The sequence below is a fragment of the Ambystoma mexicanum genome, chromosome 7q (genome assembly GCF_040938575.1).
Source record: "Ambystoma mexicanum isolate Mex_15411 chromosome 7q, UKY_AmexF1_1, whole genome shotgun sequence".
NCBI lineage: Eukaryota > Metazoa > Chordata > Amphibia > Caudata > Ambystomatidae > Ambystoma > Ambystoma mexicanum.
In genome coordinates, this window is record NC_090941.1 from 1,120,243,162 (window position 1) to 1,120,315,250 (window position 72,089).

A 72,089-nucleotide genomic window follows, 5' to 3' on the forward strand; every position below is an offset into this window, starting at 1 on the left:
AATCTGTTACTTGCTCCCTCACCCTCTTCAGCCCCCATTGTTTCTTCCCAGTCCTGTCTGTGTCTCCCTGTGTGCCTGCTCCTCCTAGATACTTCCTCCCACGTTCCTCAGCTGCTCTGCCTGGTTAAGTGCGCCACCCTCTCTGTGTCCCTCACTATGGCACTTACTATCTCCACTGTCTTTTCTAACTGCTTCTCCATTTCATATCCTTCACCTCTCACTAAATCTGGCAGGTAGCAACTCAAGAAGGACACACTGTGTTCCAACCCAGGCCTACCTATCGCTGACACCTACGTCACTGCTTTCTCCAGAGAGACTCTCACCGACATCCTCTTTGTCGTTCCTTCTCCTGACCTCTGACTCTCCATATGGTCGCTCTGCTCTCTCCTTACTCTTCCTCGCACATAAATGATGGCACCCGTTGGCAGGTCCTTCTTGCTGCCCTTTCCACCTCAAGGGCATCATAAATGTCTATCGAAATGGTACCATCCTGGTACAAGGGCCTCATCCCAACCTCTTACATTTTGATGGGCTTCTTCCTCTCCTTATCAACATTCCTCTTTCCTCCTCACTTGCTCCCTTGCCACTGTTCCACGGCCGCATCAGGGGCTCCCTTGCCTTCTGCAGCCCCTTCCACACCAGCTCCATTACCATCTACCACTGTCCTGGCACCCTTGCCTGCCTTCTCCCCACTGACATCCTTGTCATCCTTGCCTCCTTTGCCTCCTCCTACCTCTATCTTTCAGGGACTCTCGCCGCCTATTAGGGGGAACCCTGTACCCTGCACCCTCCCTCGTAAGTCCTTCAAAAGTAGCAATCTGCTCCATGTCACCACACTAAACTCTTCTCCTCTGTCAAGCACTCCTTTGACATCTGCACCTCCTTGAACTCCTGGACCTTGATGTTTTTGCTCTTACTGAGGCATAGGCCCTCATTCCGAGGTTGGTGCTAGTCATGGCGCTATTAGTGCCATGACTAGCACCAATACCAGTGCCGCCACCGAATTGGTGGTATGGGGACTTACCGGTCTATTCCGACCATTGCGGGAACGGTAAGTCCCCATTTGAAAAGTCATTCCCCATTCCCATTTGAGCCCCCATAGGGCTCAATGGGAAGGGGGAAGGAGTCAATAACGGTACCACAAATTGCGGTACCGTTATTGGACCTGGTATCCCTTTGTGGGTCCTGTCCCTAACGCCTGGTAAACCTGGTAAAACCAGGCGTTAAGGGAGGGACCCGCGAAGGGACCTCGGAATACGGCGCAAAGGGATTACCGGCACTAGTGTCATTACCGGTGCCCGGTATCCCTTTGCGCCTAGGTCGTAATGACCTCCATAGTTTAAGGACTGCTCTGTAGCTGTTTTCATCGTTCCCACTCAGGTATACTCCTCCTTTGAATGCCTGGTCTGCAGGCTCTTTCTCTCTCTCTCCTGTCTCCTCTCTTGCTCTGGCCACCTTGTATCGGCCGCCGGGCCAATCTCCCCTCTTCCTCTCGGAATGGGCTAACTTGGCCTTTTCTCTCCTCTCCTCCTCTTCCCAACTCCTCCTGTTGGGAGATCTTAACATCCATCTTGACACTTCTGACTCTTCAGGACCATTCTGCAATTTATGCAACTCCTTTTCTCTTTACATTACACCTTCTGGTCTGAGGCACACCGCTGGCCATACCTTGGATGCCCTCATCTCCACAGACATCCAGCTCTGTACTCCTCTCACTACCTTACTCTCCTGGACAGATCATTCTTTTCTCTCTTCTCTCTTCTCACTTGAAGCTCTCTTCTCCTTTAGCACTGGCACACCCTGCACCACCTCCTGCCTTCAAGATCATCCGACCCATGAAAAGAGTGTCAGTGGCGGCCTTTGCCTCCACCTACTCTCCTCCCTCGACTCCTGCGGCAGACTTCGACGCTGACACAGTCCTCTCTAACTTTCACTGTTCCGTCTCCAACACCTTTGACATCCTTGCCACTGTCATAAGGGTCCGACTGAAGCCTGCCAAAAAGTGCAACTCTTGGTATGACTCCGATCTGGCTGCCCTTAAACTTAAGTGCAGAGCAGCCAGATCGGAAATGGGGATCTTCAGGTGCATCCTCTGGCAAACTGGCCTGCCGTCTTCTTCAAAGACAATATAGACTCTGAATCCGCTCCAAAAAAAGAGTCTAAATTCAAGCCAGCATCTCCATGGCATCTAACAACACAAGCAAACCTTTTAAAGTCTGCAAGGAACTGGCCAACCCTACTGCAGCCGCATCCTCTACTGCACCCAACTATGCCCTTCTCTCTTACACACTTCAACATTAAAACACAGGACATCCTGTCCTCTCCCTCTTCTGCACCCACTCATGCCCCAAGAGCTCTTGGGATCCCCTTGACTGCCCCCATCCCCCTTTCTTATCTCCTTCCTCTCCCCTGTCACCCCAGATGAGGTTTCTAGACAAGTCCAATCTATGAAAGCCTCTTCCAAACAGGTGGATCCCTGTCCTTCCATAACCATCAAGGACAATATTGACACTCTCTCTTCAGCCTTTGGTGATCTCTGTAATCTCTCTTTCGCCACTGGAGTTTCCTCCCCTCTCAAGCAGTCTCTTTTGCACCCTTTGCTCAAAAAGTCCTAAGCCGACTCATCTATTCCAGCAAACTATCACCCGATCTCCATCACTCCTTCCCGGGGCAAACTCCTGGAAAAGCTGGCTTTCACTCAGCTAACCCTACACACTGCATCTGTTGGTTGTCTCCATGACTATAAGTCTGGCTTTAAAGCATCTAGGGCACGGAAACTGCTCTTCTGAACACCCATGAAGACCTGCTCTCAAATTTTGATTCTAACTCCCCTTCTGTCCTCATTCTCCTCAACCTCTCTTCTGCTTTCGATACAGTAAACAACAACATCCTGATCTCCGGTCAACGGGATACCCTAGGCATCACAGACCAGGCCCTGGCATGGCTCGCCACCTTTCTCGCTGACGGTCCTTCCCATTTGGAACTTGGGCCCTTTCTCTCTCCTATCACTCTCTCTACTTCTAGTACCCTGAGGGAACTAACCTATTCCCCTAGTTCTACAATACCTACATGGCCCCCTTGGCCCACAGGATCTCTTCCTTTACCTCTAACGTTCAGTGTTATGCGCATGACACGCAGCTTTCCTTAAAGCTACCCTCGTCCTCCTTGGTTATCCCTGACTGTCTATCCGCTATTCAGTCTTGGTGTGCTGCTAACAATCTCTGCCTGAATGGCAGTAAGACAGAGATCATCCTCATTGGGACCCCTGCTCCCGCTTTCCCACTTTCACTGTGGCGGGCCCGGCAACCACACCTACTAACGAGGTAAAGAATCTAGGGTTCATCTTCGACTTCACACTCTCCTTCTCTTCTCACATCTCGGACATCTCCAAAAAGTCCCACTACCTGTTGCACCTCCTCAGCGGCACTCTACCTTTTCTCACTTTCCCCCAGAGGCTCACCATCTCGAGAGCCCTGGTTCTCTCTAGGCTGGACTATTGGAACAGCCTCTTCCTCAATCTTCCTACTTCTATTCTCCGTGCTCTACAACTCATTCAGAACACAACTACAAGACTTATCCTTGGCCTCAAGCCCAGGGACTGCATCTCTCTGGCACTGAAATCCCTCCACTGGCTCCCTGTGGTGGCTAGAATCAAGTTCAAGACCCTCTGCATAATCCACAAGGCTCTCTGGGATGGGTCCCAAACTATCTGGAACGCTCTCTTCCTAAATACTCTCCTTCTAGAGCCCTCTGCTCATCCTCCACCAACTCTCTACGGGTGAGTCGTTTCTCCAAACAGAGATTTCGGGGTAGATCTTTATCCTCTGCAGGTGCCTCCCTCTGGAACAGACACCCTGCCTCTCTCCATCTTGAGCATGAGAACCTTAAGTTCTGGAAACTCCTCAAGACCTTCCTCTTCTCTTCCTCCTTCTCTCTCCCTCTCCCCTACTAACCTCCGTTCTCTCTCCTCGGCCTCCTTCCTCCTTCTCCTCCTTAACTCAGCTCAGCTCTGCTGACTGGTTGCCTGATTCGCCTCCAGAGCCTTACAGGTCCCAGGCTCCGCCTCCAGTCTCTTGCACGTTCCTCTGGGCTGTTGCACTATGTTCATCATTCCTGAACTTTCAGCTTACACTCCATGAGTGGGCAACCTCTCTGCACTTAAACCAGGGCCCACTGGACTGGGAGCACTTATCTCCTCCCCTATCCCCCCTTCCTCGCATCCCATCTGTACACATGCATGACCTGGAGGTACTAGGACCAGTACGTTTTTTTGTCTTGTTCCCCCCTTTTTTTGTCTCCCCTCCCTAGCATATTTGCGACTGTAACACGTCATGCACTTGCACTAGCAGAAATGCTGTCAGGCCTAGTATGCTACTTTTTATGTCTGATCATTTGGAAACTTCAAGGCCTATTCCCTTGCTCCTTCCCACCTTGAAGCGCTTTGAAGCACTCCATTTGTGTGTAAGCGCTATATAAATAAACAATTAGAAGTACGTGTTTGTGGTCCAGCAAATCAAAGCCGCCGAGAGATTTAAAGGACCAGAAGGCCCCTGTGTCCCTTATCAATGATCCCCAGCATATAGGTCTGAAGATCTAGCATAGCTGTCTCAGTGCTGTGACGGGGTCTAAGTCCCGACTGCTTAGAGTATAAAATCCTAATGGATTCCACAAATGACCGAAGTTGTAATGCAGCAATTTAATCTAAGATTTTCAGTAGAAAATTGCAGTTGGTGAGTGGCCGTAAATGACTGGCTTCCATTACTTGTATTTTGCACTTAATGATGCGCAAGGAGCAGCCCACGTGGCAGAAGATAGACAGACAGGGCTGGGACCAATGTCCTGGCATCCCTTATGGAGCAGGTAGCCTATGTATAGGGTCTCACCAAGCAGCCATTTGGATGTCTAGCATATGTAATTTACATCACTGATTATACAGGGTGCCTTTTTAAAGTATTGCTAAAACCAATTTTGATAGAACACTCCATGGAGGCAGAGTGCTTTGCTGGCGCATTTTTATTTTTGTTGAAATAAAACTGTTCTCCTTGCAAGAGGTGTGCTGGGCCTTTTTCCCTGGTGGGTTGCATTATTTCTGGTGTGAGCGTTGAGGGGTCTCTCCACATTAGTCATACCCAAATACCATCTTCTACCAGCTTGAGTTGTAAACTTCGAGGACACCATATCCAAAGTATTTAACCAGGGATCCCTTTCATGGCCCAAAAAAATAAAGTTAGCATTAAGATCTCCCGCTAGGATTACCTTGCCATACTGATCCGAGTTTAACCAGCATTGAATAGTATCTGTAATAATCTCAATAAAGCCATCTAGGTCCGCCACGCATTTATGCCAATACACGTTAAGTAACAAAAGCTTCAAGGGAACTTCCGGGGTGGCTAACGATATCGGCATGACCCCAATAGGAAGGTTTGCAAGTAGAGAGGCTATAACACCAAGTGATGAGTTAATCACTATCACCAAGCCATCAGATGCCCTTCCCTCACATCTGGGTTTCACTGACTGTGCACACATTTGAAACCCATCAAGAGCAGGGGGGGTTCATTAACCAGGTCTCTTGCAAATTGACACAATTGGCTTGTTTTATCACCCACATAACCTCCAAGTTGGTAAATAAATGAGAACTTCCCCTAGTATTCCAAGAGGTCATTTTAAAGAAAACATTCCTCTCCACCAAGCCATTTACAAAGAGAGGGTTAAGGGTCAGGTCTTCTCCATGAAGCCGATGTAACCGAGGCCGAATCAATTTTGTCACTATTTTTACTGTGAGATGCTGGAAGATGAGATAGTATTCAAAGTCATGCGTTACTGCTTCGACGCTAAGGAATCAACTGCCCGGGTAGATGCCACATACTTGGAATCAGGTACTTTGAAGTGACCCTGTCTCCCTGACCCACCTTTTGGGACCCCAAATACAGGTTAAACCCCCTTTGAATCTTTTCCTGCAAGATACATCCCTTTTGAACACCTTTCTGTATTTCTTGCCTGTTCTTTCTCCCTGCTAAGCATCCAGAGTGCTGCATCATTACATTCTGTATTTCTCTGTCTTCCTTTCACAGGGGTGGGTTTCTATAGTGCTTTTGATAGTTAAGTGCACAACTGATTTGCGCAATCTAAGTATATATCTTTATAGAAGCTTGATTGTACACTCTTTTATTTTGGAACTCATTATTTCTGTTTGGGTTGTTAATAGATCACAGTTGCACCTCTTCTGACAGTTGGGCCTCCCTTCGCCCACGTGACCACTAAAGGGGAAGAAGGTGTATCTCTTAACTGTGCCTGTTTTACCTGCATGATTGAGATCACTGTTGGTTTCTAGAGGTATGAGGGCTTAGTAGGTGGTTTAGCCACTAATCACCCTGTCACTCCCGCAGAGCAGATATCATTTTATCACCACTGCGCTGTCTGTATCAAGTCATTTCTGTGTCCTTTTCAGTGCTCTCTGATCTATAATCTCTAATAGGCCCGATAAGCAATAATAGGACGAGGTGATGCATAATCTTCCAAAGTGGTAGAGTGTGATCAGTTCACCTCGTGTGGGATAAGTTCTGTTTTTATATTAGTTGTGCTACTTGTACTGAATAGTTCTACGGGCACCAGCTCGGGTCACTTGATGCCCGGCTCTGAGAAGACCTTTGCTGGAGATTTCTCAAGACTCCATTTCGTCTTTCCACTACATTTACTGACTGTGGATGGTATTGGGGTTTGTGCTGGATGTTCAGAGCAGTCCACAGTCTCCGTATGAATGTTCCATACAATGGGTGCATCTTTCAGCATCTATCAGCATTTATGCTGACCTGCACACCAAATCCAGGTATAGCATCCCTGATCATGGTTTTGGCTGCAGTCCCAGTATCTGCTCTTCTACAAGAGAAGGCTTCCACACAACTTGACATCGTGTCCTCCATGATAAGGACGTACTGGACATTGCTGCCTTTCAGGAACTGTACAGAATCCGCGTGCATGTTTATGAAGGGTTTGTAGGGCCGGGGATGTGTTCCTGGCTTTGTCTGAACATGTCTTCCAACATTCTGTTTGTTGGTAGTGTCCTATTGGAAAAGTCTAAAGCGCACCAGTCTTGGCTAAGGACTGCAATCCTACTCCTCTTTCCTACACTGGTGAGCCCATGGAAAATACCAGCAACATAGGCCAAATGTATCTTCGTGGCAACTAGGTGACCATGCTTGTCCCACCACAAGGAACGCTTTTGTTGGGACGCATGTATTTGCAGGTCATACGTTTGGATTTTGTAAACATGAAATGAGCAGGCATCCCCTTAGGTGTTATGGGGGACTTGCTTAAAATGTCATGTTCCCATGCTTGCCCTGATTTTAGTTCTTTTCTCACAGTTCTTTGATCACTCTTGTAGCAAGCACACTGTGACCCTCCTATCTCTGCAGCCCTGAAATGGAGGGGACTTGGGTATCTGAGTTTCGCCTCAGTGATCATGATAGGGGTACACAGACACTCACCTGACCCTATTTCCACAAGACCTGATTTGATCACCGGTTTTAAGATTGAAATTTTGCCAGACTGACATTTACTAGAGGGTGCATATCTCACAATACACTCTTTTTTTTAAAAGCGACCGGTTGATGCTCTATTCTCTTATTTCCCTTTTCACCAGAAATGTACCGAAGAGAACATTCCAAACACTTGTATCACAGGTTGCACTGCTTTTTTTTGGAGGATGGTTTTTGTGACATGGTGCTTTGTTACTTAGGGTGGGAGGGGGAATGGTTTTGAAGTGCTTATTGTTACAATGGGCCTCATTACAAGTTAGCCAGTCCGGATATAATGGTGCCGGTAAAACCGTACTGGCACCGTTTTCCGGACCAGTTAACTACGAGTTCTCTGGCTGTGTGGTGTTACACCCGCCAGCTTTGACCTCTGACCCACTTCCCCATTCCCGTGGAGTCCGATAGGAATGGGGATTTACAGAATGCCGGCTCTGGAATTACCAGATCACCGGGCTGTAATGCCCCGGTAATTTTGGCAAGTCTGGAGCCGGTAAATCCCTATGGGTCTGACGGCAGCCTACTGGCTGTACCGCACGGCTACCGCCAGACTCGTAATGAGGGCCAATATATTTTTCCAATCAATTTGCACACACCGTGCAAGAGTGGGAATTTGTAGCTTTCAGAATGCACTTTTAGCAGCAACAGCACACAGAAAACGAATGCATTTAGCTTCTGATCGTTGTTTTCTGGAAGCTCACCAGGGACAAGTCAAGGGCAAGAGGAGAGGGACTCACCAGAAAAGCCATATGGTCCAGAGGTGCAACTGAACAGAGAGCTTTGCTTTGACCTTAGCCAAGAAAAGAAAGGGACGAAGTAAAACTATTAGGTGGTGTTACAATGCCACCTACACACCAGTGATATTGCACAGGAGTACAGCTAGGAGGGACACACTCTTTAAGAGGATTATTTAATTATTTAACAACCCATTGAGTGCGCATGGCCATGTCAAACTCTATGGCCATTCCTACCCACTACCTGCCCCTCCATGCGTAAAACACATCCTCACGGGATCTCTTTGATCTGACTCCATCATGCAATAACACAAAACTTTGGCCTGCCAGTGTTATTTCTAAATAGTCTGCTGCAAGCTAATGGCTTAATTGCAGATGTAAATGCACGTCTTGTGTAAAATAAATGTGCTAATCAAGTGTGCCTTCAACCACTTTATTTATCTATTCCTTGCACTGAGGTCCTGACACAGTCAATAGTTTTGGATTGTGATAGTGGGCAGCCACTCACATCACATGCCTAGATAATTACACCATTTTTCATCTGTTGCCATGTTATGGCCAGGTATTACTGTTATGGCAGTGCTTGGCAAATGCCTACACAAAAGCCGAAACTATTGTCTTTGCTAATGCTTGTACTCAGTTGCAATGACTGCAGTCACATGAGTACTGGCAACTTCATATCGGGGTCACCTTCCTGTACTATTTGGCCCTGATTCATGGAATTATTTGCGTGTAAAACAGGGATTAGCAAGCAGAATGGCACGCAAATCTTTGCTTTACACACAAATAATTCCATGAATCAAGGCCTTAATGGAACTGGGTCAGTTACTACTTTTACCATTGCACATAAAACTTTGATTGATGTGTCTCTTTCTTGTTGAGACTCTGATGCCGGCTAGATCCGTGAGGATTTTGCCTTTATCCACTCTCAGTTGGGCAGTAAGGGAAGGGGGATTTAGGTCTTCCGAGGGAGGGTGTCTCTTCCCACTCATTTATTTCCAATTGGGGGGTCATCATTATTTTGAAAGTGTTCTTTCTCACTGTGTCCTTTACCACTTGTTGTGCCGAGAAAGATAACAGTCCAGTATTTATTGGACTATTTTCCCCTTTTTGTTGTTAGTTTTAGTTCCACTCTTTTCTATCTTTTTTTCCCCTTGTCTTGTGATGTTTATCTTAATTGATTATTTTAAGGAATTAGGGTAATTTTCTGCTGTACATCAGCAGCGTGATGTTGAGCTTACTTCAGCATGGCTGCCTCCTTACATCCTTCTCTGATCTTACATATAACGGTTCAGACGTTATATCCTCTTAGTGTTAAGCCAGGTTATAACTGTTTGGAGGGTTAGGCTTCATAAATTGTACTAATATCATATTCCGTCCAATTGTGCTACTCTCAGTCTACAGTGCAAAGTGGGGCACAACTCAGAGTATCACCAGTTACAGGGCTCTTACCCATACCGTCCCTGGGAAGTCTTGCTCGCTGAGATGCGTCACAGATTGGCAGCGGCCACTAGACCATTCATACAACTTCCTCTAAATCCATCTGCATCGTTTGTGCTATACTCGTAACCAAAGCATTAATAGCACTTACATGCAAACTCCATGACTGAGCTTGATCATTGCCTCCTCCAGGTACGCACTAGGTCATCAGGCCGGGAGATGGCTGAGCTTGATCACTGCCTCCTCCAGGTACGCACTAGGTCATCAGGCCGGTAGATGGCTGAGCTTGATCACTGCCTCCTCCAGGTACGCACTAGGTCATCAGGCCGGGAGATGGCTGAGCTTGATCACTGCCTCCTCCAGGTACGCACTAGGTCATCAGGCCGGGAGATGGCTGAGCTTGATCACTGCCTCCTCCAGGTACGCACTAGGTCATCAGGCCAGGAGATGGCTGAACTTGATCACTGCCTCCTCCAGGTACGCACTAGGTCATCAGGCCAGGAGATGGCTGAACTTGATCACTGCCTCCTCCAGGTACGCACTAGGTCATCAGGCCGGGAGATGGCTTAGCTTGATCACTGCCTCCTCCAGGTACCCACTAGGTCATCAGGCCGGGAGATGGCTGAGCTTGATCATTGCCTCCTCTAGATCTGGTTGTCATTGTCCATCAGACATGGATGTTCTCGTCCCATGTGATGCTTAATCTGATCTGTCTGCGGATCGATCGCGGAACTCCTTTCAAGTGGGGTGCAGTATCACATGTATCCTGATGCCTTATTGCGCTTGTTCTTTGTCTCTTGAAGATGTTTGTCACTACGATCTCCTATCAGATATGCAATTGAGCACTCTAGCACACCCACCTCTTGCTAGGGACTTGGGATGCAGTGTAATTTCACAAAGTTGAACCATAAACTAGGACGAGAATACCCAACCACCCGCTGTCAACAATTACCCGGGACCCGAAGATTTGGATCCAAAAGCATTTATGCTCTAACTTTATTTCCACCTCCAAGGGAATGCACTCCAGAAATCATGCAACGAAACTGGCGAGGCAAGTACCTACAAGGCACATCAATGTGATGTGTGTAACTGTGTTAGTGAGACACTGCACAAGCAACAAGGCCTGGCCAGATGTTGGACCTTTGGGTTTACTGAGTACCAGTCACCATATCTAGGATGCACTCGTGTATCCGTTAGTACAGAACTTGATGCAACTGCACACTGAGAAGGTGCCACCAACAAGCAATTGCAGACTCAGCAAGACACAGGGATGACCATAGATGCTGATGCTAGACTGAGCTCACAAGCAGCAGCCATCATTTCAAGTATATCGTGATAGGATTCATAGAACTGAACTGGATACAGCAGTACTCCAATAAGCAATTGCAGACCCAACAATACACAGGGATGACCATGTCCTAATATATCCGAACTCCAAAGGGAGATACTGTCATCTTGACAGGCACTGGAAGGTCATCAGGAACAGGGTCTCCCTCCAATTCACACAGACACTCAAACACACCAGTATGCAAAGTCTCTCCACTGCACCAACAAACAATAGAATGCAGCCATACCCCTCGATTAATCTGGCCTAGCTGCACACATACTTATACACCTCCATGAACACATCAACAGCCTTTAGAACGCAGCTATACCTCATGAAAATCGGCCTATCTGCACACATAATCACATGCACAAACTCCTCCGTGGCCAGCATGCAGCTACCCAACTCCAATTGGTCTTGCTACACACATTCTACAGATTTCACACACCGTGCATCACACCTAGCACTAGAATGCAGATACACACCACTTAATCTGCCTTGGCTGCACACATACCGAGTGCACTCAAGCAATATTTACCACACTACTCTCTCCACTGACCTGGACTACAGTCCCTGAGGACGTTCAACCCACAGCGCTTTGGAATCATACCAATGGTAAAAGGTGCTATACAAATGCCTAAAAACATAACGTAACATGTTGCAGGTGGATGAAGTGCGCCTTCTCAGTCAACCCCCTGGTAACGATAGTCTATCCAGCTCTCTCTTTTAAAGCTTAATCTTCTAGTGATCTTGGTGAGTGGACATCAGCCATTTTACCCCCTTCAAGCCTGAGATCTTGGGTCCTGCTAAGGCAGTTCCTGCCACTCATTGCCTTGTATTTATGCCAGGTATTTTCTCTTGAGTCCCACATGATCTTTGTCTTTTGGTCGCTTGGCCGCGGAGCTTCTTGGCTAGGCAGCTCTCCTCTTGGCGGGTAGCCACGCCCCCCTCCTAGAAAACAGTATTTTGAGATTTAATGGTTCTAATGAAGATGTAAGACACATAGAGATGTAGGGGTGGACTCATTTGATAATTTGAGGGAGAAACATGGTCACATTTTTAAAATGTCACGAGCCTTGTTTTGGTTCTTGGAACAGGCCCCTTGATCATTGGGATTCTTGGGATGGGAATCGCGATTTGAAATAAGGCAGTAAAGAATTACAAATATGTTAAGTAATTAGATGTGAGAAGAACAGAATATTCTATTTGAAGCAATAGAAGCACATTCATTGATTTTCATTTAACAGTGCAAGTCTCGATTTTCTCTGCAAATCAGCGCTGAGTGTAGTGGTCCTTATATAAGGCCTATATATTTAAATCCATATATAAAACAGTATGAAACAGAATAAAACAGTATGACACAGTAATTTGAGATTTATTGGATTGGGAAAGTTCTAGGAAGCATGAAGGAGAGCTAGCTCTGTAGTCAGTTTGGAAAGTGGGACAATGAAGAGAGATAAAAAGTCCCACTGTTTCTTTAAACTATCTTGGGAAAGTGATTCTAATGTTGGTTCTTGCAGTAGGTTTCTTTGAGATCTAGATGCTTAGGAATGGTATCGCAATTCGAATTAAAAGTGTAAAGAATTAAAACATGGCCAAATAATCTGAAGTAGCGCAAAAGGTACTTTTAGTAAATTTTCTTAACAATGAGAATCTCGATGTACTCCGTACCTCGGCACTGAAGATCCCAATCCTCATTTAAGACCCATGTATTTAAACAGACGTATACAACAGTAATTTGATAATTAGTTGGTCAAGGTAAGAGGACATGAAAGAAAGATTGGGGTGGATTTACAGTGAGATAGTGAGACAACAAAGAAGGTGAAAATAGGGAAATGTTTTTCAACAGTTCTCGATTTTCTCAATTTTCTCGATTATGGGAGCAGAACACATGAAGATAGAGATGCTCAGAAGGGAATCCGATTCATTAATAAAAGAGTAAAGACTTAATAAAATATTAAGTAATATGATGTGGAAAGTACAGTATATGCTAGTTGGGGAAGAGAAGCATTTTAGGTGAATTTGATTTATAATGAAGACACTGATTTTAGTTAGCAATGAAGATCTTGAATAAATACTTGACAAATGTTAAATAATATGATGTGGAAAGAGCAATATTTGCTAGCAGTGGGAAGAGAATTATTATAAGTGAATTTAAGAAGCAAACACTGTTTTTTTATTATAGAAAAATAAGTATAACACTCTCAATTCATGGTATTAGGAGATTTTTAGTTTCTGAGCTTTGGGATTGCATACAAATATCAATTTCCATGTTGTATATTGAAAATAATCTGCACCAGAGAAGCACAAGTGAGCCCTATGTATGTTTTCATTATCCTTTCTTTTGATTGGACACACATTTTATGTGATTTCATTCTGAAGATTGTGATTTCCTTTTTAATGCAGGTATTACAGGAAAGGTAGAAAAATGGACTTGACTGTTTTTTTATGGGAAGGCAAACAGTAAGGACGATGAAAGAGACACGTAGGATGCAGGAAGAAATTAAGGCGATACAAATAGAAATGAAATCCATTGCAGGCAAAATCTCTGATACGGAAGAAAGAATAGCAATGATAGACAAAAGGATTGAAGGTCTGGAAGCCCTCCAGGACAGACTGAGGGAATTAGAGAACACTTGCACAGGCTTGGAAGACAGGAATAGATGAGTTAATGTCTGTTTATTCAGAATATCAGGGAGAATGGAAGGGGCTGACACGATCACATGTGAGGAGTCATAGATACACTACTTGCTGAACATCACATTCACTCCAACTGTGATGATACAAGGAGCCCGCTGTCATGATGCCTACCCCCGGAGCACCAGGCCAGGCCCAGCACCTCCGGGAGCAGGCATCATGCCCCCGGGTAAAAGTCCAGCGGCCCCTTATAGGGGCTCTTTGGACTCTATCCTGGCGCCTTTGGCGCCAGGCTCATGTTGGTCATCAGTCCTGGCGCCGTAAGCGCCCGGCTCATTAAGGAAGGTGTTTTGTGGACTTACCTGATGCAGACCATGCTGCACGCTTCAGGCCTCCCTGAGACCTGCCTAAAAGGGACTATTTTTTCATTGGGACTATTTTGCCACTCGGGCGTGGCTAGGGAAGGATACTTACCTGGAACTACTTTGGGGGCTATTTAAGCCACGCCCGGACAGTAGCTCACGCTTCGCGTTGTTCTGCATCCAAGCAGCTGAACGCTCACCGTGTCTGCTCCTGCATCTGGTCTCCAGCCACGCCCGCCTCGATCCTGGAAAACCTGTAAGGAAAGAAGAGAAGAGAAAGGTGAAGGTGAAAACCAAGAATTTTATCAAACTTCTTACCTGCATCCAGAACCTTCACGCCAGCGTTCCTGAGAAAAGACGTTCATTTAAAAGCACTGTGTTGCTCGCTGCAGCGCCGCGCTTCACTCACCTGTCCTCGGGAGTACTTCTGGCTCCACCGCGACTGTCTGCACCGGTCGCCACATCTCTGCGCCTAGGGGAGAGAAGAAGAGACAAAAGGTGAGCAGAAGGAACATATGAGGAAAGCCTAATTTACCGCCATAACACTTACCGGTCTTCTGTTGGTGGATCATTCCTCATTTCGGGTCGGTGCCACTTCGTTGGCAGGTACCGCACCCCGGCCCCTATGGGGAAAGGACAAAAGACATTACTGGAGGAATATAAAGACATTAAGAGGGATCGCCCCCATCACTAACTCACCTGAGTTTACCATCGGCAATTCAATCCCTCAACGCATCGCCTTCATTCTGCACCTGAAATAAAGGACAGATCACAGGTTAGGAAGGCAACAGAAAAGGAGGCTCAACACTTGAACTTTTGTAATCTTCATACTTACGGCGTTCCGCTCGGAAAAGTCAAGTGGATTTTGCCAGCACCATTCTGAAAACCAGTGATTTAACAGACAAACACGCGCCCCTGCACCAGAAGCAGGATGGAGAGTTCATCCTTTCAAACCATAAGGTGAGCTTCAACTGGGGATTTCGGAGGAAGTTAGAGAAGAACGAAGGGGTGAAGGGGGGAGCAAGCACACTATTCTGCAAACTGTTAATCCCCTTTCTCATCTGCAGAAGGATATTCCTACGGGCCAGACAAGCAAGATTTGAGGGTCCTGTTCAGTCGGTGTTCCGAGTTCTGCGCATCATGCTCGAAGAGGCCACAGCAACCCAGACCAGACCAGCGCCTCCGTGGGAGTCAGGTGAGCGTTACACCCAACACATTCGACAGAAAGAAACATATACAAGTGAAGGTCCCAGACCACTAATGATCTGCACATTAAGGAATGAATTTGCATGATAAATCCTCTCAGCAGCAACAAAAGCTTCCCATATCACATACAAAGGCCATAAGATCCATATCCCATGGATTTTTTATAAAGAATCTATGAGAAACACAAAACATTCCTAGAGCTGAGATCCCAGCTCCATCAAATGCAACTAAGATTTGTACTAATCGAATGAGCTAAGATGATTATCACAGATCACCTGGCAAGACATGCACATTCAAAGACCCAGAAGAAGACAGCAATCAGAAGAGATGGACACCACTGATCAGGGCGAAGCCCAGAGTTAGCAACATGACTTGTTTGGCCTTTCTCATCCCTCACCAAGATGGTTCCTACAGCAAAGGAAGATAGAGATGGATGGGATAGATAGATGGATAGATAGCTAGATAGATAGATAGATAGATAGATAGATAGATAGATAGATAGATAGATAGATAGATAAATAGATAGATAGATAGATAGAGACATAAATGGGTAGATAGATAGATAGATAGATAGATAGATAGATAGATAGATAGATAGATAGATAGATAGATAGATAGATAGATAGATAGAGACATAAATGGGTAGATAGATAGATAGATAGATAGATAGATAGATAGATAGATAGATAGATAGATAGATAGATAGAGACATAAATGGGTAGATAGATAGATAGATAGATAGATAGATAGATAGATAGATAGATAGATAGATAGATAGATAGATAGAGACATAAATGAGTAGATAGATAGATAGATAGATAGATAGATAGATAGACAGACAGACAGACAGACAGACAGACAGATAGATAGATAGATAGATAGATAGATAGATAGATAGATAGATAGATAAATGGGTAGATAGATAGATAGATAGATAGATAGATAGATAGATAGATAGATAGATAGATAGATAGATAGATAGATAGATAGATAGATAGAGACATAAATGGGTAGATAGATAGATAGATAGATAGATAGATAGATAGATAGATAGATAGATAGATAGATAGATAGATAGATAGAGACATACATGGGTAGATAGATAGATAGATAGATAGATAGATAGATAGATAGATAGATAGAGACATACATGGGTAGATAGATAGATAGATAGATAGATAGATAGATAGATAGATAGATAGATAGATAGATAGATAGATAGAGACATAAATGAGTAGATAGATAGATAGATAGACAGACAGACAGACAGACAGACAGACAGATAGATAGATAGATAGATAGATAGATAGATAGATAAATAGATAGATAGATAGATAGAGACATAAATGGGTAGATAGATAGATAGATAGATAGATAGATAGATAGATAGATAGATAGATAGATAGATAGATAGATAGAGACATAAATGGGTAGATAGATAGATAGATAGATAGATAGATAGATAGATAGATAGATAGATAGATAGATAGATAGATAGATAGAGACATAAATGGGTAGATAGATAGATAGATAGATAGATAGATAGATAGATAGATAGATAGATAGATAGATAGATAGATAGATAGATAGATAGATAGAGACATAAATGGGTAGATAGATAGATAGATAGATAGATAGATAGATAGATAGATAGAGACATAAATGGGTAGATAGATAGATAGATAGATAGATAGATAGATAGATAGATAGATAGATAGATAGATAGATAGAGACATAAATGAGTAGATAGATAGATAGATAGATAGACAGACAGACAGACAGACAGACAGATAGATAGATAGATAGATAGATAGATAGATAGATAGATAAATGGGTAGATAGATAGATAGATAGATAGATAGATAGATAGATAGATAGATAGATAGATAGATAGATAGAGACATAAATGGGTAGATAGATAGATAGATAGATAGATAGATAGATAGATAGATAGATAGATAGATAGATAGATAGAGACATACATGGGTAGATAGATAGATAGATAGATAGATAGATAGATAGATAGATAGATAGATAGATAGATAGATAGAGACATACATGGCTAGATAGATAGATAGATAGATAGATAGATAGATAGATAGATAGATAGATAGAGACATAAATGAGTAGATAGATAGATAGATAGACAGACAGACAGACAGACAGACAGACAGACAGATAGATGGATAGATAGCTAGATAGATAGATAGATAGATAGATAGATAGATAGATAGATAGATAGATAGAGACATAAATGGGTAGATAGATAGATAGATAGATAGATAGATAGATAGATAGATAGATAGATAGATAGATAGATAGATAGATAGATAGAGACATAAATGGGTAGATAGATAGATAGATAGATAGATAGATAGATAGATAGATAGATAGAGACATAAATGGGTAGATAGATAGATAGATAGATAGATAGATAGATAGATAGATAGATAGATAGATAGATAGATAGATAGATAGATAGAGACATAAATGGGTAGATAGATAGATAGATAGATAGATAGATAGATAGATAGATAGATAGATAGAGACATAAATGGGTAGATAGATAGATAGATAGATAGATAGATAGATAGATAGATAGATAGATAGATAGATAGATAGATAGATAGATAGAGACATAAATGGGTAGATAGATAGATAGATAGATAGATAGATAGATAGATAGATAGATAGATAGATAGATAGAGACATAAATGAGTAGATAGATAGATAGATAGATAGACAGACAGACAGACAGACAGACAGACAGACAGATAGATAGATAGATAGATAGATAGATAGATAGATAGATAAATGGGTAGATAGATAGATAGATAGATAGATAGATAGATAGATAGATAGATAGATAGATAGATAGATAGATAGATAGATAGATAGAGACATAAATGGGTAGATAGATAGATAGATAGATAGATAGATAGATAGATAGATAGATAGATAGATAGATAGATAGAGACATACATGGGTAGATAGATAGATAGATAGATAGATAGATAGATAGATAGATAGATAGATAGATAGAGACATACATGGGTAGATAGATAGATAGATAGATAGATAGATAGATAGATAGATAGATAGATAGATAGATAGATAGAGACATAAATGAGTAGATAGATAGATAGATAGATAGACAGACAGACAGACAGACAGACAGATAGATAGATAGATAGATAGATAGATAGATAGATAGATAAATGGGTAGATAGATAGATAGATAGATAGATAGATAGATAGATAGATAGATAGAGACATAAATGGGTAGATAGATAGATAGATAGATAGATAGATAGATAGATAGATAGATAGATAGAGACATACATGGGTAGATAGATAGATAGATAGATAGATAGATAGATAGATAGATAGAGACATACATGGGTAGATAGATAGATAGATAGATAGATAGATAGATAGATAGATAGATAGATAGATAGATAGATAGATAGATGTATTCTGATACCACAAAACTGCCTCTATCAAAAACAACCCAGACACTGCATTCCCGGAAACCAACCAACAAACAAATGAAGGACAAAGGAGAGATAAAATACAGATCCCCAATTAAAACAGTGGACTACTGAACTTGTCTGATTCTGAGAATCCCAGTAATGGATTCCCACCAAATGAAACATGCCAAATACGTTGGGCCTTACTCCCACTATGTGTGTGAAAGAAGCATGTCTGAAACTAGAATGATAACATGGACAGCTCGTGACTAACCTTCACCCACACCCAGATAAGTGAAGTGTTTGTGGTTGGCAACAAAGGATGTGAATCAGAGCCCCCATTGGCTGTTATCATTTTGTGTTCATTTTGATAGTTCAGAAATGCATCTCTTATTAAAACCTACAGTTTAAAAAAACAATGGCATTAACAACCGTGCACTAAACAGGAAAATATCTATATCTGCTTGCAAAATCCCCTAAGGTGAATACAGTGGGATTATGATTTGAAGCCCATACAGCAAACACACATAATTAATCATAGCAACATAAGATTACAATGATGACTGATCTCTTGACAGACAGTTAAAGGGGATCTTGTTAATGGTTAACAGGCTTAACTACTACATTAAGTGGACGAAACAAAATGAATTACCTTAAATCACTTAACCCAGAGGTTTACCTCCTTGAGGTAGCACACCTGAGCCCTGAAGAAGCCTACAATTGATTAAGAGAATATGTATCCTTAGTTTACCATAGCTCTTTAAAAACTGGGAAAAGATGAAGGATCGGCATACAAATTAATAACGGTCTCCATTGCCACATTGTAAAAAAAAAAACAACTAGATGTAGAAGGCAGAGCAACCTTAATTAAGCTCAGGCTGAAAGACAGGATGCTATTGATATGCTCCGTATATGCCCCCAATGGAGACAAGACAACCTTCCTCTCCCCTATCAGTAGAACATATAGAGAAGTCCGGCAAACACCAATCATTGCCTGGAGAGACTAGAACATAGGTATGGATGCTTTTTTAGACACAACGGGTAAACCGGACCTCTCACACAACAGAGAAAAGGGGAGTCCTAAGGGATGCATTAAGTGTTGATGGTTTGGTAGATTCTTGGCAGATACTCCATCCTAAGGAAAGAGAATAGGTTTCCACTCCTGTGCACATGGATCCCATGCCAGAATAGACCACTTTGTTATTTCCCACTCCCTCCTATCACAAGCCACGCTAAATGATGTCCTTGCAATGAGGATATCTGATCATGGCCCAATAAAGATACGCCTTAACCTAGACAGAATTAGGCTTCCTTCATAAACCTGGAGGAGGAATGTTAGACTCTTTCAAAGTGCCCCTAAGAGGAAATTTCTCAGTAGCTCCATGCAGGATTTCTTAGTCCTATACCATGGCTCTGTTCAAGCCACTGAAACTCTTTGGGCAGCAGAGAATGCTTACAAACTGATACAAGACAAATCCACAAAAAACAAATCCTAAAACAATGATTTGAACAACTGGAAGGGGAGATCAAGTGTCTTACTGAAATATACTTGACAAACCTGTCACATAGTAACTATGGCAAAGTCATTATGAAACAGTAGAAAATGTGAGCAGGTTCCTAGTTACCCAATTGAAATAGAGGGAGAAAACATGAAGATACCGCCGTTAAAAAATAATGACAACCCCCTAATACCAAACCCACTACTCATAAATAATGAGTTTAGAAACATTTACCAGCTGTTATACATTTCTGAGGGATCACAGAATGTCCACGAAAAAAAGACACATTTCTAGAGAGACTGAACCTACCCACCATCAGAAAGAAGAGAGGAAATGGCAAGACCAAAAAGTATCAAAGACACAATCAGAGAGCCATTAATTGGCTACCCACAAGTAAAACCCCATGGATAGACAGTGTTCGCATGAGTTTTATAAACATTGCAATTTGATAGAAGCCCTGATACTGTCAACGTTGTTCAAAGAGGCTGACAAAGTGCAAACGATCCTGCTGAATTCAACCAAGCCCCCATAACAGTTATCCCTAAACCAGGTAGAGATCCCACACAGTGTGCAATTCACATACCCTTTTCCAAATTCCCTCCTCAGTACTGACATACAAGGCATTGGCTAGCAGACTCAGGAAGGTAATTGCCACACTAATTTATGATGCCCAAACCGGCTTTGTATAGGGGAGATTGGCAAAGAACAGCATAAGAACACTTCTACATACCATCTGGCAACACTCACGTTTTGGGGTGAATTAGTAAATTAAATTTCTCGCTGAGGGCTCCGAGCGCTCTTTCCAGATGGTTCGGGTCAGCCAAATAATCTTAGCTCTTCTTACCTCCCCCGGGGGCTGACGCAGACAAGGACTAAAATACCTCTAATCCCACCTAAAAGCATGCGATCCAACCGAACACCAAACTGCAGGTTTGCATTCCACAGTTAGATGACACTGAGACCCCTGCCCTCGCCTGGCAGCCCCAAAACAAAGCAGGGTTGAGCATGTAAAAGAGTGGCAAATTAAAAAGGGGGCAGTATGGTGCAGTATGGGGCTAGCCCATTAAAAGTCACTACTGCAGTTCCCTGCCGCTAAGGTGCTCCCGGCCCCAGCCCCGTTCACAATTCTGCATACCCTCAAGGCAGATTAGGATTCAGCTCGGTCTTGTGGTATCTACCACAGGGCCTCTCTCTGCTTACTCCCAAACCCAAGCAACAGGGGCTCTCTGTCCCCACCTCACCACTGTGCCTGATCTTGCCACTCAAATCCTGCTCTCTGCGGTCACCTTTTACACGCCGAGCACCGAGGAAAGGACCTAGCACTTGAAATGTCATGTGCTTCCTCTGACCAGCATCAAATTTGGTAAGCCACAGTGATGCATTAACTACTCTCCTACAGGGGATGTGGAAATCCACAAACAGTGCAAGCTCTACCCATTTCATAGGACATGGACAGCAATGCCCTTGAGGGGACCCCTATATTTACAATTGTGGATCACATGGGATTCCTCAACAGGAGGCCATGGCTAAATAGATAGGCATCCCATGGTGAAATCACCGGTCATTTTCAGCAAAAACTTGCTGTGAATGAACCTACATATTATTAGGTGAGTTACTGCTTCTGTGAATCTAGATATTGCAGCCATCCACAGCAGATAGGCACCCCATCCTTGTTGGTAGTGGGCCTATGTCAAGGTTGCAAACATTGGTAATAATACGCAATGACAAATGAAACTCCTCAACTGCATGTTTGATAACAGTGACTTATTAAACAAGTCCCATTTCCCGGGTAGCCCTTCCTGGAGCTGATAAAATAACTGAACCCTAAACTAGTTCTGCTTTGGAAACTACCTACATATCTTAAATGGCAACAGTGATGGGATACAACTTATTTTTGAAAAACAATAAAGACAACAACATTCCCTCCTCCCACATAAGACCACAAAGCTACTTCAAAAGATGTGCAGTAGACAAAGCGCTTTGCTTAGGATTGTGGTGGGAAGCCACAAGGCATCACATTCACATTTTTTGTTAGGGATCATATGCTTCTTAAAGTTACAGGCCCTCATTACGATTTTGGCGGAGATCCATGGTGCTATTTGCACCATGGTCCATGGCGCTAAGCTGCCAACTCCGCCATGGTGGTTGGCGGACTTACCGCCCCATTCCGACCTTGGCGGGGCGGTAAGTCCCCAATCCCCATTTACCCTTCCCCATTCCCATTTTTGCCCCATAGGGTATAATGGGAGTGGGGAAGGCGTTAATTACGCCACCGTAAATTACGGTGGCGTAATTAACAACAAGGTCCCTTAGCGCCATGGATTTTTCCGCCTGCAAAAAGCAGGCGTAAAAATCACCATGGCGCTACGGGAACTCGTACTCAGGCGGAAAGGGGCGCCATGGTTTACGCCGGCGTAAACCCCTTTCCGCCAGGGTCGTAATGAGGGCCACAGTCTTTTATTTACTATCACACACCTCTGGAGAACGTGATGCCAAGAACACTCCAGGCATCTCTTAGGCATTCAACTGAAGGCGCCATCAGGATCACAAGGTAGTCTCTTTCTGGAGTCAAGTGCAAACATCAGGCATAAATATGCAGACCAGGGGCCATAAAACAAGCATGAATCATCTGGGTTGTCACCCCCAGAGCAGAATGGGTCCCCCGTTGCAGTAGATCAGAAGGTAGATATTTATAAGGTGAAAGCACAGAGCAAACACCGGTGGGAGAGATGTTAAATAGCTGCCCATTCCACCTCATTATATTGCTCTCTTGTCTTGTTTGAGTTGCATTAATCATTATTTAGCTCACTAACAGGGACAACTTGAATTATTGAAAAATACATCAATTTCAGCCAGGTGTTTACTGCATGAGAAACTAGCTGTACCACTCGGCATTGCACGGGTCTCTAGCTAACATGCACGTGGGTGTCTGCTATAGCCTTATCTATGTTTTATTGTGTATTTTTGAAAAAGTCACAAAATTGAATAGCACAGGGCCAGACCCCGCTCAACCCCTTTGCAGGGTCAAATGGGTGGGGTTGGTCAAATGTCACTATCATCAGTACACCCCAGACTGGTATGACAACCATGTGTCCTAGCTTCCAATTATTGGAAAAGTCACAAAATTGGCAATCTCCTGAAATCGCCTATACTGATAGCACAGGACCGGACTGTGCACGGCAAATGTGTGGGATTGGTGAGATTTCACTACCCAGACTGGTATGCCGACCTCAGGTCAAAACATCAGCCCACCAACTGGGGCTGGAGCCAACAGTTGCAAAATCGGCAATCCCCCCAAAATCGTCTATACTGATAGCACAGTCGTCTATACCCTGCCCTTGCAGGGCAAATTGGTGGGGTTGGTCAAATGTCACTATCATCAGTACACCCCAGACTGGTATGACAACCTTGGGCCAAAATGTCAGCCCACCAACTGTTATGGGGCTGGAGACAACCCCAAAGGGACAAATGCACTTTCACAAATTACACGGTGCGCGGTAGCGGCCGAGTAGTTATGGTTAAGTTGCTAAACTTTTTCAGCAGCTTATAACTTCGCTCTCCCTGGAGGAATCCTCACCAAACTTTGCAAAAAAAATTATATGGCCGGCTCTGAATTTTTTCACCAAGTTGGGTGAGGTTTCGTGCAGAGGGGGCAAAGTTATAGGGGGGTTCCACTTTTTTTTCTTCCATAGACTGAAAAGCCCAAACGGCTGGATGGATTTGCACCAAATTGGCAGCAGGAGCAGGGGCTTGGGTCAGAAAGCGTGCTTTTGTGGAAATCGGACAAGTACTTTTGTTGCAAAGAACTGAAATGTACGTCCAAAAAATGTGTGACATCTGGGTCCGCTCCGCGGACCCATTTCCCTGTTCGCTCCATGGACTGAAGTCTTATTGGCCTGTGGTACACCGTGCTGTCGGTGAACATTGGACGTGGCCAGTGGTTGGCTGGAGGGAAGCGTGCTGTGCGTCAAAGGTTTTGGGAAACGCTGCATGGTGTATCGGAGGATAGTGCCGCGCCGGAAGGGGTTGCAAAACATGGTTTGCTGGCTCGGGTGGGTGAAAGAGGGCGAATCGAAGAAATTGGCCATGTGTTGTGCTGTAACTTAGGGCTGCCGTTAGTTATGTTGACTTTGTGCATTTGCATTGTTTTATGGTGGTGGGTTTGTGGCAAAATGTTCCCATGCTTGGCTGCCTTGTCTTGTGGGGAAGGCATAGGCTTTTCAGTGCATGGACAGAGGCGGCAGGCCTCCCCTTGTACCCAAGAGCCTAGGGCTTGGGCACCACCCCCGCAATGCAATGCTTCCATGCACGCAGCTACTCACATATACTTTATTGGCGGGTAGCTGCACAGGAGACTATCATATTTTGCTCCGTGCAGGCAGGCTGCAGTGGGGAGTGCATTGGATATACTATGAGTATATTTCCAGTCGGTGTACTATGTTGTGTTGTGCCTGCAAAGTCCCTACTGGCTTGTGTGCATGGTTTGGGGCCTTACACTTAACAGTGCAGGCAGTGGTTGGAAGTAAGTGTGAGGAAGTTGTTATGTGTGGGTCCGTTAGTGTACTCATATGGAAGTAGGTGTGAGGAAGTTGTCATGTGTAGGTTTGTTAGTGTACTCACTATTCCCTTCTAGTGGATGTGCAAGGACCAGGATTTTGGGTACATCGGTGGAGGCTAACATAAAGAAGGGAGTTATAAAGAAGTTATATAGACACAGCGATGTGCTGGCCCCCTGTGGGACACCATATAGTACTGGGACTGGTGTTGCTTCTGCTATGTCGGAACAGACTGTACTGCATCTATGCTCGAGGAACGAGGCGATCCAAGAAACCGCAGTGTCTGAAAAGTTGGCGACATCCTTCAGTCTGGTATTTAGAATGGTGTGTTCGATTAAATCGAACGCTGCCGATTGCTCTAATGAAATGACAAGAGAGAGCATACTCCTATCCATCTGGGCTAGGAGTTTAGTTTTCAGCTCCAAAGGTGATGTTTCTGTGCCAAATTATTTTCTAAATCCTGACTGATGGGTATGCAAAATGGGATGCAGTTCCAGGTGCTTGGCAATTTGACTAATGCAACCCGGTCCAAGTAGAAACGGAGTGTTAGATATGGGGCGGAAGTTGAGAGGATTATCCCTGGCCAACCCTGGTTTCTTGAGGATAGGCGTAACCATGGTTTGTTTTACCTTGTCAGGCACCTTACCTTCCCCCAAGGAGGCATTTATAAAAATACTGACTGCCTTAAGAAGACAAGGGGAACCGGTTTTAATAATCATGGATGAACATGCATCTCGCCTACAATGAGAGGTTTCCATCTGCTCAATGATTTTGGATAATTCAATTTCGGTTATCGGCTGGAAATTAAAAAGAGGAACAACTGGGTCCCGAAAATGGACTTTAGTTGGTTCATTTGCTGGGGATATAGGTGACATCTTTTTTTTCAAGCATTGCCATCTGAATATTATGCAGCTTATTTTGGAGTCCATTTAGATAAGTTGGCACCAGTGTTTGTCATTTTTTAATAACGGGCCTACTGGAGCAGGAGTTGGTGTTAGGCAGAATTGCATGCAGTACCCTCTGGGACCACCACACACAATTAGGACTACAGGTGTAAGCCCGACTAACCTTTGGTATAAGTCTGTACCACACGGTTTGTTGGTAGCGAGCTGAGCAGAAAGGCTTATCTCAAGAGTGAATGTGAGCAGTACAAGTAGTTACACAGAGGACTATCAATCACAGTGGTTCAAGTAGACACTTATACTCAAGGTTTCCTGGTAAAAAAACTGATTAATTTATTTACACAATCATTTATAAAACATTTCACTAGAAGAAGACAACTTAATAATATAGACAAATACACTTCACTACAAACAGTTTGAGCTCCCCTGAAAAAAGAGTAAAATGGAAGTTCAGTTACTTAGCAGTGAGCAAAAAGGACAAAAGTAATTATAATAGATTATATATTCTTTCTAGGCAGTGAAAATAGTTTCAGTTCACCAGAATAATTCAATTCAAGTCAATAGGCCAGGCTAAAGTCAATGGGCTAGTGTTCTGGATAGGGAAGAGCAGTTCTGGTATCAAACGGTAAAGTCTTTGCAAAAGTTCTCAGAAGTAGTTTAGGCGAAAATGAATCATTTGTGGGGGTCACAAGCTGATTAGGACTGCAAGTTGGGAAAGTTTCACAAACGTTCTCTGCGAGAGTGGCGTTCTCTCAATCGGGTTGGCACAGTACCTTTGTATGAATAAAACAAATGTTGCTGAAGTCGTGGTTCCTGCAGATCTCGCTGTTCCTGAGCCTCAGTAGTGGGGACAAGAGGGAGGACGTTGGGGGACTCCTGCACTGCACGGGATCGTTGAAGAAAGCAAACAAAATGGAGTCACTTCAGTTCCAGTAGCTGTAGATTCAAGAAAAATAACTGGTGTCCCTCTCCCTGGTTAACCAGCCTTGAGAATGGTATCCAGGTGTCTTATGAGTTGATTGGTCCCACCAACTCACAGGAAGAAGCCGCCCTTGAAGGAGCTTCTCTGTCAAATGGAGTTTGGCAATTTGGACCTGCAGCAGGTCATCACCGGGCAAACCAACGGTCCAGGAGTTGCAGCAGCTGTCCTCTTCCAGCTCGTCTACGGTTCTTTCATTCCAGTGGTCGACTCTGCTTTCCAGCCCACGAGACTCGCCTTTTAAACAGTTGTATCCCTTTCATTCCAGCCTAGCTATCACTTACCCAGCAGGGTGGCTGTCCTTGCCGGAGACAGTCAGCCAGCCAATCACGCCAGAGTGCATTTGGGTCTCCTAGGAGACTAAGCACAGGGAGTTTCGGGCTCCTCCCTCACTTCCTGCCCACCCAGACCCTCAGAGGCCAAGGGTGGACTTCAGTCCTGAACCCTGCCAAAGGCACACAAACAAAGGGCCCAAACCTGGTTTTGACAAACACCAGATGGACCTTACCAAAAATAAATGGCAAAAAAAGAAGACCGGGACCCGTTTAAACAAAGGGGCTTAAGGCGCCATATTGAAAAACATGGCTCCCATGATTTTTAGCTACCGGTGTTCGCGGTCAGGAAAAATCATGGTAGTTCGTTGTAAAACCACTGCCACCAGCCTTTTCAATAGGAAAGGGTAGCATTTGACTGCTACATGAGTGTTTAGACACAGGGGATACTATGTAACTCCTCCAGCACTCCATTGTAAGATGGTGTGTGCTGGGTGAATTTGGAAAAGACTAGTGAAGTCAATTTCACTTTACACTCTCTGTGAAACAGTAGTCTATCCCAGCAAAGGTATTTATAATCAGAGAACACAAATGTAAAACACACATCAAAATACATGAAAGACTGGGAAAAAAGGCTCACACTCTTTCCAGGTAAAACAATCAAGTCCTCAAAATCTAGCAAAGTTGCTGGGAGTTTCTAAGGTGAAGGTAATTAGCACATTTCTGAGAATTCTCCCTAACAGTTGATTCCTGTTCTTTTAGGATCTTAAATATTTCCTTGGTGTCTGATTTGGCATTACTAATGCAGTTATTGTGGAAATTTGTTTTAGCTTCAAGAATAGAGTTTTTGTATTCTCTTACCATTTTCTTATAGGTTGCTAAGAGGTCAGGTTTGGGTTTGTGTATCCAGGCATAAAATGCTTTAATGGAGGCAGTTTTTTGTTTTCTAGGTTCTACAGAGAACCATGCCTTATTTTTATTATCCTCTTTGTGTAGCTTTTTTTGCTTCAGCAGTGCAAGCTTTTCTGATATACTAGATACGTTGTTAATTAGGAGGGCAGCCATGTCCTGTGACGACATTTCAGTTGAGAAATTCAGAGAGTTATTGAGCAAAGGTTCAATATCATCAACCGTAATACGTTTTAGATTCTGTGACGTATTACCCGGTTGTTTGCTATTTATTTTTATTGGAAATGGCACAGTTAATAGAAAGTGCACAAAAAAATGATCTGACCAGGGGCAAGTACTAGTACTTACCTCGCTACAGGTGGTATTAAGTACTGCCAGCCAGTCAAGAGTATGACCCAGTAAATGGGTAGGGTTCAAATATACTGTACAAAACCAAGGTTGCCCAGGGACTGTTGGAGTTCCTTAGCACATAGGTCAGCATCGGTGCCTAGCCAATAATTGAAGTCACCCATAATTGTATAGTGGAATGCAGGTTTCAGCTGGGGTAATATATGATTACTAATAGCTTTGGCTATGTTTGCCTTTATCAATGGTGGGCGATATACTATAATGACATTAATGGTGGACTCTGCATCCATGCCTATTTTTATGTGAATAGAGTCAATACCATCAAGCGTAGGTCCTGGTGTTTCCCATACCAAAAGGGCTTCCTTCAAAATGAATGTGACACCCCCTACTCTTCCTTCATTTCTGTCCCTCCGGATCATGGTATATCCAGTCGGTATAGCCAAGTTGAGTGTGGGGGCAGAAGTGCTTGTGCCCCAGGTCTCTGTCAAGGCACAGAGGTCAAGATTATGATCCTCAATATAATTAGCAATTTCCGTTGCGTGTCTGACCAGCGATTGGGTATTTAATAGCTTGCAGCGCAGCTCTGAAACAGGATTAATGACCTGCGTATGTGGTATGGTAAATCCAGATGTATGTTTCCATCTTGAGAGTCTAGGAGATCTAAAGGGTCATGGTCGGGGGGGGGTGTTCGGTGTCTATTGGACTATAGTCAGTTGGAATAAGGACATTTGATACCATGGCACTGAGAGTGGAAGCAATGTTTATCATGGAAGGTACATTATAAGGCCCAATGGGCTTGATTGTTTCGCACAGCGCGGCAAGAACCGGCTCATCATGCAAATCAGGCTATCATTTTTTGGTGAGTGCAGGTAGACTCCATTGGTGATGGGGAGTGCATTGGAGGCAATATGAGGGTATTTGCAGTCGATATATTATGCTGTGTTGTGCCTGCAAAGGTGTACTGGCTTGTGTGCATGGCTAGTGCCCTTGCACCTAACAGTCTGGCCACTGTTTGGAAGTAGGTTGGAGAATGTAGCCTTGTTTGAGTCCGTTAGTGTACCCATATGTACCGGTAGTCAGGAAAGCTACGTGGCCACATTGTAGCATGTACGCCTCTATTGCCTTGTTCCTTTCCAGGTATCCTGTGGAAAATACTGCTACTTTGATTTGTGTACATGTATTGTTTGTGTGAGTGTATTCATTGGGTTCATTGGGGATAGAAATGTCCAATACACACTATAGTGCATTTTGTCAATGTTTGCAGTATGCTAAGTTGCTTTAGGTTGACAGTGTGGAAGGAAAAACATTTTTTGTCCACTTACGAAGGTACTGGTTGGTGCTGGGGAGTAAGGTATAGTAGGTTTGTACATCAATGAGTACATTTTGGCTTCAAGAATATTAAGTAGGCATTTGCAAGATTTGCAGATAATCTCTGCTTTGGACTGATGGAAGTATCATTGCATTCCCACGATGACCATTTCTTTCTAATGTATGCAGTATAGTGGTCTCCATTCGTTGAGTCGCCTGTGTGGTAGCTTATGGCTACTGTTGTGAAGGTTTTCTTGCTAGGTGTTACCAGTCTGTGTGTGAAGGCAGTAAGTTTGCAGTTGTTTTTGGTTCCATCGGCATTGTATTTTAGGAGCATTACTATTACATATTGACTATGTGAGTGTATATGTAGTGTCGAACGATTATCGGAATTGCACGACATACACAACATGCTATGGTTTGCATTTTGCACCAGTTGCTAAAATTGAATGGAGTCACAGTTAGGTATTGATACATACACAAAGCATTGTTAGGGACTTGTTCCTGAATGACATGGTTGCACAGAGTGCAGGCATGTTTCCACGTGTAGGAAATGTGAAATATTTCATTTATGAGTATGTTTTTCCTTCCCAGTATTTGTAGTAAGTACATTAGAAATTCCTCTGTATTTTCTTGTCGGTTTAAAGTGAATTTCGCCATTCCAGCACTGTAGTCCATTATTCCAGAGACACGGTAAATAGTGTCAGGATTACTTACTGCATTTCTGTGAAGGGCGAGCATTTGCAAACACAACTGATTTGCACCATTTAAATACATGTTTTCCACAATTGCTGGCGTTTGGAATAGAAAATTCATTGTTACATTAGGATAGCAATTAACACCTGTTGTATTGGAAATTTTGAATGGGCCAGGAACTACTGTGTCTGAGCACTTTGATAGAAGGGTACGTGGTTTCTTTGCAGAGACTTTTTTTTGTGCGTGGAGTTGGGTATGGTTTGTCTTTTTGACTCCTTTTGTATGTGCTTTTGGCAGTTGATGTAGTATGAGTTGCTTTCAATTTCTTTGATGGTAATGTTGCCAAATCATTTACAACTTCTGATTGAATGAGCTTTCTTTTCAAACATTTTGGTTTCTGAGGAATAGGGTATATTTTCAGATGGGGTGTGTACAGTGCGCGTAGCCTATTATACTGCAAGAAATGTCTACACTGACTGCAGTTGCATCAAAATTCACTAGATTCAGTCCTTCCAGTGTACGTAGCCGTGACAGTGCTATGTAACTCATGCCTTCTTTAAAGAATGTGCTGCCTATATCAATCAATGCTTGATCTAAGGTTTGACCTTGTGATTTATGAATAGTTACTGCATAAATTAGCGACAGTGAAAACTGTTCTCTGCGTACATACATGTCTTTGAAAAGAAGGAATCGCGCCGTTGTGCATCCTATATTTTTTACTTCTGAAAGTTTGTCAAACTTGAAGTTTACAAACTGAATGCTGTTGTCCCGTGGGTATGTCTGGAAGCCAACAACTGTACCAAGTGCTCCATTAACTAAACCTTGCTCTACATCAATATTACGCTTTAACATATTTTCTCCAAACTGGCTGTGTTGGAGATAGAGTTCTCTATGTTTGTAGTTATGCTATGCCTTGTTGACACATTTGTATTGACATACTGTGTATGTCCAGTTTGTCTGTGGCAGGAATTTCCACTAGTGGTTCTTTTTGTTTTTGCAGCATTGTTGCATTAAATTGTGTACAGCTTGCTAGAGTTGGCATTAAGGACATACAGCTCATATTTTACTTAGCTAATTCTTCCATGGCATCAGTAGCACATGTATTACGCCCGTACAGCTCATGGATGTGTCGAGAATTGAGGGTAGACTGCGCCTCCTTTGATAGCACACCAATCCATATGTTTTTTAAAATGTTGGCGTAGGTGAGTTCTGCAGACTGACGCATGTTTTGAGTTAGTTCTCGTACTGGAAATATTGCCAGAGATTTACATTCCAGATGCTTCCAAGACTTTTACGGCACTCTTTGTGTCCTAAGGTTTTGAAGATAGGTTTACCTTTGACTGGTGTTAATTGAAGGAGATCTCTGAAAACAATTACATGTTTTCCTCCACAGAGTTCTTCGTAGTCTGTTTTGAGGACCTCCTGCAATCTCAGGTGAATCAAAGCCAACATTAGGTTGGAGACCATGCTAACCTCATCTATTAGGAGCATTTTCATTTGTTTCAGAACTCTGCATAGCTCCATAGAAGATTCTGCTGAAAGTGTATAGTACTCTAATTTGTTTTGGTGTTCTACTGGAAGGAATAGCAATCGGTGTAGAGTGACTCCACCTATGTTTTAGGAAGCCAAACCTGTAAGGGCGATTACAACAGCAAAAAGGTTGTTGTTTGTAAATTGTTGGAGGTATTTACTGATAATATTTATCAAGAATGTTTTACCTGACCCAGCTTCACCACTTACATACAGAAGTACAGGTTTGTAGTTGTCACTGGTGCAAGTTTTACTTTTGTGTTGTATTCCAACGTCAATGGTTTCACTTACTTCAACAAAAATGGTACGCTGTTCATTGTTTAGTTGGGATTTCAGTACTGCCAAGTCTTCTGCACAGTTCTCATACTGAAGCATCGTGGTGGTTACTTCTGTCATGGCTAATTCTGCCTCATTTGCTATAAGTGGCTGTCCAAGTGGTTCTTGGCTGCCTGTTTGAGAAGGTTCACTGCTCACAGAAGTGTCTACATTTAGTTGTGCTTGAAGTTCTTCTTGTTGGCGTTCATTGGCCAATATGGTTTTGTACCGTGTAAAGTTTTCATCTGTAATTGTACTTTCACTGGCATTGAAAGCATCTTCATAGGAGGTATAGGTGGCTAATAAATCTTCTTTTTTTCTCGATGGTTTGAAAAGTTGCAGTAGAGCCATGTAGTACAGTTCTTTGTGTTGAGGAGTTTTTAATGACAACTTCATATGATTAATTAGGCTGCGTTTGGTAAGTTTCACCAGGCTGCCTTCACAACTTTCCACCCTGTATCTACCTGTTTCCTCATTTGGTTTAATGTTGTTTTTGCATGCAAAGTTTTGGGCTATCTGGTACAGGCACAAGGCTTCTAAAGTAATACTCTTGTTCGGGTAATATGTGTCCAATAAGTTGTTCTTCAAAATGTCCTGGCTGTTGGGATCGCTTTTGGCTATTATTTGTATGTCTTCGTACGATTTAAGTACTCTTTTTCTGGATGCAGCAGGGCCAAGGCTTAGCCACACTATGTTGTCAGATTTCCCATATAAGGCGGTGCCGGTTAAACGGTCAGCGGCTTCGTAGCTGCCACATTCTCTATGGGACAGCATTTTAATGCGAAAGCTGTACAATTTCTGTGCCAGTGTTTTGTCAGAGGATATGTCATCCCAGAGGTCTTTGAGCTCTGTTTTCTCTGCTTTGGTTAAGTATGCGGTGACATATCGTGCAACTGCAGTGGAATTGTCTGCAATGTACTGTACAACAACATTGGCATTCCATAAGAAGGCAATAATTGCATTGTAATCATTGATGCACCTTGATGCTTCACTCCTTTTTATGCAGTATGTGTTCTTAGGAGATTTTCCTTTCACACTGTGTTGAACCGAAGAGATGAAGCTATTTACTTGGCCTGTTGTTGAAACTGGTCTAGGGAAACTAAAGCAGAATTTGGTGCAGTATTCGCCTCTGTTCTTATATTTGCGTCGACAATACTTGCAACACTTGTGTCTTTGGAATTGCAAAATGTGTGCTCATAGGGCACTATGTGTACTTTCCGAACAGTTTCATCACTCTCCTCACCAAATTTAGGAGCATTTTTAATCCACAAAAAACATGTGGATGTGTGGTGCTCTTCTGGCTTGATATTCTTTTCTCCAAAAGAAGTGTAATACTTCTCTGAGGGGAGGAAGTGCTTTATTGTAGCGTGAAACATTTACTGGATGGAGAGAGCAAAGCTCTCCTGGTGTTTTCATGTCTACACCTGTTTTGTTTTTGTTTGCTATGTGTAGGAAAGTGTACAAGTCTTCCCATGCATACTTTGCACAACTTAAAGTGGCAAACCATGTGGGTGGCCCAAGGTTGCGTAGCATAACCCGTACATCTGTGTGCCGTCGGAACAAGTACTCTTTCGTGCCATGCATGTTTGCCAAGAGATTTGTAATACTTGACTGTAAAACTTCGTCCTTCTCTTGCACCTTTAGAAGTAGCTGTGTAGCAGACATGTTTTGAAAATGGGAACCTGGTTTTAATGTGTGGGCAACTCCATAACATAGCGTTGCCAGTTCACATTCAAAGAGCAGGTGGAATATGTACTCCACGTTCTGTCTAAATCTAGGGTCTTCAGAATACATTCGTAAACAGTGGTATTCTGATGCTGTTATTTGTATGCATCTTTCACTATATCTTCCACCTTTTCCTGTCGGGAAGAGTAGAGGAAAGGCTTGTGCTTCCACACTTCTTCCCGATATACTGATTGGCATTCCTTTGCCTTGCCGCATTTGATATGTTTCTAGTGCATCGTCTATGGTGTCTTTGGAGTGCAGTGGGTGAATTGTATAGTGGTCTAAAATATTGGAGGCTGCACTAGGATCTAGATGCTGAAATTGGCCAGTTGTTGAGGATTCCTGAATTATTTTGATTGTTCTCTCATGTTTTTTGAACATTTATTTCCTTGTAGTGTTCATTGTTTTTCTTAAGGTATTGCAACACTTCCCTAACTTTGGATAAATCCACTAGTTGCCAAATTCTTTTATCTTTTGTAGGTACACCATTTACCAGGATAATCAAAGATTTTTGTATTGGCCTTTGCACTTGTAGAGTGTCTACATTTTATTTGAGATCTAATGGTAAATGAACTACTTTACCACAAATGCCTCTCAGTAATTTGGTGGGAGGCAATTTTGTAGTTTTCGTTTGAAGTCGTATTATTGCTTGAAATGGGTGCACTGTTTGGATTTTAATGGTCTCATACAAATAAAGCTGCTGCAGTATGTTTGGCAGTGGAAATAGTTCGAAATTATTACTAATTGCCTGTGTGTATTTGTTTTCAGCTCTAAGGTACAGAGCTAATTAAAACCATTAGGATTCCTCATTGCCTTCTATTTTCTGCATTATATCTATAGTTTTGGTGCTCTTTCTATAGAAATTTCTACAGCAACACACACATACTTGGTTTGGCATTTCAGCAGATGTGCTTTTGAACTTTTGTATTTATTTTCTGTATGTGTGATATAAAATGTTGATAGCTGCACTGTTGTCAGTACTGTTGTCTGAAAAGGCTGGAGTTTGTAAGTGCTCTTCAGTTCCATAATATTTCCTTTGGATGTGCTCTATTTCATCAAGCACCTGTTTGGCTGTACCGTGTAGGAGAATATCATTTAAATGTTGGAGTGCTAAAGCTGGACCTTTTGCATAGTACAGTTTGTAAACTAGATTTCTGACTGTTGAATGGTGGGTTGTTAACATTTAGATACGGTGGAAGGTGCTTTTGCAAACAGGTCCAGAAATACAGGCTAAGGAATGTCCTCGTATTCCAGTGTAGTTGCGCACCGGACAGGAGTCCATAGTTTGTAGTATTTCTATTTTTATTTTGTCGTTGCCTTTGACATACTTATTGAGGAACTGCTGCAAAGATTTGATTAAACATTTGCAAACATTACACATTGATGTGCAAGGCCATTTGTAGGTGAGGCGTGTTGCTTTGTTGGAATGGAGAGTGACGTCTAAGTTTGATGGGGATATTTCTGAAAGCATTATTTCCTTTTCCATTATGGTATTGTGTATCTTTTCATGCCCTTGTCCACTCTGATGTAAGGCAATTTGTTTTTTTTGTTCTTGTTTGTATGATTCTTCATTGAAGTATGTCTCTGTGATGGTGGTGTGACTCCACTCACCTGTACAGATGTGGCCAAAGGTATCTATGCTGACATTGCAGATGTTTCGAAGTAGTGCTTGCAATTTACCAATTAATCTTGTTATTGGTTTCATTCTTTTCAAAATTGCTGTAAACAATTTACATTTCATGCTCATTGCAACGTCTACAAGAGCGTCTAGGATGACTTTTCTGCTGTAGGTTTTGAGGGTTGAGCGTGATTTCTGCCCTCTATTTATAAGGTTCTGAAGGACTCTCTGGTGGAACATTTTTTGTAAAATTACTTTTTTAGGATGCTTGCTTGTGGTTACATTACCATTTGTATGTGCTCTCTTAGCAGTAGTGTGCGTTGCACTGTACTTTGTGGTTTTCTTTTCATTCTCACATTTTGACAGATCCGCTACACTGTCTTTACTGGTAGATGCATCCGTTTTCCTTAATGATTGAATTACCTCTTCTCCTTCAACTTTCTATTCACGTTCAGCTTTCAGTGCATGGCTACTTTCTGTGTTTTTAGGTTGCGTGGCTTTCTTTCTGCGTTGTTTTCTCCAGAGTTGCAGTTTGGTAGGCACTGTGTAGTAGCTGTTGGCGAAGAAAAGGAAGTGTGGGTGTGCAAAAATTGAAATGTATATGTGTGCAATGTGTGTGAGTGGGTCAATAGGGGGGTAGGCATTTAACTGGAAGTGTGTGTCTAACTTTCGGTTGGCACAGTACCCTACTATGTAGACCTGTAGCGGCGTCATCAGTAACAATGAAGTACACACTGGTGGATGGCTGCACATCTATATGCTACAATACACCAATAGTGTACTCTTCTAGTAAGACATACAACCGTATGATGGTATTGTACTTACTTTGTTGCTTGCTGAGAGTAGGTTTATTGCAGGCTGTATTTTGAAGTGCACACTGCAGTGGCTTTCCGGAGAGAGGTGGGTACTGCACCTGTACAAGAAGGTGGTAACCAAATATGTTGGCTAATGGCATAGTGCTTAAATATTTGCAATACATTATTCAAAACTATAGGGGATGTCTTGGCAGGAAGAGGAAGTGTGTGTGTAGAAATGGAAGGCTTACGATATGAATGGGCACTTGGGAGCATAAGCATGTTTGTTAAGGGTGTAGGTGGGTTATATGGGAAGGCATTGTATGACTTGTTATGAAACACGTGTGTGTATTAGTGTAGGCCTATTTACTTTCAAAATGCAGTACTTCGCATTGTGGAAGGATGGCAAAAAAGGTGTAGCAAGATGTACAGAGTGCAAAGCAAAATGTTTTTGTGTGTGCATTTGCATGTACTTCTCTGCATATGTCTGCTTGCTATATAAGTGCAGGCATTGATTTTAGGCTTTAATTTCCTTCTGCATATTTATGAACGTTACTGTTGTGAATGCACACATACTTTTTTTTCATTACTTAACTACTGTTGTTATCTATGATGTGCAGCAGGCGACTGTTGTTATGCTTGCAATGTTTGCACTTAGCTTAGTTTGGTGGGAAAGGCTGCCTGATCATTTTGTTTGCGATTTTTACAAATTTGATAGGAGGTGTGTTAATCGGGGAAAAGCATTGTAAAATTGACGGAACAAAATAACAGAGTAACCATTTGCATATACCAATGGCTGTTATGGGCAAATGGCAACTTTGCCACCACCTACCACTGTAGGAGCCATTTAATGGTAGGTGACGGGAGAAATAACAATACGAATTTTAAGTACGTTATGGAGATTCCCTGCTAAGTACCATGTTGCTACGAACTTAAAATACAGTTGCCACTGTACTGTACAAAAAATAGTAATACCTACTAGGCGTGGTGATGGGTAGCAATGCGATGTATGTGGATGCATAACTCGTATATCATTTTACAGTACTTTCCCATGCAGGTGCTTTTGATTTACAGGACATTTGACCTCTGTGTGTTTAACGGTTGGTATGGACTGTTCAATAGATGTGATAGCTTTACATGCACAATTCTTGGATGTAATTGGTGGATGTGTAAGTAATCGTTTAACAGTAGCCAATCAGGGAGTGCTGGAAAAAGAGTACTGGAAAGGAAAGAAGGACTGGCCCTGCTTTCCTGGGGCATGGCTCTCACGGTAGTTGGGCAAAGCACACGTGCTGCATGCTGTCCTTAATGTGCTTTTCATGGAAATGGGACAATGGATTATCGATTCCGGTGTATGTATGCTTTTCTTTTCCATGCTAGGATGTTTTTCTGTGCCCATGAGTACCGTAGTGCTTCTAGTGGGAAGTTTGTCAGTGGCGTTGATATTTATTTTCCCCCTATTGAAATTAGTCATCTGTTGCACTATGTACAATGCACGCTGCAGACACTCATGTAGTAACGTAAGGAGGAAAAGCAGAGAGCAATCCCTAACAAGGAGCACACAAAAAGGTGTTTCTTTACACGTCGCTTTAGTAAAATTAGAACAAAACACTTTTCACAACTTCCACCAAGACGCCCATTTTCTATGACGCTTAAAATGTGTTTGTGGGGCCCCCCACACAGGGCAAAAGCTGTGCCATTTGGAGGTGCGCATGTGCTACATCCAGGTCTTTTCAGGGTGGCTGCAATGGAAATGGGACTGTGCAGGAGTTGGGATTGGTCAATATGATTTCCTGGGTGTGGTGTGTAGCAACAGATTATGCCAGAACGTGTGTTTCCAAATAGGACTGGAGATGGCTACGGGTATGGTTGTGCCATTCAATAGGCGGACTATATGGCTTTTGGGCGACTCCTGGATTCATTGGGTACAAGTATACGCAGAACGCTGTGCACTGGCAGCACACCTTGGGTTCCATAATGTCGACGTGCACTAGCACAAAGTCCGTCGGATGAGGTGGGTCCATGTGGGTCCCCTTTGTGCCACTTTGGTGGTACTTGCTCATCCCTACATTATTATTGTTCATTGTGGAAGAAATAGTTTAGGGCATGTTAGTGGCATTTCACTGCAGTTTGCAATGAAGGAGACATTTTCGCCAACTCATGGAAATGTTTCCAAATTCACACATAATTGTTTCTTGCATTGCCCAGAGACAGATGTGGCTACGTTCTTCCTCGTGTGGGCCAAAAATGGAGAAAACCTGGCGCAATGTGAACAAGGCTATGTGCACTTTTTTGCGCACCATTGGCATGTTCTCCTTCTACAATATAAACATTACGTTTCATAGTACCAACATTTTACATTCAGATGGAGTTCATCTGACTGATGCTGGCAATGAGCTGTTTCTGCGTAATATCCAAAATGCAGTGCAGCGCTTCCTGCAAGTCTAGCAAGCATTTTCCCTGTGGTTGTTCACCACTTCCAACGTTGCAAACACAAACAGCACAAAAACACCACTTCGTTTTGCAAATGTATGCAATGCTTTTGCCAGAGTCCCGCCACCCATTGTTGCCATCTCTGTACGCAGCACTCATAGGTTGTTCCACCTCCTGCATGCTTTCTTTCAACTTCTATTTTTCAACGGTGCAAGGTGGCTCTGATAAGAGATTTCCCCTCCCACCCCCTTCTGGTTCTGTAGCATTTTTCCTGTTGTTATAAGACATGCCACAAAAGCCAGCAATGGAAAGGAGATTTGGAAAAGGGTACCAATCACAGGGGTAAGAAATCGTACGTGGAGAGTAGAAGATGTTTATGTTTATGTTTGTAATGCGCTGGTAGCCCGCGGGCATCAGAGCACAGAGAGACAGATTCATACTGAGCTTAAAGGTGCAGAAGGGATGGCTAGGAAGACAGAGGTGGGTCTTCAGATTTTTCCTGAAAATTGTATAGTTTGGTTCTACTCTCATTGCTACTGGAAGATCATTCCACTGCTGAGCTGCCTGAACCGGAAAAGATTTCCTGGCACCCAAGGCTCGGATTGCCTGGGGTACCCGTAGCTTGCCTGATGTTTGTGATCTTAGGGTCCTATTCGGGGTATATCGTATGAATTTGGATATGAGGTATGACAGGGACGCTCCATACAAGCATCTATGCACTAATGTCATAGATTTAAAGAGGATTCTCTCCTCAACTCTGAGCCAATGAAGGGATCTTGCGGCCTCTGTCACATGGTCTCTACTGTTGATCCCTTTAATAACCCGGACCGCTTTATTTTCCATAATCCAGCATTTTTTGGTGCATTTTTTTGATGCCCCCAGCAAAAGTGAATTGCCGTAGTCAAGGCGTGCCAGTATAATGGCCCTGGCTATTGTGGCCACATTGTTCTCATTAAGAAGAGGGCGGATAGCTCTCAGGAGGCTAATATAATATGCATTATTTTTGTGGAGGTAGTTTGTTTGAGCTTCCGATCCCAAAGTGGACTCCATCATCATCCCAAGTGTTTTTACATGGTGGACTACCTTGATACGTGAGTCTTTGATCGTGAACTCTTCACATTCTTTACCGAGCATGCCCCTTGCTTGATCAAAGCCGAAGATCATAACCTCATTTTTTTTACTGTTCAGAAAGCCAAACAGGATTGCAGGGCACTTGTGGGGCGTGCCCTTTTATAGGAGTGTTGTGGAGCACGTGCCACCGCAAAGTGGGCCTAAGTGTTTCCCTAAAATACCTACATGCAGAAAGAAGAGTGTAGAATCTCTGTAAGGGTGCACTCTCACTGTAACACTCATTACATTGAAGAAAATTGTCCTCTTTCGATGTGCATGGATCTGGCTTGTATCTGCCAAATAAGGGACCACCTGCGTGTGGCCGTAATACTTTGTGACCATGTGCATAGCTCTCCTACGGAAAATCTTGCCATCCCCGGACTACTTAATGTACGGCACACATGCATTGAACATTTCTACATAAGCTTGGTGTGAGCATGATACAGTAGGTGGAATGTTTACGTATAAAGGTACTCGCAGGACGGTGCGTGATTCCACCTTCTACAACTACATCACACGTTTCTTCACATATCATGACCAGGGACGGTGTTACCAGGCTTCACAGGACGAGATGCTCATGTGCGCAGTTGTGCGACCGAGAAACGTAGAGTCCTGGAACTATTTACAGGTGGATCTGTGGATGCAAACATGCGGCCCGTACTGGCATCCTACAGATGCTTTCATTGTGATTGCGCATAGGGCAGCCAGGTGCGGCAGTTGTACGACTACTCCATTTTCCTCACTTGCAATCATCCCAACTAGTGCTGTGCCCTTTACACTTACAATGGCCTTCTTAAAACTGCGTCCCCTACCTATGGGGTTACAATGCTCACTCATTTCGTCATGCAGGAAATTCTCCTCCAGCAATTCTAGGGTGCTTGCCCTTGCAGTAACTCTTCCCTTTTCACAGTGCGGCGGGTACCAATGGGGCTATCTTCCTCACTCATTTCTTCATGCAGCAAATTCTCCTCCAGCTATTCTAGGGTGGTAGCAATTGCTGCGCACAAACAGAAAACATCATGCTTTCCTACTATTGTACACTACCGGGCCTGTGCAATTACAACATCAACTTTTGTGTACTCACCACATTGCAGTGATGTTCTGCTCTCAGTAGTGGACGTCTCAACCTCTTCCTCTTCGTCCTTTGTTCGATAGTGAATCAGCTGTGCAGTAACATTGATGAAGGCAAACGTCACTTCTCTTGTTGGTGCTTTTCATTATGCTACATACCCTATGCATTTGCACTCTTTGTTGCAAAAGTACAGACTTTGTACAGCTGCTGCATTTCCCCTTCCATTCACGCACTTGCTACTGTTTCTATATGTTATTTGTATTTGCTGCATGTTCCACTTTCTATGACCACCCCTCCCTTTCTCGGAACGTTGGATTCTACCCAATGTCTGCAAACAGATGCAGTGTTCCCAACCACTGTGGCTATTAGTATAGAGCCACAGGCTTCAGTATGGTTAAGTTGCGCTACTAAAAACATTTCCCCTTTATTGAAAAAACTAGCCTAAAGTAATGTTATGGTTAGAGTGCCCTACTAGAAACCTATGAAATTCACTAACAAAAAAGGTTTTTATAGGGACGTTATGGTTAAGTTGCACTACTAAAAAACCTATGAAATTCAATGGAAAAACGTTGCTAGAGGGACGTTATAATTACAGGTAAAACCGGGGAAAAAAATGAAATTCACCAGTTATGGTAAGGTACGCAACTACTGAGCACTGCAAGGACTAACACCCATGACCTCAAAGATGACATCACAAATGTCATTGATAATATCATTGATGCCATTTCATGTCTGGCTCCCTCTTTTTTGTTCACTGACATATGTAGGGCAGGTGGATTTCTTCACTGACAGGCAGGAAGTGAACTTTCAAAAGGTACTATATTTGTAGACCTTACCCTTCTCATATTTCCTTACACTCTTTTCCTAAGGGTTCATTCACATCATGTGATACATGTACATAGGGGACGAAGCAGGCCTGAAACACAGCAATCATTTCTGTGCATGAAGATAATCAGGTAGGTTATGAAAACTTTCTGGTAATACTGCTGCTTTTTTGCTTATTTTACTTTCCTGGAATATGGGAATATTTGTGTGCGTTGTGGTCTCTTTATGGCTTGTGTGTAGTAGTACAAATATGTAGTCAGTGAGGGGGTATTAGGTACTTATTAAATGTTTCACAGTACGCAAAACTCTGAAAATAAATCATGCATGATTATACTATGTAGCATGGCAAACATTTGCATGTTGGACTTCTATGGTGCATGCTGCAGACAATGCCTACGTTTCTGCATGAGGTGGTCGCTATACTGGAAAGAAGCATGTAGTGCAATGGTGTTTATAGCAATGGATTGTGTGCTGAATTATGTATTTCATGATAGTTCTCTCAATTACCTCGGATAGTTTTGTGACAACATTATATTGACAATCCCTTGTTGTGCCTTGTTATTAAAACTAAATCTTTTTAAAATATCACTGTTTGTCTTATGTAAACATTCTAAATATTTTCACATAATAAAACAGAGAACAAATAAGTAATGCTTGCCTATTGTGTTAAGGACTTGCACATGCAGACAAAAAGATGGTTGCACTTACTATTTTGCGCTTGTCATGTTTTCTAATGCTTTAAAGAGCATGTAAATTCCTTAGAATTTTGCTTTTGCTAAGACGGCGGTAAGCGTTTCATTAAACCAATTAGATGGTAAACCTAAACAAGAGGCAACATTTCTGAGCTTAGTCTCACGTACATTTCATCTTATTATAGAAATGTAAATATATGGTCAACAAATCCGGGCATTGAATGCTGTTTACCTCATACTTTTTTCTCGGTGTCTTGTTGTAAACCTGGATCGCGGCATGATAACCTGCGGTCTGGTATTTGCTTCAATGCCAGATTTGAAATGTGCAGGTTTGCGATCATGTGTACTCCGTAGTCACGTGACCGCGAGTCTGCCATTTTGAATTGGGATACTTTTGGTAATGCGATATCTGGAACTGAGAATGTGAATTTTGGTGTAGCAAATATGGGAATAATCTTTGTTATGTTGACAATTTAGGCCGCACACTAATGTTGGTTATATTTTGAATAATTACGAAGAGAAGATTGTGATCACTTTGACTTTTGCGATGACATAATATATATAATATTTCAATTTGCTTATACATTCCCTGTTTCCCTTTTTTTAATATATAACAAATATATTACACAGCCCGCAGTAGCGGCCGTGCAGTTATGGTTAAGTTGCTAAACTCATAGGAAGATCACTTTTTCGGCAGCTTATAACTTTGCTCCCCCGGGACTAATCACCATCTAACTTTGCAAAAAAGTATATGGCCGGCTCTGAATTTCGATCAATGAACAAGTGAACAGGGTCAGTCTTGCCTTTTCGATTGCCCCAAGAATATCATTAGTATGACATGATAGACAAGCCTTTTTTTCAATTAATGTTTATATTAGAAAAAGGGAGACCTAATGGTCTAATAGCACACAAAATATACAGAACATTTCATTGATGGCTGGACATGAACCAAATACATGATATTTTAGGACATATATACTTGAGATATTTACAACTCAATATTATTGTATAGTGACTTAAAATAATAAGTTACCTCCTGTTGTACACAAAAAACAACAATCAGGGGTCACAACAGTTAATACAATTTGTAGACACAATTTTGAAACAATGATGAACAATGTTGACAAATGACACAGGAAATGGAGTATGGAGAGTCTACACAGGTGTGTTTCGGCCCACACAGGCTGCTGTATGAGCCTATCTTGCATGGGCCTTCATAAAGACAGAAAGACTTGTGGTGAAGGCTGTTAAGTATGTGTGGTTCCTTGTTGTAACAAATAATTCTACATGGTTCAGTGATTGAAGGAGGAGGATGGGATATCTACAGCTTGTTAGATGTCCTCTTTGCCTGACTTAGCTTGGATAATATTGAAATCCAATCTGTGCAAACCGCAACGTATTTTATGAATTGGCGATGACTGGGTAGCGCATCCGTGTTTATTGTTTCCGCTCTTAGTCTATAGTTGTGGAGTAGGGACCCTGCCTGGGTGCCTGCGTGACTCCTTGTTTCTCGAACGAGCAGAGTATGCACAACTGAGGTCTGCTACGAATCGCTGGTTATTTCGCCCGATAGAGATGTTGGTATCTTGATTACACTTGTCTCAGTTTATAACTGTAGTTCGGGTGTTGGCGGCTTCAAATGTGCTTTCCCCGTAAGTGCAAGAAAATCCTTGACTGCATACGGATCCCACGTTGTGGGTGTCTATAGCGTCCTGTTACTCGAAGTTCTGCTGCGTGGTCATGAAGAAAGAGACTCTGAATTTCTTCGCCAAGATGGGCGAAGTTTTGTGCGGGGGGCAAAGTTATAAGGGGGGTTTTCCATAGACTGAATGGGGAAAAACTTTGCGCATGGCTACAGGCCGAACGGCTGGACTGATTTTCACCAATTTGCAGCAGGAGCGGGGGCTTTGTGTGTTTGTTGGAAATCCAACCAGTACTTTTGTTGCAAAGAACTGAAATGCATGTCGCAAATAATTTGTGATATATATATTTCCCTATTCGCTCCGCGGACAGAAGTGTCATTGGCTCGTGGTACAGCGTGCTGTCTGAGAAGTTTGGACGCGGCCGGTGGTTGGCTGGAGGGAAGCGTGCTGTGCGTCAACATTTTTTGGGAAAGACGCCATGGTGTATTGGAGGACAGAGTGGCGGCGGAAGGGTCTGGAAAATGGACCGTATGGAATATGTTGGCAGCAATAAGGGAGGGAACGCTGGGGGAGTGAGAAGTGGTTCATATGACATATGTAGGCGAGAACTTTGTGTAGTGATTGGAGGCAGCTGTCATAATGACCGTATAGCTTTTGCTGTGAGCTGTTTGCGGAAACCTCTTTTCGTGGTGAGTGCTGGCAGGTTAATTGCAGTAGGGGACTGAATTGTGCATGACATGGGTTGGGTGGGAGCACAGGTGGCTGTGCGCTACAGATGGAATGCAGTAGTTGGGCACATGGTGGTATGCATGAGTGAATGAAGGTGCAGTGGGTCTGTGGTCGGAATAGGCTATTGGGTGCACGGCTGAAGGCCCTAGGCCATAGGCCATGCACCCAAGAGCCTAGGTCTTGAACACCCCCACAGCAGTAATGCATTTTGTATTGTGAATGAGTTAGAGGGTGGTGTCATGTAAGGAATGGTTGTGGAGCACATTTAACCCATTATAGACCAGTGTTGCAAGCAGAATGTGGGTAGGGGGGCAGCGGCAAAATACGTTGTGAATAGAAGTGAGTACGCCCATACAATGAGATTGAAAGTGCACAGGGAGGCAGGAGAGAGTGCTTTGTTTGTACATTATGGTAACTGTTGCAATTTGTTGCTGCATAGCTCCATGGTGGTGCGTTATGGTTGGAGATGCTGCAGTGAAAAGTCACAGCGTGTGGGCACTGGGTGCAGTGTTTTCACACTGTCAGTATGGTAGAGGGTATGGTTGAAGGGCAGCTTATCAGGCCGATTCATGGAATTAATGTGCGCTGAAAATTTCCGCACAAGCGTGCGAAAGCGTGCAAATTGCAGCGCAAGTGCGAAAATCGCAGCAAAACCCGCGCTGAAATCCTGCGTGGCGCACGCAGGCGCACATTTCACCAAACAGCATGCGCTACGCGCACAGCAAAAGCACACATAGCGCAGCGCACACAACAAAAGTAGGCGGAACACGGGCGTAACACGCGGGATGGGGCACAACGTGTGAAAATGTGGGAGTTACGGGGGAAGTACAGGAGGCAAATGCACAGAACGCCCACACACGCGCCTACAACACATATTCATGGAATCGAACAGGGCTAACGCGTGCGTCAAAAAAGACGCGCTAATCCGGAAGCACGTACACCAGCAGGAAGCAGGCGTATGCGGACCCGCACTGCATAAAAGTGCGTGCAAACAACAAACAAGCTCAAACGCTACGATGAATATACCGTTCCTCGCAGCAGGGGTCGTGGGATATCGCAGGAGGAGGAGGAGGATAGTCAGGGCCAGAATTTTTACACCCAGGACCAGCCTTTTTGGGATGCCTGATGACCAGGTGTATGGGAGGTACAGTTTTCTACCTCACATAATACTCGACCTGGTGAGTGAGTGGGAGGATGACTTCACATCACCCACCCTGTGCTCCCAAGCACTGAGCCCCTTGGAAAAGGTGCTCAATGTACTGCACTTCTTGGCTACTGGGTCATTTCAGCAGACAAGTGCCATAGTGGGGGGGGTGTCACAGGCCATGCAGTCACACTGCCTACACCAGGTCTTGGCCATCATGACTGCATGGCCATCATTCCGCAGGCGCATATACCTGCCCAGAACACCTGCAGAAAGGCAGGCTGTTGTCCAGGATTTTTACGGGGTGGCACACTTCCCCAAAGAGCTAGGTGCCATTGATTGCACCCATGTGGCTCTACGTCCTCCCAGGGCATCAGAGCACATCTATAGAAACCGCAAGCACTGGCATGCCATCAACGTGCAGGTAGTATGTGATGCCAAGGGAATCATCACCTCAGTATATGCAAAATATCCAGGGTCCACCCATGACAGTTTCATATACAGAATGTCAACCCTAAACCGGGACCTAGAAGCTGGGCAGCATGGCGATACATGGCTGCTTGGTGAGTATAAATGCCATTGCACATGCATGCATGTCAGATACTGAGAAATGTCACAACCCCACCAATGATACCCATCATCACCTCCCCAGGGGACAGTGCCTACCCTCTGAGCACCCACATGATGACGCCACTTCGGAACCCCACCACACCACCCAAGGTAAAATACAACACAGCCCATATTGCAACCCGGGGCATAGTGGAGCGCACATTCGGAGTGCTCAAGTCACGCTTTCGCTCCCTTGACCGTTCTGGTGGGCAGCTGCTATACGCACCCCCAGTAGTGTGCAGGATCATAGTGGCAGCTGGTGGCTAATTACTTCACCTAAAATCACACCCCTGTGGAGTGCACACAGCCCTGGTACATACCAGCTGAAATCAATGATGATGACATAAGGGACTGTCAACTGTCACAACCATACCAACCTGAGATTGGTCACCTGGAAGTGTCACATTGTGTGCATCCCTACCTACCGAAAGACAACCAATGCTGTGTCATTAAAAGACATACATTCATGCTGCATGAATGACTACCCCCTAGCAAAATACAACATAAAAATAGTGCCATGTCACCCAACCCCTCCCCATCTCCGCCGTCCAACACACCATGGCATGTCATGCAATGTGAAAGCAAATAAAGTAATGCACAAGACCTGACACAAGTGTCACAAAGTGCACTGCCCCAAATGGAAACAGCCCACAGACAATATGCTCCCAGTAATCAATAACAAACAGCACACATGACCAAATACTTACCACCAACACAATACAGCAACACAGCATGAAACATTGCAAAATGATGACAGTACAAAGTCAAAGTAGTGCAAGTTTTACAACCTGAATAAACCATCACATCGACTCCTTCCAATTGCAGAGTGTTGCTGCCACGCAAATGTGTCAGTGTACTGCATACAACATGAACTCCATCTGCAAAGGAGACGGCCTTGTGAAGACATGAAGAAGGTACCTGCGAATTTTGAGTAAAACATGGATGCACAAGCACATACCAATACACCATGCAGTGTTCAATACAACAACAATACCCACTAGTGATGTCCACACAGTATTGACTAAAGACTGCCCACACAGCTCATGGGAGCCCAATGTCACCGTGTAAGTCACTGTCACTTGGTCGCACCCTTTGCAAGCCCATGGAAACGGGAAGCAGGAGGGGTGTGTGTGTCACGAACCTAAGCATCTAACCCAAACTCAGGACAAGCCTGCATGTGCCAGCCGGAATACACAGTGGATGCCCACGGGAGCCACACAAGGCAACACACTGTAAAAAAAAAAAATGGCCATGTGGGGCCCGGGGGGAGGGGGGGAGGCCATCCAGGAGGTTCGACGACAGGGTGCACACCAACACCCACCTGCGTGGATGTTGAGAGAAAAAAAAATACCTCCATGGGCTCATGGCCTGCAGGGCTATGCCATTGTGGGAGAACTGCTGTCGGTCTCTTCACCCTGTGTTGCTGCATCAGGAGGTGGTGGTGCTATGGGAGGCAGCCCACGCAAAGCCCTGGTATGGTCCTCCATGGCAGCAAGCATGCAGGTCTGAAAGGTCTGATTCTGGAGGATGATAGTGCGGAGATCATGTAGCACCTCACGGGTTGCCTGCATTTCTGCACGCATGGCCTTGCGTGATGCCCGGATCTCCTCACAGGTTGCCTGCAGCTCAGCTGAGAGCAAATGTGTGAACTGCTCCAGCTGCTGTTCTGCCCTACAATTTCGGGAAGCTTCAAGTTCAAGCAGAGTCTCCCTGACGTTATGGAGTTCTACCCTCAGGGCTTCCCTGTGGCCCTGTGTCTCTATTGATATGGCTTCGCGCAGAGTCTCCAGTGCCGCCCGTCGGTCCCTGTTGGACGCCAACATTTCTTCCCCGTGTGATTGGCAAATGGAGTTTGTTGCCTGCTGTTGTTGCTCCATCTGCCTTTCAGTGGGGATAATGGAAGTGGCCACCCTCTCCATTGCCTGAGCCATCATTTCAACTGATGCTGCCTGTTGGGTTGCCATACCGTACATGGAGTTTTCCGATACAGTATTGCCTGGTGGCGCACGGCCACCGCGTCGGCGGGCACCACACCTGTTTGGGGCAATGCGATCTGCACCTTGCTGTGCTAGCGCTGCCTGAGTCTGCAGGACTGCATTCCCCCTCTGATCTGCTGTCTCAGGAACAGGATCAGATGTTGTGGAGTGTGACCCTGCATCCGTAACTGCCAAAGGCGGACCTACCAACACTGACATCCCCATAGAGGGTTCTACCCCTGGTGCAGGTGGGTTGGACAGAACAGAATCCCTGCCAGAAGCACTCACCTGCGACAGCACATAAGTCTCATCATCCGATTCAGAACCTGAATAGAGGTCTGTTACAGCTGTCCACTTGGATCCCGCTGCTTCTCGTCGCCAGGTTTCACTTCCCGCTGTTCGACTCGGAATTGGGACTTCCAACATGGAGGTACCCGGGACTGCGAGCAGCACACCAGTTGTTCGTGTTCATCGGACTGCGCGGGTAGCCCCGCCCCCGACTTCTGGGAAGGAATATCCGGCAGCTGGAGCTTCGGTCCTACGCGTTGCTTCTCTCCTTAGAGTTGCGCTGCGCATCGTGAGTTCGCTCTTTTCTACTTATCTCAATTCAACTATCATTGACTACTGATTCCAACTCTCACTTTCACTTACTTTTTCCTTTGTTCTGAACTTGTAGAAATCTCCATTACAATCCTTGCCATCCGGATCGAGTAGACGATACCTTCCTGTTTTCACAGCTACGTTTACCGGTAGTGATTCCTCACCTTCTAGCATTGAGTCCGGCTTTCTCGTGGAGGTCTCTCTTTCTTCTAATCTTGTTTTTGTATTAACGCCCATTAGGACGCAACATTCCGCCTTTGGTTTCTACTTGTGTTAGCCTCTCATTCTGTGCTTAACCATATCTCCCTGGGGCTATTTCCTTTGGGTAAGATTCATTCCAATTCCCACGATTTCTGAACTGTTTCTTAAAACGTTCCCTAATCTGTTATATTGGGCAATAGGCTACAGGTCTGCATTCCCCACCTGATAAGAAATACAGAAGCCTAAAAAGGAATAGGTCTGTCAGGGTAAGCTTCCTTCTCTTTTTCTTCTCTTCTTCTGGATTAGAAATCTGGACTCAGACTTACCTTTACCTCTACTCTTCTCACCCAGAATCCTACCTGATAAGACTACAGACTACATTCCAAAAGGCGTGATCCTTCAGCCGTCGTTGCAGGAATCCATACTCTCCAGCAGCACATCACGGGGTTTTTTCCCTTCGGGGTTTCCCCTGGAGATTCCACTTCAGCCTAGCCTTTTGTCTAGGTTTAAGAGGGGTTTTCAGGTAATTCCCTCTAGCTTCTATCCCGAGAGGGCTGACTAAAGAGAAGGTAGGTGTCATTCACAATTGCCAAAAGATAATTTGCTTTCTAGTACTTTATTTTTATAAGGTTATTACAAGGTCTGGGGAGGTGCACCCAGAGATGCACCTGGACAGTATGGTCTGCAGTAACAAAGGGTTTTCACCCACCACCACACCACGTCCTCCACTGGTGCCCGGTCGTGGCTGAGATCCCTCCTGTGTCTGCACCATCGCCTCAGCCTCACCAGCATCAAGTGCGTCATCACCTGCAAAAACATGAAATACAACAAATGGAAACAGGCATGAGCACCATAGCACATACATAGACCTGACAAGACAGAGATCCTGTACATTATTTACACATGTCCCACATGACTATAACCCTGGCATGCATGCACTGTCAATGATTTGGAAGGGGAGGCAAAAAGCAGACACTGAGGACACCAAGATTGAAAAGCAACACACTTGCTGCATGGTGGATAGCACTGGCATCACACATTAGCCTGTGATTGGCATGTCCAATACACATACATGACACATGCCAGCACACAGATGGCATGTAGCATAGCCATGTTACATTAGACAACTATAGCGATATGTCAGTGAATGAGTACTGTCACCCATCCATGTGAGATGGACATGATGAGATGAAAAATCCTAAATAGTGTGGCAAAATATGCATGTGCCACACACTGCAACACATCCAGTGTACAATAATATAGTGATTGTAGGCAGTTGTACACATCAATGGTTGGTCACTTTAACATGACAGGAAACAACAATCATGTTCCACATGCAAACAGGCCCTAAAAATAAATGTGAGCAGGCCAATACTCTATCGGCCTGAATGGTCTAATCATTCACATAACCAGGTAACAAATGTGGCCCAATTTGTGGTGTACTCAATGACAGAAGCATGTCACATATGTGGCATTAGATCTGAAAAATGCGTAGCAAAAATGGGAGAATTGAAACAATCAGCCTGAATGAACACTGAAAAAATCTGAACAATGTTGTTGCAAGATGACAGTTCAAGGGCAACTGCAGTAATGTGGCGCTAATTGGCTACTGTGGGCAGAAGGGATACTGTCATACCCAAATCCAAGGCACGTGAATGTATTGCAGGAAGCACATGGGTGACCCATACCACTCTGGAGTACACACCCTCACCTGGCACTCAATCAGAACCCATCACCCAAACAACATACACATGGATTACACACACATGCATGGGCACTCACCGGACAATGTGTCGTAATCAGGTAGGTCTCCCACGCCTTGGATCTGTTCCTCTGTGACGAAGGTTCGAGCAACAAACACATGTTCAGTGAGTTGGTTGTCCTCTAGTGGATACCCACCGCCAGTCACCAGAGTAGAGGCATGATTTGAGGCCAGCTTGTTCTTTGCTCTGCGTTTAAGGTCATTCCACCGCTTATAGCAATCATCAGCTGTGCGCCTCACAAATCCAAGGGCACTAATGTGGTCCGCGATGGTCTGCCAGTGTGCCCTACGTTGACCAGGTGTGGTCTTGCACCCTGCAGTCACCACCATTTCGAAGCTATGTTCCGACACATAGGCCACAAGTGCATCAAGTTCGGCGTCATTAAAGCTAGGCTTCCTTGACGTGCCAGAGTGTGTTGCCGTGTCTGGGGTCTCAGCCTGTAGTGTTAGAGCAGCCTTCTTCTTTTTCAAAGGTGTTACGGATCCTGAGTGGCTTACGCCGCTCTGGTCAGTAGGGGCAGAAGCGCCGGTGGACTGTGTACTAGGAGTGTGCGAAGTAACAATGACCATAGGTCTTGGTGCAGGCATTGGCTGCAGGGTGATGTTGGCAGGGGCAACGTCGGTTTGATATACCTGGGTCGACACTGTCCCGGCTGGGAGACTCAGAGCTGGGGTGGATAGAGCTGCATCTGCCCCTGCAGCCTCCCCACCCTGCCTACTTGGGGCAGCAGATGACATTGCTGCCCCAGATCCACGTGGCCTGGTGACACCAACTTGCACCGCCACACGTGGCTTAGACTTGCTGACCTGGAAGTCAGCCTGGGAGTCTTCCTGTGCCGGTTCAGGTGCCACAATAGGCCGGTCCAACAAGGGCTGAGCTGGGATGGTGTCAGCTATGTTTCCCACAACCTTGGGGGGGTGGGGCATGGGTGTCCCTGATTGGTCCTCCACACATGGGGGTCTAGGGGCACCCTGCAAATCCTGGCCACGTCCCCTACCACGCCCACCACGCCCACCTTTTGAAGGTCGGCCACCTTTGCCTCCCTTACCGCTTGGTCGCCTCCCAACCATGGCACTGATGTTGTTGTGCGTATGGAAGTAGCAGTAAACTATTGTCCTGGGCAATTGGAGGTGAAAGGGGTAGGGTACTAGATGGAATTCGTACCCTAGTGCTCTAGCAAGGCTGTCTGTGACCCCTGGGGGAAGATGACGGGTCACGCAATGCACAGGCAACCCGAAAACAAAAATGAACGTGCACGCAACCCCTCGTAGACCACGTGCGTGGAAAAATGAACCCGCACTACGCTGTGGCACCCAGAAATACAAAAATAAGCGTACGTGTAATACACACAGCCTACAATGACCTCTGAAGGGGTACGCGACACACGGGGCAAGCACAGTTGGTAAATACGTGCAAGATTCACCGTATGCCTGGAAAAAGAACGTGAAAAAGACGCACGTGTGCGCTTTGGCAACACCCCCGCCAAAAGAAGAATTGTACGCTGTCTGAGGAAACAGGACAAAAGAAGAAGTGAACGCTGTTTGAGGAAACAGGCCCAACCAAAAAATTGAACGCTGTCAGAGGTAACAGGGAGTACGAACTTGAAACGCTGTGAAGTAATCGCGTGTGAACCGACAAGAAGTACAAAATTCACCCACTCGCTCTCCACAAAAAGCACATAGAAGTAAATGGCGTCCTACACGTACCTTTTAAACCGGCCCACACGTACAACATCACTTACGCGTGTACGCGCTAAGGCCCTTTCCTCCAATTACACGAGCTGCCACTCGGACGTGCAGTTTTTGCACGTGTACGATGAACATGCACCCGTGTTCAGGGAAACGCCCTTGCACGTCACGTCACAGACGCGCTTACGCGCTAAAGGGCCTTTGGTCCAATGAATTCGCGTACGTGCGGTGTATTCACGTGCTGATTCACTATGTACCCGCCACGAGGGAAACAACCGCGCGCGTAACGTCACAGACGCGCTTATGTGCTAAGGCCCTTTCCTCGAATTACACGCTGACGTGCAAGTCTTTCAGGTGCCAAATCACTCCGTATGAAGCTGGCCACGCAACAACACACGGAAGACCACGCTGTTACGCTCACCTGGACCCCACAGGGGTGTCGATCGGACCCGGACAGCTGCGGTCTCCTTCAACGTGATGCGTAGTGCAGAGATGACTGTCTGGACAGGCCCGCCTAGTCTTGTCTGCTGGACCCAAAGAAGTATTTTCCTGCAAGTGGAGACAGGGATTAACCACCTGTGGGTTTTAGTGATGGCCTCCCAACTGTTCTCGCTCTCCCCCACTAATCACCTCCAATATCCCCTTAGTAACCTCAACTTATGTTCGTAAAAGATGAGCTATCCATCCTGCGTGTCTTGCAGGGGTGCGTAGATACCAGTTACTTCACTGGTTTGATGGCGTTGGGAGAGTTCTGTTAAGTATTGACTCTGAAGTCCCTGGCGGGATTGGTAAGTATCAAGTTCAAAGAGTTCAATGTGCCCAATGTTCACTCTTGTCCCCTTCCTTCCTTAAGTTGCAACTGAGTTTGTGAGAAGAAGGTTTTGTAGCTGCTGCTGGTGATCAGGTAAGAGTCTGTGTTACCCAACGCTGTCCGGTAACTATTGCATGCGTTAACGTGTTGTTTTTCTGTTATGGAATAATACCGCCGGTGGTAAATCAGGTAAGTCAATGGTGGTAAGAGGTTGTATTTGTTGATTCCCCTGGCTCACCTTGTTTTTTCTTGTGTCCTCTAGGTGCCAGATTAAGGCGAAAAAATGATGGAGACAGTGTTCATTTTCTAACCTTGTCCTTTTCCTCTTCTTTATTCTAGGAGCTCCGGATTCGAGGCGGGCGTGGCAGAAGACTGGATGCTGGCTGCAGGCACGGTGAGCGTCACGCTGCTGGATGCAGAATAACGCAAAGCATGTGCTGCTGTTCGGGTGTGGTTTAAATAGCCTCCAAAGTAGTTCCAGGTAAGAAGTTCCCTAGAGCCACGCCCTAGTAAAAAATAGTCCCTGTAACAAAATAGTCCCATCCAGGCCTCATGTAGGCTTGGACTCTTTTGCAGCATGTTCTGCATCAGGTAAGTAAAGTCTATGAGCCTGGCGCCTATGGCACCAAACTGATTTCTATGATGAGCCTGGCGCCTCAGGCGCCAGGACTGAACCCAGACAGCCCCTAGCCGAGGCAGCTGAGGTTTAAACAAATGTCTGGATGCCTGCTCCCAGAGCTGAGGGCCTTGGTCCTGATGTCCGGGGGTAGGCATCATGACAGCACTCCCCCCCAAGGCCCCTCCTAAAGTTGTTCTTCCCCCTGGCCCCGGTTTGTCTGGGAAGTTCCGATGGAATCTTTTCACCAACCGAGGTGCATGAACGTGGTCGCTAGGCTCCCATGATCTTTCTTGTGGTCCGTAGCCCTTCCAATCGATCAAATAAAGAAGTTTTGATTTAATCATCTTGGAGTCCAGGATATTTTTTACCTCGAATTCAGGTTCTCCATCTATCAAGATTTGGTTTGGTTAATCTTGTCCCTGGTTGAACTGGGTTTAGAAGTGAAACATGAAAGACAGAATGAATTCGCATATTAGAGGGTAATTCCAATTTGACGGCCACCGGGTTGATAATGGCCTCAATGGTGTAAGGTCCCAAATATCTAGGATTAAAAGTCTGAGTTCCCTTCAGAGGTATATGTTTGGTAGCCAGCCAAACTTGATCCCCAATCTGGTATTGTGGAGTTTCACTTCTATGTTGATCGGCATTTTTCTTGTATTTCTCTTTTGCTTGTTTCAAATGTTCTGTGGCTTCCTTAAAGGCTTGTGTAATACTAGAGTGCAAATGACTAACTGCGGGCATTTCTAAGTGCTGAGGCGAATCGAGTTCTGAGGTTCGAGGGTGATGTCCATATATGGTATAAAAAGGGCTTTGTCCGGTTCCTGAATGCACTGAGTTATTGTATGCGTACTCGGAAATCCATAAAATATCTTTCCAATTGCTTTCGGTCTGGTGTAGCATGCAGCGTAGGTACTGTTCAAGGGTCTGGTTGGTCCTTTCCGTCTGACCATCGGTCTGGGGATGGTGACTTGTTGATAGCCTCATGTCGATTTGTGCCAGTTGACAACATTTCTTCCAAAAATGCGAGATAAATTGACTACCTCGGTCAGAAACCAATACGGAAGGGAATCCGTGTAATCGAACAATGGTTTGGAGGAACTCCTTGGCCAGAATCGAAGCAGAAGGTAACCCCTTTAAAGGAATAAAGTGGGCCATCTTGGAAAAAAGATCCACAATAACTAGGATGGTGTTAAATTCATTAGATGGAGGTAGATCTGTAATAAAGTCTAAAGACAAGGTGTGCCATGGTGTAGGTGGAATATCCAAAGGTTGTAAAAGGCCAGCGGGTTTTTTCTTCTGGCTTTTGTTTTGGGCGCAAATGCCACAAGACATCACAAATGACTTTACATCTTTTCGCCAAGTGGGCCACCAGAACTGTCTTTTAATTTCGCTTCAGTTTTTGCGATACCTGAGTGCCCTTCCATCAGGGTGTCATGGTAATTGGAGTTGACTAGTTCTTGTATTTCCTTGTGTGGTAGAAATAGTAGTCCTTGATAGTAAGGTAGGTCATTAACGACTGAGTAGTCCGGGCCTTTCTTTACCCAGTCCTACAGGGTTGCTGGATCGAAGAGTTGTTGGATTTTTGAATGAATATCTTCGAGTGTCTATAGAGTAGTTATGCCAAGAATTCTTTGCTTGGGAATTATTGGCACCGGTTCCGGGTTTGCATATGCTTCTCCCATCCGTATTCGGGATAAGGCATCTGCTTTGCCATTTTTGCAGCCTGGTCGATAAGTGATCACGAAATCGAATTCGGCAGAGAACAATGCCCATCGAAGTTGTTGCGATGATTGGGCTTTGGCTGTTTTAAATACTGCAGGTTCCGGTGATCGGTGATTACGGTAATAGTATGCCTGGCACCAAGAAGATAGTGCCGTCAAGCCTTAAAGGCGGATTTGATGGCTAATAGCTCTTTATCGGTAACTGCATAGTTTAACTCAGGTGCTGAGAACTTTCTGGACCAAAACGCTACTGGGTGAAGTTGACCGGTTTCAGGATCCTTCTGGGACAGGATAGCTCCCATGGCTAAACTGGATGCATCAGTTTCTACTATGTATGGAAGCTCAGGGCGTGGATGCTTTAAGACAGGTTCTGATGTGAATTTCGCTTTCAGCTCTTGGAAGGCCTTTTCAGCCTCTTCGGTCCACAAGAAGCATTTGTTTTTTCGCAAAAGTGCTGTGATGGGGTGTACAACATGGGAGAAATCCGGAATGAATCTGCGGTAGAAATTAGCAAATCCGAGCATGCTTTGTACCCCTTTGACTGCACTGGGTGATGGCCACTTGAGAATTGCGTCCACCTTTCGAGCGTCCATTCGGACTCCTTTTGGAGTCAGGATAAATCCAAGAAATTCAACTTCCGTAGCATGAAAAACACATTTTTCCAATTTTGCATATAACTTATGCTGGCGTAGTTTCTCAAGGACTGCACGCACGTGCTTAACATGGTCTGATTCTGAGGGGGAGTACACTAGAATATCATCTATGTATATGACGACACAGACGTCAATGAGTTCACGAAGGACATCGTTCATAAAATACTGGAAGGCTGCTGGTGCATTGCACAACCTGAAGGGCATCACCTGATATTCGAATAATCTGTATTGGTGCAAAAGGCAGTCTTCCATTCGTCGCATTTCTTGACACGTACCGGATGATATGCCCCTCGGAGATCTAACTTAGTGTAGATAGAAGTATCCTTTACTTGGTCTACTCATTCGGGGATCAGAGGCAATGGGTATCGGTTTTTTACCGTAATCTGATTTAATGCGCGGTAATCTATGCACGTTCTAAGGTCACCTTCCTTTTTTGGCACGAAGAATAAAGCTGAGGATGCAGGAGACTTGGAAGGACGAATAAAGCCATTATCAAGGTATTGGTCCAAGTATTGCCATAGGTGACTATTTTCAGGTTCCGTGAGGGCGTATATTCTACTGCATGGGGGTTGTGCACCGGGTAGGAGGTCGATTTGACAATCGTATGATCTGTGAGGAGGTAATGTATTGGCCTGTTCTTTTTGAAAAACATCCTGAAATTCTTGGTATTCCTGAGGTAACTGCACGATTGGGTTAACGACTGTAGCCAGGCCTTTGTTCAAAGTTTTCTCCGGGTAACAGGTGTGTGCACAATCCGGGAAGATTATTCTCTTCTCTCGCCAATCTATACAAGGATTATGTGTTTCCAACCATGGCATCCCCAGTATTATCTGGAACTGTGGGGCTTTGATTAGATCAAACACAATAGTCTCTCGATGCCCATCTTGACTCAACGGTGTCATCTCTGTAGTGGAATGAGTTACAGGCCCGAGGCAATCTCAGTTCCATCAACTGTGGTGATGACATCCGAAGTGGTCTTTTTGCAAAGAGGTAGATTCATCCTTGACAGCAATTCGTGGTCCATATAGTTTCCTACGGCCCCGCTATCTATGTATGCCCTTACTGCGTGCATACGTGATGGCTGCCTGGGATCAAGTAGGACCATTGGGATGATCAGATGCGAGGTCTGAGTGTCCTTCTTTAAGCTCGGCAAGCGGACCTCTACGCTTGTCGGGCGTGGTCGTTTCCCGAATCAGGCTCTATGTGGCTTTTATCAGCAACTCCTACCATCTTCTTGGGTGGTTTTGTAGGGCAATCCCGTAGAAAATGTCCTGAGGTTCCACAGTACATACACAACTGCATCTGTCGTCTTCTTTCTCTTTTCTTTTGAGTTAAGTGTCCTTTAACCCCCCGATCTGCATAGGTTCAGATGCATCTGTTCCTTTGGGGGCAAGGTTGGGTTTAACCAATACCCGGTTCTTGAACTTAGCTCGATCAGTCTTTCGGTTCTGAAGTCGGTGGTCTAACTGGACCACTAAGTATATAAATTCTGTGCAATCCTGAGGTGGGTTCACAACTTGAGCCAAGACATCTTTGAGTTCTCCCCGAAGTCCACGATGAAACAATGTAATTCGTTTTTCCTCCGGCCACCCGGTTTCCACCACCGACCTATTGAATGTTGCAATATAGATTAGCAGATCCTGGTTACCTTGTCGTAAGGATAAAAGTTCGTTGTCCAGGGCTTGACCTTGTGAGTGTCTGGCGAATAGTTTTTCCATGCTCCTTTTAAAACCCTGAAAATCCCGGAGAAGAGGATCATCCTGGTTGACTAATGGAATGGACCAATCCGCTGCGCTGCCACTAAGATATGACAATACAAAGGCTACTTTGGCTTGGTCATTTGGAAAGGCTCCCGGTCTGCATAAAAAGTGCAAGCGGCATTGGTTCATAAACACAGCAAACCTTTTGGAGTCCCCAGCAAAGCGTTCGGGTGGAGCTAACGGAATATTTCCTGGTAAAACCACTTGCACAGGATTGCTTGATGAAACGGGGGTTGGGTTTCCCCCATATGCAGGTAGGGTCATTTGCCCAGCTTGGTTTTGCAGTAGTTGCCTAGCCAGATCATCTGTGCGCTCCTTTGAGACAATCAGTTCTCTCCTGAGGGCATTAGTCTCTTGGCGAGCGGCATGTTCTTCCGCCCTAAGTTCCCCCAATAATTGGGCCAGTTGGTCGGTTTCCGAGGTTTCCATAACACCCGGGTGGGTATTTGTAGAGAGGCTTCACGTTCTGTTACGCTTACCTAGACCCCACAGGGGTGTCGAATGAACCCGGACAGCTGCGGTCTCCTTCAATGTGATGCGTAGTGCAGAGATGACTGTCTGGACTGGCCCACCTAGTCTTGTCTGCTGGACCCGAAGAAGTATTTTCCTGCAAGTGGAGACAGGGATTAACCACCTGTGGGTTTCAGTGATGGCCTCCCCCACTAATCACCTCCAATATTCCCTTAGTAACCTCACCTTATGTTCGTAAAAGCAGAGCTCTCCACCCTGCGTGTCTTGCAGGGGCGCGTAGATACCATTTACTTCACTGGTTTGAAGGCGTTGGGAGAGTTCCGGTAAGTATTGACTCTGAAGTCCCTGGTGGGATTGGTAAGTGTCAAGTTCAAAGAGTTCAATGTGCCCGATGTTCACTCTTGTCCCCTTCCTTCCTTAAGTTGCAACTGAGTTTGTGAGAAGAAGGTTTCGTAGCTGCTGCTGGCGTTCAGGTAAGAGTCTGTGTTACCCAACGCTGTCTGGTAACTATTGCATGCGTTAACGTGTTGTTTTTCTCCCTCTTTACAGATGCTGCATATGAAAATGTGGAAAGTTATGGAATAATACCGCCGGTGGTAAATCAGGTAAGTCTATGGTGGTAAGAGGTTGTATTTGTTGATTCCCTTGGCTCACCTTGTTTTTTCTTGTGTCCCCTAGGTGCCGGATTACGGCGAAGAAATGATGGAGACAGTGCCGGATCGAAAGATGCTGTGAGAACTGGTGAGAATGGCGCCGTGCTTTAGCTGGCAAAGCGATGCGTGCAGGACTGATGTACTTTCCAGGTCCGGAGATGAAATGGTTCCGGAATTAGGTGAGGAATTTGAAATAAGTTCGTTTTCTAAACTTGTCCTTTTCCTCTTCTTTATCCTAGGAGCTCCGGATTCGAGGCGGGCGTGGCAGAAGACTGGATGCTGGCTGCAGGCACGCGGGCATGGCAGAAGACTGGATGCTGGCTGCAGTCATGATGAGCGTCACGCTGCTGGATGCAGAATAACGCGATGCATGTGCTGCTGTTCGGGTGTGGTTTAAATAGCCTCCAAAGTAGTTCTAGGTAACAAGTTGCCTAGAGCCATGCCCGAGTAAAAAATAGTCCCTGTAACAAAATAGTCCCATCCAGGCCTCGTGTAGGATTGGACTCTTTTGCAGCATGGTCTGCATCAGGTAAGTAAAGTCTATGAGCCTGGCACCTATGGCGCCAGGACTGATTTCTATGATGAGCCTGGCGCCTAAGTCGCCTAAGGCGCCAAGACTGAACCCAGACAGCCCCTAGCCGGGGCAGCTGAGGTTTAAACAAATGTCTGGATGCCTGCTCCCGGAGTTGAGGGCCTTGGTCCTGATGCCCGGGGGTAGGCATTATGACACACGCTCCTGCCCAGAAGGCCGAATTACTGCCCCCAAGAGCCCCGAGCATGCTCCCACCTGCCATCTGCTGCTGCCTGCCTGCCTGCTGCCCATGTGCCCTGCTATTTGCTGCCTGCATGTCAGCCAGGGGCGAAGTTGCTGTGACCACCTCTGCTGGAACTGAAAACTCCCGACTGGGATACCATCGCTCCACAGCCCAGCCCCAGAACCCAGTTGCCCACCCACACCTGCCTCTGGGGTTGCCATGTCAGGCACAACACCATCTGGCACCACTGGCAACCTCCAGCCAGAGAGGCAGAGGGCCACCAGCTTCAGTGCCAGGGAAGCTGGTGTCCTGGTGGAGCAAGTCCTGGGGCAGTATGATGCCCTCTTTGGAAGTTTGCGCGTGGACTATGAAGGACGGACCAGGATCTGGATGGACATTGTGACTGCCATCAACGAGGAGGGAGTGGCAGTCCGCGACATCAAACATGTCAAGAAGCGCTGGGAGGACTTCAGGTCCAGGACCCTCGACAAGGCCCGGCACCTCTTGAAGGCAGCGGATGCCAAGGGGCGCCGGGGCCACCTGTCCGAGCACCAAATGAGGGTCCTGGAATGCATAAGCCCAGCACTCCACGTCCAGGTCCTTGAGAGGCAGACCCGTCTGGAGTCGAGCGGTAAGTGTACATGCATACTGGTTGGACACTGTGCGTGTCGTGGTGTGCCAGTAGTGTGCAGGTTGCACATGTGTTTCTGTAGGGCCATATATGGATGTGTATGTACAGGGGAATGAGGCTGACACATGCAAGTCCTCTCATGTGTGAGACACATGGATGGTGTATGTGTGGATAAGCATGCAGGCCAAATGCAGATGTGGGAGCACACATGTTTGAATTACTGTGTATGTACGTTGGCATGGTTGTGGGGTCACACATGGATGTTGGTTCCAGCTGCATGTATCTGCACTGTGTACATGTGTGTGTATTTGACAAGTGTGCAACTGTGATGCAACATGGATGCATGTGGCACTGACATGTAGAAGGCTGACATGGATGGCGATCTTATCACTCTGACAGTTGGTGGACATGTACACATACATGTAAGTGTGTTGGTGTGTGTGCATGTGTTGTGTACTCCCCGTGTTTCATGTGACGTCAGGCTCACCTTCGGATGCTGATGCTGTTGTATGTGTAGGGATGGTGCTGCCTGGTGCAATATTGCTGTTGAATTGCTCATGTGTGTGAGTAGAAATGACATGTGCGTTAGGGAGTGTGATGCCATGTCTGAAGTTTGACACTGCCAATCATGTGCAACTGTCATGTGTGTATCAGTCCATTGTACAGTGCCCTGATGCCTGTGTTCTATCTCTCCCTGTCTGCAGCGTCAACTAATGAAGAGGGCGGAGAGGGTGCTGTGGAGCAAAGCGGCAGGGATCGCACCACCAGCCGGAGACGCAAGGTCTGGCTCCCCTCGCAGATTGTCATCTCTTCAGGGAGTGAGGAGTCTGGTGCCGTGTCCCAACCCGCAGCTGCCGACGGTAGGTCCAAGAGGGGGAGGTTGGAGGTTGCAGAAGGGGCAGCTGAGACCCCACAGAGTCCGGCGGAGGAAGATGTCATGGAGTCATCCAGGTTGGTGGGGGTTTGGAGGAGGAGGAGGCCGTGGAAGGGGCACACACGGGCTCTGGAGGTGGGGATTCCACTGGTGCCAGTGGTGCAGTGCAGGGGCAGGGACAGGAGGCAGCACAGGCCGCCGCGGAGGTGCCTGTGTGTAATCCTGTCCCTGATCCTGTGACTGCATCATCCGGCACCATCAGGGATGCCTACGTCCAGACCCGTTTTCAGGGAGGGGATGAGCGCATAACAACTGGCCTTCCTCTCCCTGCGGACGTGGCTATCCGGGACCGGGTTGAGTCTGTCCTGGCTGGGATAGCGTTGCGTCAACTGGGAATGCGAGGTGACCTGCGGTGTTTTTGTGAAGACACTGCATGTCATCTCGGATGCCTCTTTGACCGCGTTGACCTACTGGGACGGGTCACCAGTGCTGGATTCCTCTGTGTGCTGGACCTTCTTGCGACCCCCTCCTCACCTGAACCCCCTACGCACCAGTCGTCCTCCATGCCATCTTCCCACCCATGTATCACCTGGGTACACTGTGGAGCTGCCTCTGACCCAGCGGCCAGGCTGGTGGAGGACACATCCCTGCCACAGTCGGGAGTCGGACGTCCAGCAGGGGGGGCCATCACGACAACTGCACCCCAGCCGGAGGAGGACGTGCAGGCAGCAAGAGCCAGGGCACAGGCACAGGCACAGCAGCAGCAGCAACATGGTGGGAGCAATGATGGCTCGGGGCCTTCAACATCGGAGGGGCAGGCATCGGCCAGAGGGCAGGAGGACCCAGGATTGCAAGTGTCTTCCGTGGGGCAGCGGTTGGGCCACGCCATAGATGGGGAGCGGCAGCGGGTGGAAGAGGCACGGCTCACAATGGTCAGGGCAGAGAACTCCATGCGGAGGGCACTGAGGCGGGCCGAGTGCCTCGAGGCAATTTGCAGGGAGTTGGAGGTCAACATGTTATCGTCCCTGCGAACCCTCGGGGCCATGGAAGAGGACCGCCTCCAGGACATTGAGCGGGAGTTCGATGATGCCCTGGCCCGGGACATCAAAAAGTGAGCTGTCGGACTAGCCCGCTGCCATTGTAAATAGTTAGCTAGTTAGTTAGTGTTAGGTTTCATTTTGGTTTTCATTTTTGTTTGGGGCGCTTGGACAATACCCCACATTTTTGTATATAGTTCTTCATTAGTTAGTGTATTTTTGTAGGTTTCATTTGGACAGTTGGGCTCATGGACCCAGGTTTTCATCCTTGTAAATAGTTGGAGTGTGGATTTGTCGGCATTTTCTTTTTTGATTTTTCCATGGAGCAATGGATTTTACTTTTTCATTTCTGTTTGGATTTGCTTTGTTTGAAGTTGACTTTGGAGACATTTTTGATTTAATATATTTTGGCATCTGATTTCCTTTTTGTTATCGTTATGTGACATTCTGCATTGTTTTCCTTATGTCCATTGTTTGGTCTTTGAATTTCTTTCACCACATTTTTTGTTCAATACATTTGTTCCTGTACTTCAATGTGTGGTATTCTATCATTGGTTTCATGCATGTCATGATGTGGGTTTTCACATTCACTGGCACCCATTGTGTGTGTGTGACGGACATGTGTTGATGTACATACATGCCATTTGGGTTGTTTCATGTAATGGGCATTTCAATGTGGGGTGTATGTTATGCTTGGTTGGTTATTTGGGCAAGGGTGGCGTGCCGTGGGATTTTGGTGGCCATGAGGGCCATGATTGTGGGTCATGTTGACATGTTAGGGGGGGACATTAGTGGGGGCCTGCTGGCAGGTGCCCCTCACTGCTGGGGGGTGGGGGTGCAGGGGGACATGCGTGGGGGCCTGCTGGCAGGTGCCCATCACTGCTGGGGGCTGGGGGTGCTGGCGGACATGAGTGGGGGCCTGCTGGCAGGTGCCCCTCACTGCTGGGGGGGTGGGGGTGCAGGGTGACATGAGTGGGACATGAGTGGGGGCCTGATGGCAGGTGCCCCTCACTGCTGGGGGGTGGGGTGCAGGGGGACATGAGTGGGGGCCTGCTGGCAGGTGCCCTTCACTGCTGGGGGGTAGGGGTGCTGGGGGACATGAGTGGGACATGAGTGGGGGCCTGCTGGCAGGTGCCCCTCACTGCTGGGGGGTGGGGGTGCTGGGGGACATGAGTGGGATATGAGTGGGGGCCAGCTGGCAGGTGCCCCTCACTGCTGGGGGGTAGGGGTGCAGGGGGTCATGAGTGGGACATGAGTGGGGGCCTGCTGGTAGGTGCCCCTCACTGCTGGGGGGTGGGGGTGCTGTGGGACATGGGTTGGTGATCATATTGCAAGGTGGCATGTGGCTTGGCTGGGGGGCATGCCCATGGTGGATGGGCTGCCTGAGGGACATGACCAGGGGTGCAAGGTAGTCCCCTGTGGTGTGCGCTGCCTGCAGGGGCCGTGGAGGGGGTAGAAGGGACACCTGGGAGGACCCACACTGCCAATTCACGTGTGGGACTCCCCGCGCACCCCACTGGATACACGTACCCCACTCTGACAGCGAAATCACGTGTGAAACTTCACACACACCCCCGAAATACACATACCCCACTCTGACAGCGAAATCACGTGTGAAACTTCACGCGCACCCCCGAAATACACGTACCCCGCTCTGACAGCAAAATCGCGTGTTAAACTTCCCGCGAACCCCAGTAATACACATACACCGCTCGCACAGGGCCAATTGCATGTGAAACTTCCCGCGCACCCCCGAAATACACGTACCCCGCTCGCACAGGGCCAATCACATGTGAAACTTCCCGCGCACCCCCGAAATACGCGTACCATGCTTGCACAGGGCCAATCGCATGTGAACATGGATTTTAGCGCACGCGGCTGGCGCAGACTGTCGCACGCGCACACTGTGCGCCAGCCGCGTGCGCCACTTGTGCGCTGGATTCTATGAATTATCCCGTGTATGTGCTTGGATAGTGTGCTGTGTGCACAATGTTGTAAACATTTTGTGGTTAAGTTGGCAGTGACACAATACTTTGTGAGTGGAAGTGGGTACGACAATAGTATGTGAATGAAAGGGCGTACGGGTGCCAGAGACAGTGTAATGTTTATACATTATGGTAACTGTTGCATATAATGCTGTGCATGTCCATTGCAGTGTGGAGGTTGGTTAGGAGTGCTGGTGCCAGTGGTGCGTATGTGTATAGTGATAGTTGGTGATATGCTGACATGCATGGTTGCATTATGGTGCAGGGAATGTGTGGAAGGAGCATACCCACTGGAGCAATGCAGGTTTGACAGTGCATGAGGCACAGGGTGGTGATCTATGGAGAATGGGTGTGGAGCACATTGGCGACGTGCTACAGCACCAAAAGTGAGTTGCAAAGCGTGTATTGTACATTCCATGGTTGTGGTGATAGTTGCAAAATGCTACAGTATTTGGTGTGCGGCAGGAGATGGTGCAGTGAGAAGTTGTGTAGTGTGGCCACAGGGTACAGTGTATATGTAATGTGAGTATGGAAGTGGGTGTGGTTGAAGTGCAGCTTATATGTGGTTGGTTACTCTGCTGTGTGCAGATTTATTGAAGTAGGCCCAATGTTGTGCAGCTGCTGTGCATAGTTTGCGAGTGACACAATACTTTGTGAATGTCAATATGTAGGAGTGGTGCAGGCTGTGGTATGTTTGTGGATTCATGTTTTTGTGAATGTCTGTTTTATGGTGTGGGGGAGTTGGGTCAAAGTGCTGCTACATATGTTACGATTGTGCATAATGTTAAGTGCCCACATGGTTGCTTGCTTGGATGAATATTGTTGTGGTAGGTGTGGAAAGGGCTGCGATGGTGTGTGCATGGACAAAGGTGTGCTGGGTGCATCTTAGGATCTTTGTGGATGCTGCAATCATGCATTATCATGCATTATTTAGCTGAGATTTCTGGTGGAGGGGCTTTGCAATCAAACGGAGCGTGTAATGAGAGTGTTTAACGGTAAATATGGAGTGGTGTATAGAAATGACAGTGTGCAATTCAGAGGTTTTGTATGTGATTGGTGCATGCGTGTTTGAAAATTTGACAGCACCCAATGAGGGAAGACGTATTGTCTGAGCTGTACTGGGCCGTATCCCTCATTGTAGATGGCAAAGCGCATGTGCACATCCTGCCATTATGAGCAGGGTGGAAAGGCAAATGGAATTGTGGGAAATTGGCCAATAGGAATTTAGGGCATGGTTGACAGAAAGAGGCGGTACAATTTCATTCCATTACTGTGTCGTGAGGATGGTGGAGATGGAGAGACGCACAGTGCTTATCGTCGGTGATACCTTTGTGCGCTGTCGGGGGGGAATTCTGCCGGGGTCGGCCGGGCCGTCCGCAGACCTCCGGGCAGGGAGGCCCCAACTCCTCCCGTGTATATCTCGGATCGAGACAGAGTATGAGGCACACACAAGGAGCAAGGCAACTTCTGTCGTTTATTATGCAAACGGCAGGGATGGGTCAAGGAGCGCACGCGTTCGTCCTGACACACACACAATAGTGGGGCTCGCAGGCCCTTTTTACTACATTATGACGCGCTACTTGCGTCATTCCAAAAAGTTACCAAAAGAACCTATCGCCACTCTTGATTGGTTGCTCGAGTGGTGGGGTTAGTATAGTACGCCTATAGAGAATGATATTAGTGGTTAAGGTGTAGTCAGGTGGTATATCTGGGTTGTCCCTACAATTAGATACATAAGAATTGTTACATGAAGACCCCTGAGGATTGGCTAACGTTACTGACGTCTGAGATAAGAACCTCATGTTCTGATTGGTGCATCCGTGAGCTCCCCAGCCTGGGACCACCGTTGTTCCCAGCACACGGTGCACCTGTGGTTGCAACAGTGTTTCAGTATGGGTACGTGCAGGCAATGTGAGGATTTATTCATAGGTGGGAGACTGACCGTTCCCACTGTAGCAGGTGTCCATTGAGCCTTTCAAGTGTGTCGGCCTGCGTCTCGTAGCGAGGTACCCAGACGCCTTTTCTCTCCTGGGTTTTGGCATCTCGTCAGGTTCGGCTTGGTCACGTGGGGAGGGACCGTGTTTGAGGCATAATTCTGCACAATTAATATTGTTTTTCCACTGTATGTCTGGTTTAATTTGCAGATATGATTTTAACATTGGTACGTGGAGTGCGAGGTTGCAACATCGTGCCTTTGAAGATTTGTTTCTTGACTGTGGGTTTGCAACATTACGACCTTGGCTGGTTGCTCCACTGGGTTCTTTCTGCAGGCTCAGCAACCTGACTTTTGCTTTGTTAATGTCCACGGGAACTCTTGCTTGGGGCCTACTTGGGCCTGGTGCACGAGTAATCCATTTAGTGCATGGATGCTTTAGGTTATAGTGGCATACAGTTTCATGGCCAGTATCGTGTTTCCATTATATCTCTCATGATGGTAACGGGTTTCAAGAGAAGCGTGAGCAAGCGTTATAAATGAGCTCATGGTGCGTCTTGCGTTTCTGCATTCTGAAAGCCTATGTAAAAATAATAAAGATGCACGTCCGTGAATAAGCCTGTCGCCTACGTCAGAGCACTGAGTATGTTCTTCGTGTAGATTGGTGTGGAAATGTTTAGCGTGTATAATAGTTCAGCGGTGCTTCCCGTTATCTAGGTCGTCATGGCATCTCTAACGATGTGTAGATTTCAGTCTAGTTGGTCCGTGCCGCAGGTGTCGGCATGGCCAGTGCGGGCTGTTGGGCAGGCAGATGGACACATCCGTATGTTTCTGTACCAGGGTATTTGGTCATCTGGTAAATGGGCAAACTCTTCTCGTGGCGGGTGTCTGGGCCGCGACCCTCTAGGCCAAGCGCGAGAGGTGAAGGACGGGAGTCTGGTTTTCCATTCTCCCACTTCAGTCCCCCCTCTGGTCGACTTGTCGACCACAAACATATCCTTCTCGTTATCTCCTCTTACTCTCCATATCTTGGTTATCCCTCCGAGATGTCCATAATGGTTTACGTGATCTTCAAATGACCAATACATGTATTCGCATGTTCCTCCAGGAGTACAGTACACCCATCTTCCTATGTAGCTCCTAGGGTTCCTTGGGTTCTCGATCTTCACTGATGGTGGGTCTAGATGATTGGCGATGATTTGGGTGCGCAACTTCTCCCTTTCGTGTATTATCACACCTGTGTGCTGGCCGTCATCCGCTGGCATCAAGGGGTGCATTCCCACCATTTCCAGCAACTCATCAGTTGAGCGCGCCTTCCGGGCTTTCCAAAATCTAATTATTATCAGTGCAGCTCCAGCCAAAATAGCACATCCCACTATTATTTTCAGTCCATCTGACAGCCAAGATGGCATCCATGACCATAATAGTGAAAACCAGCTTTTATCCTTGTTTACGCCGTTACTTTCGTCCATCATTTTGGAGTGCATCTGGGCCAATTGTGAAACTGCTTCTGTTAGTGTACCATTGTCGGCATCGTTGGCAGGTATGAACGTGCAGCATGATTGTCCTATCTTTGCACAAACTCCTCCTTCCATTGCTGTGAGAAGGTCCAATACATATCTGTTCTGTAGTGCTACCATCCTTACAGCTCGCAGCTCCTCTTTAATTGCGTTAAACCCATTTACTGTCGAATTTATGGTCATCATTAGTTCCCATCTGGTTATTTGCAGCCATTTTGCGTTTGCGTATGCCTGCAGTCCCGGATGTATTATTGAGGAGAAGAACATTGCTGCTCTGCTGAATAGTCTGTGTTCTGGCGGTATTGAGGTTAGTTCCGTTTCCGACCTTCCCCACAGATAATTTCCTGTTAATGGCTCTCCTTGTCTTTTTCTCCTGTTTAGGACAGTATTATTGCTGTTGGTCCTGTTTTCTTGCTCCTTCTGGAGTGGTGCAGATCTCTTTCTTCTCCTGTCTCCTTCATCCATTTTCGGAAATTTCGCCACATCGACATGCTTCTTAGGTACCACTAGTGATGGTACATTGACGTGTACCATTGTGCACACACCACTCCACAGGGGAGGCAGTGTATGATATGCCTTTTCTCCGCAGGCCCAATAATGGTCCATTATTACTGCTGTTCCCGCTCCCCCCTCAGGTAACTCCATCACACTTGCACAATTGGTGTTATATCCCACGTCCACCTCTCCTTTATGCTGGTAACATACTTTGGGCGCAGTCAATGGTAATATAGTTATCGGGTCTTCATCTTCTTCTACCCACGTGAGCATTGGTACATACTTGATCCATGTCGTCCAACATCGATGATTGTGTGTCTCGATGGTTGAGATAGTTTCTTTTGTTACCATGTTGCTGCCAACCACTCCTATCTCCCAGCTGGTACCCAGGAACACCTTTCCTGTTATCGTCAGTAATGGCCTCTCCCAGCATCCTTGTTTACCCGGAACTTCCGTGGCGTACCAATCACATGGTAGATACTGCAGTGTTACCTTCTTTGTTTCTCCTTTTTCAGGGCCACTTGTTATGTATCTGAATGCTTCAGCATGTAAACTGGTCTTGTGATAACTCAGATAGGTCTTGAGGAAGTTGTTTTCATATGGGTATGAGTCTCGTGTTTTCCATGTCATGTGCACTACTGTTCCTTGGAATCTTCCTTTCGTTTGGAACAGGGCCAAATATATTATGCACTGTGCTGTTTTTTCATCTATTTCTGTGGCAACAAATGTTCGTGAAGCGCTCATGGCGTATGGTATTAATGAGCAAACGTAACAGCTATCCTCAGTTGTCTGCTTACCAATGCGGGTCATGTGCTGGTACCATATGTTGTTTGTGACGTGTGCTGAATCTTGTACATAATTATCAATACCTTTATTGTCTGAGTATGTGCTGCGTTTAACTTTATTTCGCTTTTGTTCATTGTTACTGTTACCACCTGACGTAACACCTGTTGCAGCAGGGAGGTGGGGTACATTAGGTTTGGGTGCAGCAAAAAAACTCATAGCATAGCTGTACTGCCATACAGAGGCAGCCAAAACTCCGGTGATCATAAAAATCCCTATTATTTTTATTACATATGCTAACCTCACCGACATTTTGCTCTTACCTTGCTGCAGTCCTGGCAGCGTATTCTTGCGACGTTAAAGTTGCCCGCCTAAAAATTCTCAAAAAGTGCTTGTTATTAAATGTTAGTTTTGTTTCATTAAGCTCTCCCTATCAAATAGTCATTCAGTGCCCAGGTGAAGAGTTGCTCCCACGCTACTCTAAGTGATCGGTCTCTCAAGACCGGCAAGTATGGGCGGAGGTGGGGCATGTAATTTTCTATGGCCAGGAGGAAGGCCGTGTAGTATACACGTACCCTTTTCTTTTTTAAGTATGTTGGCCTTTTTATTTCGTATACAAATTGGTGTGACAATTCTTCTGGGTAACTATCGTCTGGCAGCACCATCTACGCCTGCACACTGAATTTGTTAGATAACTTTTCTTAACAATACAATATTACGCAGCTCCTGTATGTGCGAGAGAAAAAGAGAACATTCACGTGTTTACATGTGTATTGGTGCAAGCGAAGTCCTTAGTTTTTATTACAATTGTATTTAGTAGTCAATGGGGGGGGGTTTGCTCAGATGGTGGGAGCAGTTTTACTCTTTGAACGTGTGACCATGGGGTGGGCAGTGTGGGGATCACCCCCTTCTTCGTCCGTTATTCTCTCCGAGGGGACAATTGGGTCGTTGTCTGTGGTTGTGTTTTCTTCCGCTGCCGGGGATGTTGTTGGCGTTTTTCCAATGGACCTGTCGTTGGCGCTGGGGCGGGTCTGCAGTTTGTAGATTTTTACATCATGCAGGTGGTTCCACGCACGCTTATCCTTTAGTTTTACTGCTCTTGTTGATACGTCCTCTACTAAATGGGGGCCAGTGAACCTCTGCTGGTTCCACCTTCTATTAAAATTTCGAAGTAGTACGTGGTCACCTTTGGCAAGTTGGCACAAGTTCTCCTTTCCCAATTCTGTATTTTCTTCTATTTCTTGGTTGCTGGTGGACCCGCCCCGTGTGCGCTCGAGCTGTTGAGACACAAACACAACGCTAGTAATCAAAGAAGACACATATTGATACATTTCATCACCTAACACATTCGCAGAACTTTCTTGGTCGGTGAATGCCCTTGACGTTGGTGTTAGGGGAAGGCGCATTTGGCGTCCAGTAACCACCTCGTGTGGGGTGAGGTGGTGGTCGGACCCTGGCCTGTTTCTAAGTTCGAACAGTGCTAACGGAAGGCAATACAACCAACTTTTCTTTGTTGTTTGCTGTATTTTAGCAATTGCCTCCTTCAATAGGCCATTCAGGCGTTCACATACACCATTGGCCTGTGGGTGGTACGCACATGCAAATTTGTGTTTAATGTTCAGTAGGGATGTGATATGCTGGAACATTTCATTTGCGAAATGGGGTCCGTTGTCTGATCTTAACACCTCGCACACTCCCCACCTGGGGAATACCTCCCTTACTATAAATTTGGCTGCTCTAAACGCATCAGGGTGTGAACAGGGCCCTGCTTCGATCCACCTAGAAAATGGGCATACTACTACTATCATGTATCTATTGCCTTGACAAATGTTGATCATATCAACATAGTCAATGTGGAGGTGCCGAAAAGGTCCTTCTGGTCGGGGTATGGTACCTCTTATCACCTTTAAAGTATGACCGGCCGTGAACTGTTGACATGTAAGGCAATTGCTGATAAAATTTGACACATGGGATGTTAACTCGGGACAGAACCAATCTTCTCTAATTCGTGCTGCTATTATTTCTTTGCCTGTATGGGCAGGGTGATGTAATTGGTTCAAGGCGGTATTTAACAATGCCAATGGTATTACAACTTTCCCAGTGCCACCCTGGCGCCATAGTGCGTCGGTTGGTGACATTGTGCATCCTCTTTTCACCCATACTTCTTTTTCGGCCATTGGTGCAGCCGCTTGTAACTCCATAATCTGGGTGGCTGGGAGATGGGTGTACCCTTCTTTTATTAACATCTCCCTCGCTATTCCCCTCCCTCTCCCTCTCTGTGAGTCTGTGGGGTTCCATATCTCACCAAAATATGCAGCATATTTTGCATGTGCGTCTGCTGCTGCATTTCCTTTTGATATATAGTCTTCTCCATTGGTGTGTGCTGTGCATTTTACTAGGGCTAGTTCTTGGGGATCGTTTATTACTTCAATTAGTTCAGCCAACAAGAGGGCATGTTGTACTGGAGTGCCGTCAGCTCTCCTAAACCCTCTTCTTCTCCACTTTGATAGCCCTGAGTGGACAGTGGATGTAACATATGCACTGTCGGAATATATAGTAACTTTTTTATCAAAACTTTCCTTTAGTGCCAATATGAGTGCAACCAGTTCCGCCGCTTGAGCAGAGTAATGCTGTGGTAATTGTACACACTTAATAGCCACACACACTGGCGCTTCCATCATTTGTACTACTGCTGCCCCAGTCCTCCTTATCCCGTCTCCTTGATCAATAGTTGATGACCCATCAATAAA